Source organism: Thamnophis elegans, chromosome 6, assembly GCF_009769535.1.
Source record: "Thamnophis elegans isolate rThaEle1 chromosome 6, rThaEle1.pri, whole genome shotgun sequence".
In the NCBI taxonomy this organism is placed as follows: Eukaryota; Metazoa; Chordata; class Lepidosauria; order Squamata; family Colubridae; genus Thamnophis; species Thamnophis elegans.
Window position 1 is genome coordinate 16,539,904 of NC_045546.1, and position 72,089 is coordinate 16,611,992.

A 72,089-nucleotide genomic window follows, 5' to 3' on the forward strand; every position below is an offset into this window, starting at 1 on the left:
CGGTCCAAACTGGCTGAATACCACCTCTGGCTATGTCTATGAGATATGAGCTGCAAATGTCCGGATATAACTAGATGGCAACAAAGCAATACATCTGGGCGATATCCTTCACTCAGCTCAGTCCTTAAACTGATGTGGGAAGAAATATCCATTGGTTCAGTTCCAAGCTGGGGGAAAGACATTGGAAAAATGGGGGCTGGTTGGAAAGATGGTTTAATGATGAAGCAGAACTACCAAGCACATGTGACCACATGGAGTTGAGAGTGGGTGGCTTTTATACCTTCTCTCATGCTTTGCACTTGAACTTCCTGTTCCTATGCAAGAACATGTGTTCTATTGGCTGTTGTCAGACTCCCATGGAGCCATGTAGGGGTTATATAGGAGTCATAGCTGACTATGTAGCTTGTCAGAGCTCCCAGGTTTGGTTGAAGTTTGAGGGTGATGCAATAAAGAGACATTGGGCAATTCCTATTGTGGCTGAGGGCCAATCCTACCTTTGTTGGATCTTGGGTGAGGATATTTGCTTATGAATAGAGCTATCTATCTCTTTATCTCTTAAGTGCTGACATCTGCTGAGGGCTATTAAGAAAGGTGGGGGCTGTTTTCTGTCTTCAAGAGCACATTTCTCCCTTTTTGTTGTTAGTTGCAAAGTCGTGTCCAACCCATTGGACAACATTCCCCCAGGCCTTCCTGTCCACTACCATCCTCTGGAGTCCATTTAAGCTCAGGCTATTGCTTCGGTGACTCCATCCAGTGACTTCTCTGTCATCCCCTTCTTTTACCCTCAATCTTTCCCAGCATTAGGCTCTTCCTTCCCATTAGATGGGCAAAGTATTTGAGTTTCATCTTCAGGATCTGACCTTCTAAACAGCAGTCGGGGTTGATCTCCTCTAGGACTGACCAGTTTGATTGCCTTGCAGTCCAAGGGACTTGCAGGAGTCTTCTCCAGCACTGTAGTTCAAAAGCCTCAATTCTTTGGCACTCAGCCTTTCTTATGGTCCAACTTTCACAGCCATACATTGCAACTTGAAAATATAATATTCTACCTTTTTAATATTTCCGAAAACATTTCATTCTTCTAGGAGAGGGGTGGGTGCTAACTTTCTGCACTAATGAGCTTCCGGGGTCTCATGGCTGTTTGGAAATGAGAGTTACAACCTGATCCCCAAAGCATTTCACTCATACAAATCCAATTTGCTTTAGCAAAGCATATTGTGCATTACGCTGCCCATCTGCTAAGGCATGTAGGCAATTTCAGAAACTTTACCCCAAGCCACACACTTAACAGCACCCCTGCTTGTTTTCCATTCAGTCTAGCTATTCTTTGCATGGATTTCAAGTTCAAGCAGTGGGATGGAAATGTGAAAAATAGCCCCATAGGATTGTTTTTACTTCAGTGTAATTAAGAAATTAGATTTTCAGGAGCATTGATATATTTCTCAACTAACATTTGGAAATGGGTCACTGGATTATTTGCAATTATAGCTTCTCAGAGTTTCTATACTTTCAAGCCTCCAACTTCTACATCTAAAAAAAGCCAACTAAATAGCAATAACACTTAGACTTATATACTGCTTTACAGTGCTTTACAGGCCTCTCTAAGAGATTTTACAGAGTCAGCCTATTGCCTCCAACAATCTGGGTCCCCATTTTACTGACCTTGGAAGGATAGTGTTTTATAGCACTCTTTGGGCATTTACAATGTCAGAATATTGCCCCCAACAATCTGGGTTCTTGTTCTACTGAGCTCGGAAGATGGAAAGCTGAATCAACCTTGTGCCCATCAGAATCAACCTCTAGACTGTGGGCAGAGTTAGCTTGCGATATAGGTAGCCCTCAATTTACAATAGTTCATTTAGTGACCATTTGAACTTACAGCATCACTGAAAAAAGTGACTTATGACCATTTTTCAAACTTATGACCATTGTAACTTTCCCATGGTCAGGTGTATTTACATTGGGATGCTTGACAACTGACTCAAACCTATGATGGTTGCAGTGTCCTGGGGTCGTGTGATCGCCCTATGCGACCTTCTGACAAGCAAAGTCAACCAAATTCACTTAACAATGGTGTTAATAATTTAACTGCTGCCGTGACTCACTGAACAAATGTGGTGAGAAAAGTTGTAAAAAGGGGAAAAACTCACTTAACAAATTTCTCACGTAACAACATAAATTTTGGGGTCAGTTGTGGTCATACATTGAGGACTACCTGTACTGCATTTTAATCACCATGCTGCCAGAACTCTCCAAATAAATAATTAATATAAAGGAGGACCATTCTTCTAAAATCCTAAAAGTGACCTTTAAGATATTCAGATTAAGATTCGGGCTCAGGATTACATAAATGAGGCACAAATGATCAGAAATCAATAGCTAGTTTGGTCTCAGGTTTGCACTTCACTGGCCCCTAAAAAAACACACTGTGAACAATTATTTGATTATTCATCCACTTCTATCATTCAGTTATGGTAATCACATATCCCAATGTATGGAGGATGAGTATACCTCAAAAGTAACCTCTTCTACAAGGCCTATTCCGTCCAAGCTTGTTTTCAAGATAATAAAGCAGAAGACTTGGTTAAGAGGACAGGAACTTGCCCATAAGCAGACAGAAGACTAAGCAACCACAATGTTGTTTTTAAATATCCATCCATGGATCTTTAGATTGGCATGTGAATGCTTCATATATTTCCGTTTCATTAATCAAAAACTATTCATGGATCATGGTTATTGTAATAAAAAGTAAAGCATATCAACTGAATCAAACTATTTCTGGTGGCATTTCCAATGAAATGCTTAATATGAAATGCTTCTACTCAGTCTTGACTTCACTCACCCCCCCCCCCACACACACACTCTCTTCGAAGTCTTATTTCTTTGCCATTGGTAATGGCATCTTTACATCTTTGTCTTGAGTCTCTTTGAATTCTGAACAGTAAAAAAGAAAAGAGAAGATTAGTCATTGTATCACCCTGCCCTCTCTACTCCTTTTTGTATTGGAAGAAATGGGGCATTGTTGAAACCTGAATGAATAAATAGAAGGTGGGCCAGTAATTGTGCCTAAATTCTTTCAAGGTGATCGATGGAGCCATTGGTTGTACTGCTAACTGAAGCCTTTGTAAATAATGAAGACTCATTCATTAGGGGCATCAGATTTGGACTACAAAAGGCCAGACCATCATTTGATTCCTGAAAAGTAAAAAGGATTTTTTTTTAATTCAGTTGTCAAACTAATAAAAGATAGCAGGTATAAATATAAACATGGACATGAATGAAAGAAATGAATACAAATAAATGGGGACAGTAGGACAGGGATGGTAGGCACTCTAATGCGCTTATGCATGCCCCAGTGGTGGGTTTCAAAAATTGATCGAACCTACTCTGTGAGTGTGGCCTCCTTTGTGGGAGTGGCTTGCCGCCCATGTGACCGGATGGGAGTGGCTTGCTGCCCATGTGACCGGATATGAAGATGCCGACGAGACTTTTCAGAACCAACTTAAATTACCTCACACACAGCACTGGCATGCATAAGAATATGATGTAAACTTGTTTTTTAAAAGGCATCTTTGGTTTGCGTTAAAACAACTTCAACACACGCAATGTTCTGATTGCACCACAAATGCAGTAGTCATCCTTACCTTTCACAGAGGCACTGAGTTTTATAAATATGAGCATGACAGTGTAGAATAATCATATCCAAGGGCCAGTGGTGGGTTTCAAAAATTTTTGGGACCTCTTCTGTAGGTGTGGCCTGCTTTCCGGGTCCACTGGTGGAACCTCTTCTAACCAATTTGATGAACCGATTCTACCGAATAGGTGCGAACTGGTAGGAACCCACCTCTGGCATGCCCCCTTTATGGACCTCTTATGAATGGGGTGAGGTTCACGGTAGACAATTTAAGCTTGAAGCTGTGAGGGTTAGAGGATGTAACAACGGAGTCAGGTAGAGCATTCCAGGCATTGACCACTCTGTTGTTGAAGTCGTATTTTCTGCAATCAAGTTTGGAACGGTTTACCTTGAGTTTTTATTAATTGTTTGCCTGTGTATTATTGAAGTTGAAGCTGAAGAAGTTGTTGACAGATAAGATGTTGTAGCAGACAATTCTGTATACTATGCTTAGATCAATAGGCAGTGACTGCAGGCAGTGAGAGTTCTAGATTGTCCAAGCCTGGTGACATAGGAAATTCTATTGCGAGTAGAGGAGTGGAATACTCTTCTTGTGAAGTACCTCTGGACCTGCTCAATCATATTAATGTCTGAATATACAGTGTGGATTCTAGGCAGACGAGCTGTATTCAAGAATTGGTCTGGCAAAGGTTTTGTATGCCCTAGTTAGCAATACAATGTTACCAGAGAAGAAGCTTCGCAAAATTAGGTTAACAACTCTTAATGCATTTTTGGCAAAGCTGTTACAGTGAGCTCTGGGACTTAGATTTGAGATGAGTACTCCTAGGTCTTTGACAAAGTGAAAGTCATCTACAAGGTCATTTCCGCCCAACTTGGTATTCAAATTTTTATTGCCAATGTGTGGGACAGAGCATTTATTGATCAAGATTCGCAGTTTATTAACTACAGGTAGTTCTTCACTTACAATCCTTCATTTAGTGACCATTCAAAGTTATAACAGCACTAAAAACAGAGTGACCTACGACTGTTTTTTAACACTTAAAATCACTGCAGCATCCCAATGGTTCAGAGGTGGGTTCCTACCAGTTCACACCAGTTTGGTAGAACCGGTTCATCAAATCTACTGAACCGGTTATCAGAGGTTCCACCAGTGGACCCGGAAAGCAGGCCACACCTACAGAAGAGGTTCCAAAAATTTTTTAAACCCACCACTGACACACACACAAATACATACACACACACACAGACAAACTCACACACAGACTCACACAGAGAGAGAAAGAGAAAGAGAAAGAAAGGAAGAAAGAAAGAAAGAAAGAAAGAAAGAAAGAAAGAAAAAAGAAAGAAAAAGTGAGAGAGATATGAAAGAAAAAAAGGAAAAAGGGACAGAGAGACAAAAGTAAGGAAAGAGAGAGAGAGAGAGAGAGAGAGAGAGAGAGAGAAAGAAAGAAAGAAAGAAAACAAAACACATGGCCAGCAAGCCACTCCCACAAAGGAGGCCACACCCACAGAGTAGGTTCAAAAAAATTTTGAAACCCACCACTGCAATGGTTACATGATCAACATTTCTATGCTTGGCAACTGGCATGTATTTATGACGATTTCATCATCCCAGAGACATGAAATCACCTTTTGGGACCTTCTGACAAGCAAAGTCAATGGGGAAGCCAGATTCACTTAACAATCATGTTACTAATTAAACAATTGCGATGATTCCTTTAAAAACTGTGGCAAGGAAGGTCGTAAGGGGCAACTGCCTTGCGTGGGAACACTAATGTTGGGGGTCAATTGTGGTCCTAAATCAAGAGCTATTTGTATATGTATTACCCTCTCATGGTCATTCAAGTTTTTGTTGTTACATATTCATACACTCTTGTGATGCAATTTGGGACCCTTTACAGCAGCAGCCATCAACCCGTGATCCATGCATCATTGGTGGTCTGTGAGAAAATTTTGATGTCCACAGAAAAAGTATTTTCATTTTTTATGTTGCACTAAATCATGGATCCTCAAACTATGGGCCAGAGGTGGGTGCTTACCAGTTGAACACCTATTCGGTAGAACCGGTTCATCAAATCTACCGAACCGGTTAGAAGAGGTTCCACCAGTGGACCCGGAAAGCAAGCCACACCTACAGAAGAGGTTCCAAAATTTTTTGAAACCCACCACTGGTCCTTGGATATGATTATTCTACACTATCATGCTCATATTTATAAAACTCAGTGCCTCTGTGAAAGGTAAGGATGACTACTGCATTTGTGGTGCCATCAGAACATTGCGTGTGTTGAAGTTGTTTTAATGCAAACCAAAGATGCCTTTTAAAAAAACAAGTTTACATCATATTCTTATGCATGCCAGTGCTGTGTGTGAGGTAATTTAAGGTGGTTCTGACAAGTGTCATTGGCATCTTCATATCCGGTCACATGGGCGGCAAGCCACTCCCATCCGGTCACATGGGCAGCAAGCCACTCCCACAAAGGAGGCCACACCCACACAGTAGGTTCAAACAATTTTGGAAACCCACCACTGCTATGTGTCCTGGGTCGGAGATGTGCAATGAACATTTGTGTTGCTGCAGAGAGTCTGCCACTTCTTGGTCTTTTTGTGCGGGTCAAAGGGGGGCAGAAATTCCAACTTGGGGTCTGCTTCAGCCTCCTGGTGTGGGGCTTTGGGCAAAGGCTGGAGGGAAGTGCAAAGAGCCAGAGGACTTCGTTCTGGTGGGACTGCATCATAGTCTGGAACTGGCTGACCATCTCAGTCCACTGAGCCTTCAGGCACTGTCACCTGGTCTTGCACTCCCGCAGATCTTTCCTCTGCTTGAAAAGCCTATGCTCATAGTCCTCAGTGAGGTGCTTCTGCTTAGCCTTCTTCTTGATCGGATCCAATTTGAACTGAGCCAGCTGTTTTACCAACTCTTTCTCATGGTGGCTGCTTAGCTCCAGAAACTGCTTCCTGTTGGGGCCCCAAGAAGCCCAGGCAGGCAGGTGAGGAGTGGTGAGTAGAAGCTGGCAAGGCGCCCCTTGATGTGAGTGACATTGAGTTGGCCACGCCCACCAAGTCACATGACCACATTGCCACACCCACCCAGCCAGTCATTAGGCAGATCATATTAGTGGTCCGCGGGATTTAAAATTATGAATTTAGTGGTCCCTGAGGTCCAAAAGGTTAGGGACCCCTGTTTTATAGTGCATGCAGAATGAAAGTTTGTATTTATTCCAAGTCTAGATTTAGGTAAGACTGATACAGGGAGGGAGAGGGAGGGGGAGAGAAAGAGAGAAAGAGAGAGAGAGAGAGAGAGAGAGAGAGATGGAGATGGAGCTGTAGCTCTCTGCTATTTCTAAATACTGTTTCCCTGTTAAACATCAGGATTGGAAAAAAGAGAAGAGCAGAGAAGTGTGTTTGATCCTATAATGCCTTCTATTTGACTGCAAATGTCATCTCAAACTAAAATAAAATATAATTTTACACTCTTTTAAATGAAAAATAAAAAATTTAACCTTGTACCAGTTTCTCTTTTTTCCCCATTAAAAGCCTATCTGCCATAATATTTCACATATTTCCTCCCATTTTGCTAGAAACATTAAGAACTGTTAACGGATATTGCATGTTAGCCAACAAAAGGCTTGAAGTACTGAAAATCTAAATGCTACTTGTAGCTTCTAATTCAATTCTAGCTTCCATTTGTACTATAATTTTCTGAAAATATGGAACAGCTTCTGTTTCTAAAGCACTTTAACCCAGAAGATAATTTTACATCGGTTAAAGAGAGAAAACTTAAAAAGCCTTCAATGTTAAGTATAGAAGAAAAGATTTATAAATTTTACTCTTTACCTTTATTGTTTGGTTCATTTGTTTCCATCTCAATTTCTTCTCATCATTATAGGATGAAGAAATGTGATTGGATGTGGTAATTTCTTGCAAAAATGAATGAACAAAATTGTCATCTACCATGAAGGAAATCATGTTTACCTGCCTTGCCATAACTCAAAGGTGCTTTTTCAAAAGGCAATTGGACTATATTTTCTGTTCTTTTTTTTCCCCTTGAGAAAGAAGAAGAAATTTCACTTCTCATCCAGGAAGCTTCATGAGTTCTGGCTGACTGATGTGGGGAATAGAAGGATTAGTTCTGCTTGCCATACATTTACTTTAGCATATGGTGATGTTGCAATTAGCCAGATTATAGTGTTAATACATAGTAGTTATTTGGCTGCTGAAGAGTGCTAAACCTTAGTTCTGTTGTGGGCCACCAGCGGTCAACAGAGCTGGCAGCAAATTCGGACAGTGAGGAGGTTGGGGAGGAACATGGACCAATCCTGGAGCCTGGGGAAGGCTTTGATGAGGGCTCTATGTTGGAGGCAGAGAGGGGGCCAGGGCCATATGCCAATTATCAGCTGCGTTCAGAGTCAGACATCAGTGAGGCAGACAAACAGCTGGAGCCTGTTCCCAGTGTGGGCATGCACAGAGTTGCCAGGCGAAGGGAACAGCTAAAGAATAGGGGTCGACTGGGAGTAAGGCCACAGGTGGATGATGAATGGTCCCTCCCAGAGGAAATAAAAGAGCAGCAAAAGGGGAGTGGAGTTTGCAGGAGACAATTAGTTCGCTAAATTGATTTGTGACTCTTCGAGACTCCTTGCCAAGTTTTGCAGATATCAGCCTGTCAGATCTCCAAGCCAGATAAGGTCTGTGACTGTAAATCCTCCCTTGAAAGACTTTGCTGGATGTGAATGAGCAGAATTCACAATAAAGGTGGTGCAGTGGGTAGAGTGCAGTACTGCAGGCCACTTCAGCTGACTGCTATCTGCAGTTCGGCGGTTCAAATCTTACCGGCTCAAGGTTGACTCAGCCTTCCATCCTTCCGAGGTGGGTAAAATGAGGACCCAATTGTGGGGGTGATATGCTGATTCTGTAAACCTCTTAGAGAGGGCTGAAAGCCCTATGAAGCGGTATATAAGTCTAACTGCTATTGCTATTGCTAAATTAATAAAAGGGGGTTTTGTTGGGCCAAGGAATTTGCTTCATTCTCTTGGGAAGCCTAAATCAGAACATTTGAAACCTTTTTGCTATGGTGGTTAAGCAAATTGCTCTTGGGAAGCCTCAGTCAGAACAAGATCGTGCTCATGAACTACTCAGGGTGCACAGGTGCTGAACTATCTCTGTACCAGAAAGACAAGCAGTGTCCTGTGACATTATCATGGGTCTTCTGTCATCACCGATGTCCCTTCGCAATTGGACATTGCCCGCGGGCAGGTCCAGCACCAGCAGGTATCTGACTGTCAGTACAAAGTGGTACCTATTAATTTACTCTTGTATAGCATGTTTTTGAACCACTAGGTTGGTGGAAGCTGATGCAGGTGACAGGAGCTCACTCAATCAGGCAGTGCTAGGAGTCGATCTGTTGCAGTAGGGACCATCTCCAGGGCGTTTAAGCCACTGACCCACTGTGCCTCTCTCTTGCCATAAAAATACTAAGGATCAAGAGCCTGAAATTAAAAAAAGACCAACCCCCCCCCCCCAAGGCAATCCTAATGAAGTGTCCCAGACAATGAATTATGTACAAAGATTTTGACCTAGATTTTAAGTGCCAGGCATTCAAACAAATGGGAGAGAAACTGATGTTGACTGATTAATGTATTCAGATTTGAATGCATTAATGTTTGTTTGTTTATCTCATTTCATCCTATACATTGGGGGAAAAATGATAAAGTTCTGTGAGTTCTTGCCATAAGAAAGCCAAATGAAAATCTGCTTTCTAAATTTTATCCAATCAGAAACCAAGTGATAGTAACTTGAGTTCAGTTAATTTGCATTTAATTAAAGTTAAATTAAATTAACAAGATTACTCTCCAGTCATGTGTTTAATACTCCCCCCCCCCTTTCAATCTCATTAAAAATCGAACATTTGTAAATTGGGGAGGGGTGCTCCCAATTTCTGGGAGGAAGCATCTGAACTCCTGGAGTTTAGTTTACATTCTGCTTTCACATGAAACTATAAGTGATGTCTATAAACACATATTACCAAATCAATATTGGTTTGAATGGAAATTTGTAGGTGAAAATGACTGCTTGGCTCTACGTTGCAGTGAGTTTTTTTCATATAATTCCTCCTATTTTTTCTAAGATGTTTTCAATCTTGGAAACCTAAGGCTTTGGAAGAAGAAAAACATTGAGTTATGGAGATTACATTGAACCCTGCTAATTATTTCTTAAATAATGTTCCATGACACCCTATTTTATGGTGAAATAGAAAGGGAACAAGGGATGTGGTGGCTCAGTGGCTAAGATGCTGAGCTTATTGATCAGAAGGTCGGCAGTTCAGCAGTTCAAATCCCTAGTGCCACATAACTGAGCCGAGGTGGCGCAGTGGGTAGAGTGCAGTACTGCAGGCCACTTCAGCTGACTGTTATCTGCAGTTCAGCGGTTCAAATCTCACCGGCTCAGGGTTGACTCAGCCTTCCATCCTTCTGTGGTGGGTAAAATGAGGACCCAGATTGTTGGGGGCCATATGCTGATTCTGTAAACTGCTTAGAGAGGGCTGAAAGCCCTATGAAGCGGTATATAAGTCTAACTGCTATTGTTATTGCTATTGCTATAACGGAATGAGCTCCCGTTACTTGTCCCAGCTTCTGCCAACCTAGCAGTTTGAAAGCATGTAAAAATGCAAGTAGAAAAATAGGGACCACCTTTGGTAGGAAGGTAACAGCATTCTGTGTGCCTTCAGCATTTAGTCATGCTGACCACATGACCATGGAGATGCTTTTAGACAGCCCTGGCTCTTTGGCTTTGAAATGGAGATGAGCATCTCCCCCTAGAGTCAGGAACGACTAGCACATATGTCCGAGGGGAATGTTTACTTTTACCTTAGGAAGGGAACTGCATGTTTGCCTCATGTCATCCATTCTAACCTCATTAGGGGTTGGAATGGGTGATATGAGAATACTTCTATGCTCCATAACTATCTTTGCTTCTCACTTATAATATCTGAGAGAACCATTTATTCTGATGACATACTAGCAGTAATGAGTTTAATATCTGCTACCTTCTCTTGTACATATTTGACAAACATATTTTGCTATTAGTCTTCAGAAAAAAAAATCCTCATGGTAAACTTTTCACATTTCACGTGCTTGGTGCAATAATTCTGCTTCAGAATACTTATTTGGGGCAACACGTTCATTGTGGTTGTTTGCTGTTGTTATTGTTCATGCTTCGGTTTAGTTCTTTCCTTTGACTATTCTGGCAAGTTTTAGAAAATGGAGCTTTTCCTCCCTACCAGATGGCTGCATAAATCAGCATTACAGGGGGAAAAAAGCTGACGTTTCTTGATTAGGTTTATATTCTGGCAATGAAACTCCCATATCAATTCAGCAATTACAAGGAACACTAAACTTGTGCACCAAATGGCTGCTAGAAGATTCTCTCACACCCTGTTGATTCAAGGCAATCTAGAAGCAGGAGAGAAACGGACTGAGATTTACTTTTCATATTTTCCAGAGACGCAGAAGCAATTAATGAGAAATAGAAAAAAAAAATGTAATAAAGTTGGGATGAGTAGTTATCATTCTTCTAAAGGTAGTTTTAGGGCCATAGTGTGCTAAGGCAAAAAAAAAAAGAGATTTAAGAGTTTTCAAGGACACAAAACTCACACTTGCTTACAACTCCGTTAACTTGTAGTGTCTTTTTCCAGAATTGTAAAGAGGTATAGAGTGCACTAACCCACATAGTATTATGTTTTCCCCAAAATAAGACTGGGTTTATATTTGGGAGGGTGGTTCCAAAATAATCATTAGGGCTTATTTTCAGGAAAACACAATTTCAAGATGATCTGCTCGGTTGGGTGCCCAACCCCGGGGTGTACACAACAGGCAGCAAGCGTGCAGGGAGACCAGTGGTGGGATTCATCCAGTTTGCACCTATTCGGGACAACCGGTTGGCAACTTTCTAAGTAGTTCAGAGAGCCGGTTGTTGGAAGAAATCTCCTTTTGTTTTTTTCCCACTTTACAGGGCTAATCCTGTAAGGAAGGCAGGAAGGAAACATTCTAGTGTTGTTTCTAGCCTAATCTTTATTGACCTGCTTACAGAAACTGCCTCTCCGGTTAACCCTTATTACATTGTAACAGCTAAGGTGAAGCATCCATCGACCTGAGTGACCTTGAGTTGGCCACGCCCACCCATTCACATGACCACTGAGCCCTACCTACCCCAATGGTCATTAGGGCAGAGAACCGGTTGTTAAATTATTTGAATCCCACCACTGAGGGAGACAATGGTATCTTGCAGCTGCAGCCCGCTGGTCCTTTGGTGGGCGCACTCTGGGGTTGTGCAGCCCACACAGTGCAGATGAATTGATTCCCTGCGCAAGCAGCTTATGGAGGCAGAGGCTCAGGGGGAGGCAGGCAATCTGGATGCACCACATGGGCCACAAGAAAGCTGAGAGTTGGTGGGTCAGAGCAGGCTACGGGAGGATCGGCTTCACACAGCATCTCTGCCTTCATAAAATGCTGAAGAAATGCTGAGTCTTTAAATTGGATTCCTCTCTTGGTCCCAGTTTGGACATAATGAGATCTAAATGAACCCTTTAAATATTTTACATCTGTAATATTGAAAACAAAAGAAAAAAAAATGTCAAGAATTATTGATGCGCCAAAGCTTCACCCTGACTACTCCAAACTGATGAATGGCCAGCTGCTGAAAACTGATTTCAGTCCCAGTTCCACAGCCCTTTCTTGTTCACCATTCACTTGGGAAATTGGGTTCAATTCAAATTCATCATGTCTTCAATCAGTTTGCTTGTTCCCTTCCAATGATTCCTATCCCCTCTAAGAAAAATGCAAGCTTTTCATTACATGAATGACAAGATGTGTGGGCATGCATGTGTGTGCAGAACTGGAATGTCAACATAGCAGTAGACTTATATACCGCTTCATAGGCCTTTCAGGCCTCTCTAAGCGGTTTACAGAGAGTCAGCATATTGCCCCCAACAATCTGGGTCCTCATTTTACCCACCTCGGAAGGATGGAAGGCTGAGTCAACCCTGAGCCGGTGAGATTTGAACCGCTGACCTGCTGATCTAGCAGTAGCCTGCAGTGCTGCATTTAACCACTGCGCCACATGACTCTCAGTCTCTTGAGAAAAACTGGGAAGCCCCTCAGAAAGAGAATGAACAGCAATAACATTTTGATTAAGGAAAGTCCATTGGGAGGCCAGCTGAGTTCCAACAGATGGAACATCTGACCCAGTTTTCATTGTCATTTTAACCTACAATCACTCTGGCTTGGTATAACCATAGCTTTGACAGCTTTGTGATGCAAGACTAACATACACAAATAAGGACTCACATTAAAGAAACCCATTTCAGAGAAGACAGATGATCATTTGTATGGCTGTTAAGAACATAAGCATAGCCCAGGCATCATTTCAGTCCAGCATTTTTGGTTTCTTAGAGAATCTAAACTACTGTCTCTTGGGAGCTTGCTAGCACAAGGTGAAGCTATTCCTTTCTTTCGTGGTTCTTGCTTCACAATCGGTATTTGGAGGTATGTTGCTGCCAATTTAGTGGTAACAGAGAATCACAAGATTCATGGCCTTTGACAGATTTGTCCTGTATGAGTTTAGCCAAATCAGTGTATTGTTCATGCTAATGAATTACACAGATTCCTTATTCACTGTTGGAAAAGTCCTTTCTTTGGTCTCTCCCAGTTAGCTTCACTGAATGATTTTCTAGTTCTAAAATTTAGTGAGAGGAAAAATCCCTCTCTCTCTCTGTCTCTTTCTCTCTCTCTCTCTCATCTATTCTCTCTATCTCTCTCTCTATCTCTCTATCTCTCTATCTCTCTATCTCTCTATCTCTCTATCTCTCTATCTCTCTATCTCTCTATCTCTCTATCTCTCTATCTCTCTATCTCTCTATCTCTCTATCTCTCTATCTCTCTATCTCTCTATCTATCTCTCATCTATATTTATCTTTCTATCAACTATCATATCTATCTATCAACCCTATCTCTATCATCTATCTATCTAACATCATCTCTCATCTATCTATCTATATCTATCTGTCATCTCTCATCTCTATCTATCTCTATTATCTCTCTCTCTCTCTCCATCCATCCATCCATCCATCTACTTTATGTATGTATCTATCTATTTTTAGATAGCATTTCCAGTACAATTACATATGTTTTCAAGCACTGATTCACAATTAAAAACAAAAGTGAGTTTTGTGGCATTTCTCACACATGCACATGAGTTAGGCATCATTTTCCAAAACATTTCTATTTCCCAGGAACTTGATGTCCTATAATTTCATACAGAAAAAAAAGAGATCATACTGCCTCATCTCTCTAAATACTTCAGTCTAGATTATTTTATTTCTTGGTATACTGTACATTTCACATTACCCCCTTTTCACTAGTGGGAGTGGAAGACAAATGTAATCATCTGTATCACCATTTCTGTATATTTAGGCTATCCTGTTTCCACTAAAATATATCACCAAAATCTAATTTTACTAGCTACCAGTTGCTTTTGGTTAGATATTTTTGTTGTTCTAAATTATGTATCCAGCAATGCATTGTTGTCATGCTGATTGTAGTTGGTGGAAGTTGAAATCCAACATATTCCATGTTTGTCAATGTGCAAATCCTTGATTTAAGAAATTCTGCTATAACTATCACCTTTGTAAGTTGTAGACTTCAAAATTACAGCCTTAGAAAGGATTATAAGGTGCTGTTGGGACCTTCTCTCAAACAGCATCAGAGAATTACAGAGTTGGAAGGGACCTTGCAGGTTTTCTAGTCTAGCCCCTATTCAAGCAAGAAACCCTATACCATTTCAGACAAATGGTTATCTAATCTAAAATACATCACAATATTCTTCTTCCTAAAGTTCAGATTAAAACCTAGTTTGCTGGCTCTGAATGTGATTGGCTCTCGTCCAGTGGTGAAATTCAATTTTTTTTAATTACCGATTCTGTGGGCTTGGCTTGGTGGGCATGATGTGGCTTGTTGGGTGTGGCAGGAAAGGATATTGCAAAATCTCCATTCCCACCCCAGTCCAGGGGAAGGATATTGCAAAATCCCCATATTCCTTCCCTACTCGTGGAGGAAGGATATTGCAAAATATCCACTCCCACCCCATTCTGGGGCCAGCCAGAGGTGGTATTTTCTGGTTCTCCAAACTACTCAAAATTTCTGCTACCGGTTCTCCAGAACTGGTCAGAACCTGTTGAATTTCACCCCTGCCCTCATCTTTTTACTCCACAATCTTCTTTCAACTAACCATCAATAATGGAGCTTGAATTCATAACTCTACAAAGAATCATGGTTCATTGATGATCAGTTCCCAATTACAATGTTTGTTTTAATCCATAGGTATAGATGCCACAAGATTTAATTTTTAATTAAATCCTGTTATATAGGAATTCAATACGATTCACTTAAGTGCTTTATAAAATATTATCTTCAGCAGTGCCATTTTAGCACATAAAGAATGTCGTTGCCTTAAAAATATGTACGACAAAACATTGTAGTAATAAAACACCAAAGAAATGAACTTCTTATAATACCATGTTTAGGGTGCGAGAGAAAAAAATAATACCATTTCTATGTGGATATTGCCACAATGCTTAAGGAATTCTTTTTTTATTGAAATGTTATTGCCTTTATAAAAATTTGTTTTGCATTTCTAAGCAAACATTTACTACAAAGAATACTAATTAGGTTTTAATGGATTTTGTTCATTTACTTTATTCACATTATTTGGATAAAGATGGTTTTCCTATGAATAGTTGGAAATTCTTCAAAAAAAAAGGAGAAATTACAGAGAAATTAAAGGTTCAAGACATGTTCAAAATAAAAGAAAAACATTGCTCACTCAAGACAACAAAATGCTAACAAGTATCATAGAAGTGTAAAATATCACTTTGGATTAGTCTAGCCCAGTATTTCTTAACCTCAGCAACTTTGGACTTCACCTTCCAGAATTTCCCAGTCAGTGGAATTCTGGAAGTTGAACCGAGGCATCTTAAAGTTGCGGAGTTGAGAAACATTGGGTTAACCCAGGGGTGGGCTTCAAAAATTTCAGCAACAGGTTCTCTGCCCAATTGTTGGGTGGGCATGGCATGGTGGGTGTGGCCTAGTCAGCCTCCTGAAGCATGGCTCTGGAGGCTTTCCTTGAGCTTCTGGGAGGACAAAAATGGCTTCCCCCAGGCTCTAGAACAGTGGTGGGTTTTTGCCGGTTCGCACCGGATCGGGAGAACCGGATGGTGAAATTTACCGATCTGGTGAGAGGAGGTTCGACCGGTAGACCCGGAAGTAACTTCCAGAATGCCTGCCCTGGCCCTGTCACTCCTCGCTCACCCCCGCCCGTCTGGAAGCCGCTCCATCACTCGCTTCCCCCGCCCATCCGCACTATCCTAGCCCAATTCAGTGTCAAGTCCCATACCTGGGAGTGGAGGTGGTGAACGGAGAAGCATGGAGAGGTCCAGTGGCACCTCTCCAGACAGCAGCGGCAAGCTCAGGAGTTTTGTCCTGGATTCCTCTCTGTCCTGCCTCCTCTGATCTCCCAAAGTTCTTTTTCCAGAGTGTGATAGCTTTCTACTGGATTCCTCTCTGTCTTGCCTCCTCTATTCTCCAAAAGTTCTTTCTCCAGAGTGTGATAGCTTTCTATTGGATTCCCCTGTGTCTTGCCTCCTCCGATCTCCCAAAGTTCTTTCCCCAGCATGTGATAGCTTTCTACTGGATTCCTCTCTGTCTTGCCTCCTCCGTTCTCCCTAAAATTTTGGCCCTTAATCCTTCAGTTGTCTATTTTTGGGAGGTTTTCCCCTCTCTTCCCCGTACTTCATCCCAAAAATTTTTGCCACATGGCTTGGGGTGGTGGTGGTCATGTGACTGAGTGTGCATGAGTGATGTCAAGTTGACCATATCTGCCTAGTCACATGACTGCCAAGTCACACCCAGAAAATAGGCCACACCCACAAAATAGGTTCTAAAAAAATTGAAACCCACCACTACTCCAGAGGCACTCTGGAGCTTCTGGGAGGCCTATTTTACCTCTTCCCCAAGCTTCCATGCAGGTCCTGCATTTACCTCGTATCCAAAACAGGCCATGTGGAAACTCTGGGGAGGGGAGGGATGGGTGAGGTCAGCCAGGGGTGGGATTTGGAGGTTCTATGAACTGGCCATAATGTTAGCTACAGCTTCTTCTGAGCTGGGCAAACCTGTAGCAGGCCACCACAAAGTTCCTATTTCAGGGGGAAAGGGGAGACAGTATTATGTCCTCTATCTTGAGTTTCTGAAGAAAGGGTGGAATATAAATAAATCTGTCTACTTCTAGAGCGGGATACATGACTTTCTAGATAGATCAATAAGCCAGCTGTGGAGGTGAATATTCATACAGAAGCTCCTCATCAAAAAATTAAATGATGTAGAGAAGAGGAAGCAGGGTGACAATTTTCTTTCATTACTAAATTTATGTTAAAGGTACTTTATTTAGTGTATGGTATATCATATATGTCAGAGGTGGGTTGCTGCCAGTTTGGCCTGGATTGGCCAAACCGGTAGTAGTGGCAACAGGAGGCTCTGCCCACCCACCCAGATGCACCCGCCCAGATGCACGCATGAGCATGCTAGAACCGGTAGTAAAAAAAATTGGAAACCCACCTCTGATACGTGGGCTAGCAAGATACACTAATTAGATTAGATTAGTAAAACTCAATAATGTTCAAATGCCAATGTCTAGGCCAACTAACCATTGAAGTGTATCAACGCTCATTCCTCGGCGTGGTTTAGAACTTGCAGTTTTGTCACCGCGGTTTAGTCAGGCGCACTTTTGTCAGTCGCCCTTTTGTTGGTGAACCGAAAAAAACACCTTTGGCAGTGGTGAAATTCAATTTTTTTACTAGTGGTTCTATGGGTGTGGCTTGGTGGGCATGGCAGGGGAAGGATACTGCAAAATCTCCATTCTACCACTCTCCAGGGGAAGGATATTGCAAAATCCCCATTGCCAACCCACACTGGGACTACCGGAGATGGTATTTGACGGTTCTCTGAACTACTCAACATTTCCACTACCGTTTCTCTGGAATCTGTCAGAACCTGCCGAATTTCACCACTAACCTTTGGGAAACTATGACCTGGATAATTGAGGGTCTCAATAGACAACACTTTCTAATGTTTCTAAGATTATTTTTTTTAAGGTACGGAAACTTGATCTCTTTGCACTCATGTAAAATATTTGCTTTATTTATTATTATTATTATTATTATTATTATTATTATTATTATTATTATTATTATTATTATTATTATTATACAATTGTATCACAGCGGCCAGTTGTTTCACCGGATTTGGCATTGGTTACTAGTCGGGCCCCACCCAGGGGCCTAGGACGTCGTAACATATTTTCGTAATATGCGTGCAGATCCAAGCAGTGCGGCTTTTTGCATTTGACTGATGTTGATTTTGTCAATTTTTAACTGTTTTAAATGTAATTCCAGTGCTTTTGGAATAGCACCCAGTGTGCCAATTACCACTGGAATTACCACTGCTGGTTTGTGCCATAGTCATTGAATTTCAATTTTTAAGTCCTGGTATCTTGCGATTTTTTCATGTTCCTTCTCGGCGACCCTGCTATCACCTGGTATTGCGATGTCTATGATTGTGACCTTATTTTTCTCAACCAGTGTGATGTCTGGTGTATTATACACCAGTATTTTGTCGGTTTGTATACGGAAATCCCACAAGATCTTGACCATCTGATTTTCGGTGACTTTTTCAGGCTGATGTTCCCACCAGTTTGTTGCTGTTTTAATATTATAATTTTTGCACAAATTCCAATGGATCATTTGTGCTACTGAATTGTGCCGCAATTTATAATCAGTCTGCGCGATTTTTTTACAGCAGCTGAGTATGTGATCAACAGTTTCATCAGCTTCTTTGCAAAGTCTGCATTTGGCATCATCAGAGGATTTTTCTATTTTGGCCTTAATGGCATTTGTGCGGATAGCTTGTTCTTGCGCAGCCAGGATTAGTGACTCTGTTTCTTTCTTTAATGTACCTGTTGTTAACCATAACCAAGTTTGTTCACTGTCCACTTTATCTTTTATTTTTTCCAGAAATTGGCCATGCAGTGCTTTGTTCTGCCAACTCTCCATTCTTGATTTTATCACATCTTTTCTGTATTCTTGTTTTGTCTGTTGGGCCTTCAGTAGATTTTTATTCTTTACTTCGATTAATAGATGTTCTTGACTTTCTTTTAAATAATCAGCCAATCCATGTTTTATTATTATACAATTGTATCACAGCAGCCAGTTGTTTCGCCGGATTTGGCATTGGTTACTAGTCAGGCCCCACCCAGGGGCCTAGGACGTCGTAACGTATTTTCGTAATATGCGTGCAGATCCAAGCAGTGCGGCTTTTTGCATTTGACTGATGGTGATTTTGTCAATTTTTAACTGTTTTAAATGTAATTCCAGTGCTTTTGGAATAGCACCCAGTGTGCCAATTACCACTGGAATTATCACTGCTGGTTTGTGCCATAGTCGTTGAATTTCGATTTTTAAGTCCTGGTATCTTGCGATTTTTTCATGTTCTTTCTCGGCGACCCTGCTATCACCTGGTATTGCGATGTCTATGATTGTGACCTTATTTTTCTCAACCAGTGTGATGTCTGGTGTATTATGCGCCAGTATTTTGTCGGTTTGTATACGGAAATCCCACAAGATCTTGACCATCTGATTTTCGGTGACTTTTTCAGGCTGATGTTCCCACCAGTTTGTTGCTGTTTTAATATTATAATTTTTGCACAAATTCCAATGGATCATTTGTGCTACTGAATTGTGCCGCAATTTATAATCAGTCTGCGCAATTTTTTTACAGCAGCTGAGTATGTGATCAACAGTTTCATCAGCTTCTTTGCAAAGTCTGCATTTGGCATCATCAGAGGATTTTTCTATTTTGGCCTTAATGGCATTTGTGCGGATAGCTTGTTCTTGCGCAGCCAGGATTAGTGACTCTGTTTCTTTCTTTAATGTACCTGTTGTTAACCATAACCAAGTTTGTTCACTGTCCACTTTATCTTTTATTTTTTCCAGAAATTGGCCATGCAGTGCTTTGTTCTGCCAACTCTCCATTCTTGATTTTATCACATCTTTTCTGTATTCTTGTTTCGTCTGTTGGGCCTTCAGTAGATTTTTGTTCTTTACTTCGATTAATAGATGTTCTTGACTTTCTTTTAAATAATCAGCCAGTGCATGTTTTTCTTCTTCAACTGTTTGCTTCACTTGTAATAATCCTCTACCACCTGATTTTCGGGGCAGATATAGTCATTAGTTTCCTGGTTTTTCGGTCCAAACGGTCCAAATCAGCTTGTGTCCAGTTAACTATACCAGCTGTGTATCTTATAACTGGTATTGCCCAGGTATTTATGGCCTTGATTGTATTTCCACCATTCAATTTAGATTTTAAAATTTTCCTAACTCTGTTGGTGTACTCTCGCCTGACAATAGTTTTTACTTCTCCATGCTTGATGTTATCCAACTGCAGAATGCCTAAGTATTTGTAGGCTTCATTTTCTTTGCATTTAATTAATTGGCCATTGGGCATTTCAATTCCCTCACATGCAGTGATTTTGCCCCTTTTTATGGATACTGGATATTATTTTTTATGGATATTATTATTATTATTATTATTATTATTATTATTATTATTATTATTATTATTTGTCAAGCATGTATAAGATAATGGAGATAAGTGTAAACATAATTATGGATACATGAAATGGATATGAATAAATGGGGACATTAGGACAGGGATAGTAGGCACTTTGGTGTGCTTATGTCCTCCCCTTTACTCCTTTAGTCCGTGGTGGTTTAGCTTTAGTCCTTGGTGGTTGTGGTAAAAGCTGCCAGCTTGAGACCTTGGCTGCTGATTGTTAATTACTATGTTGCCTAAATTGAAGAGAAATGATTCCATGATAAACTTGACTTTGTGTCAACAATGAAACTATTCGTCTGAAATCAAGTCATCTAATCAACACTGATATTTCCATTAAAGGTTCCAACCAAACCAGTTCAGATACGACTCAGAACTGTAACCATTCATATGCCTACTCTTGAACAAGGGGTTGTTTTCCTGAAATAAATAGGGTATTGGCAAAATAAATTATCTAGTCCTTTAGAGTTCCGAACTACATATCTGTCACAGATTGTGGCACTAAGCAAAAAAGCAGACATGCAAGAAAAATGAGCAAGTGTACTGTAGTTGGCTGCCTCCTTGAACAAATCACAATTATACTGTATGTTGAAGCTTCTCTCTGCTATGAAAAATTCCAACAGTTGCACAGAGCCACCTTACCCATTTTAAAAGCACAATAAATGCATTTACAGCCACACTGAAGCTCAAATTTAGCCCATAATGAATTCTTCTGGGGGAAACCACCACAGATTTCTCCTTAGAGAAATTTATAGCAGAATTGTTTTACATTTCTACTTACGGTACAGCTGTCAATCTATACAAAGTGACAGTTTTGAGTGCAATACTGGGCAGTGGGCTAGAAAAGCAGTGAGAAATAAAGGAAGTGGGAAATTTACTGTTTACCCAATTCTGACACGTGACTCTCTGCACATAGGACTGAGGTGGTATTCAGAAGGTTCTGACCAGTTCTGGAGAACCGGTAGTGGAAATTTTGAGTAGTTCAGAGAACCAGTAAATCCCACCTCTGACTGCCCCCACCCCCATCTATTCTCTGCCTCCCAAGTCCCAGCTGATCAGGAGGATTTTGCAGTAACCTTCCCCTGGTATGGGGAAGGAATGGAGATTTTACAGTATCCTTCCCCTGCCACGCCCCTCAAGGTATGCCCATCAAGCCACACCCACAGAAACAGTAGTAAAAAAATTTGAACCCCACCCCTGACATAGGATATATATAAAGCATATAGGAAATGTTTAAAGCACTTCTATAGGAAATTATTTGCAGCATTTCCTTTTGCAACATGTTGCTCTGAAAAAAAAAGTATCTCAGTCATCATTGCTCATGATTGTAAATTATAGCTAGGTAAATACCAGCATCTGCTTCCCATGCAAACAGAATTTGTCATCATCGAAACAGTCAGACTATCCTGGCTGAGTAAAAATATAACAACAGTTTCTTCTCTTTGCCAAGGAAATGTGAGGAACAAAACAGAGGGAATATCATCAAAATTCAACTGATCTTTTCAATGGTTTGCAAGAGGATGCTCATTCTGCAGTTAGGTGTATGTATTCCATTCAGTGTACTTTTTATTTTTTTATTTTTTAATTTTAATTGAACAAAAACACAAATAAAGAATCATCCTTCGTTACATCTTGTAGAAAGCATGTCAATTGGTTACAGGTAACTTTCGTGCATTTCTTCCACAGTCATTACTTATAGTTCATATTAGATTATACACTTTAAGTCAAAACTCTTTGTATATCTTACTATCAATGTACCACAATTCTCATTTGATTACAATTATTTGAACATGCTTTTATCTCAAATCATTCATACTTAAAGACACCACCACATAATGGTATTCATTAGCTATTTCAAAAAATCCTCCAATAACATTACACCTTTATAGCTTCTTTTAAGCAAAAGTCAATTAATAAAGTTTCTAAGCCCCCCCCTTTTTCCCCAACTCATTGACTAAAATTTATATCCAAGTTACTCTAGCCAATACCATAGCGCATATATATATATATATATATATATATATATGTATGTATGTATGTATGTATGTATGCATGCATGCATGCATGCATGCATGCATGCATGCATGCTTATCGACGATACCTCCCGCCTGCCAGCCTTTTGGAAGCCTGCCCTTATTAACAAACAAATCCCAAACATGATGAATGAGACCAGGCCCACACCCACAATAGCCACACAGAATATCACCAAAAAACATCCACAAAGAAAACAGACAAAAACACAAACTGATGAGGAGTCACGACCCAGAACCAGAAGCCAGACTGCAAAAGCACAATTAGCCTCTTTAAAACCCCTCCTACCCTCACATGAAACACAACCCCCCAAACAATCAGAACAGAACACTCCTCCACCAAATAAGGACACACCTCCACCTAATCAAGACACAGCCAAGCCCCCACCCAATCAGTTTAATCCCCTACTGGCAGTTAAAATTTAATCCCCTACTGGCAGTTAAAAGGAACAAACAGCCGAGAGCTCACACTACTCCTGGAAACACCAAGCCTGAAGTAGTCTGAAGCAGCCTGAAGATGACAAATGAGACTTCGTCGAAACGTCGCCAAGACATCTCCAATTCTACGCGGGAGAAAACCTGAACAACTAGAGACCCATATATATATATATATATATATATATATATATATATATATATATATATATATATATATATATATATATATACATACATATATATATACACACACACACACACACACACACACACACACACACACATATTTCAATAAAAAGCAATTTTATCTGTTTTTCTTCCTCTATTCATCATCATCATCATCATATATATACATACATACACATGTACATACATACATACATACATACATACACACATACATACATACATACAAATGGCTGTGTGTGTGTACGTTACAGCATAACTCTGAAACCCCTCGAGCAATTTCAACCAAACATGGTACACAGATGACTTACTCTCTGGACACAAATACTTTGGGGGGGGGGTGTAAGACACCCCTAATACCATCAGGGTGTGTGTTCAGTTAAGATACATCCTGTTGTGCCATACTGGCTTCTAAAGTACAGTGCAGTGGAGTTGCCATGGTAACGACTTCACAGTACTCCATAAGGGGCTCCCTCTGTTAAGGGGGAAAATCCAACATTAGAAATTACGTTTAATCTGGACATTTCCCCCCTATAAATAAATACCGGGGCAACATCGGGCTATCGGCTAGTCTTCTATATTATTTGTGATGGTTTTTTCTTTTCTTAACAAAGCTCTACATGAGTCACTTGAATGCTTTTGAATTTAAATTACTCTTAATGTAGGCTTTGTAATTGCCTGATAGTTAGATCAATACTATATCTGCTTATTATTGCTACAGTTTTCATAATAGGGTTGCTGTGTTATCACCTTCTTCCTTTCTCTAACTGAAATCTATTCTTATTTATGTAATAAGGACAAAACTGGGAGAAATGTGAATTTATCACTGAAGTTATAAAAGCTGAATCTCACTTTTCCTCCATTTGCTACAATTTCAATTATGTTTTACAGAGAAGTTTGTTCCATTCTGTTATTGCATCACTTCGTTAATGTTTTTAGAAAGTGATCTTTTAAATTTCTTTTGAAAATGGTATGGTAGCAGAGGCATTCAGAATTCTAAGAACTCTTTCTTTTATTTGTTTTAGAGATGTAGCAATATTACAACTTTTGAACTACAGTCTTTAATTTTGTTCCACAACTCCCATCTAAATAATCTCTCCCCTTTCCACTGTTGTAAGCATCTCACTGCATAAAATTAGAATTATCAGGTCTGCAAGCACCATGTAGGAGATTTTAAGTTTTAAAGGACTAGGAAAAAGCAAAACTTGATTTAAAGGGAGCTACCTCCATTTCAGAAAATGGGAGAAATTAAGGTTTTATCTCAAATGATGCTCTAACAATGAATGCAAAGGCTCAGTATACCCCCTAGATCAGGTGTCATCAATACAAGTAATCTTCAACTTGTGACTGGTTGCAGCAACTATTCAAAATTATGATGGACATCCCTGAGGTACTTATGACTCAGATTTGAAGTTCTGATGGTCGGGTCCTCCCTGTAGTCATATAACCACATTTCAAGCATTCAGCAATTGGGCCACATTTATGGATGTTTGCAATATTTCACAATCATATGACAGGGTTTTTTTGTTTTTTTTGCAATGGTGTCTCTGAAAACCAGCATTTATTTCCACTTTTTAGCAATAATGTCATCTGGTGGCGCAGTGGTTCAGGTGCAGTTCTGCAGGCCACTTCATCTGACTGTTATCTGCAGTTCAGCGTTTCAAATCTCACTGGCTCAAGGTTGACTCAGCCTTCCATCCTTCCGAGGTGGGTGAAATGAGGACCCAGACTGTGGGGGCAATATGCTGACTCTGTAAACCGCTTAGAGAGGGCTGAAAGCCCTATGAAGCGGTATATAAGTCTAACTGCTATTGCTATTGCTATTGAGCATGGCAGTCATTTAATGAACAAAAAAGGTTGCAAAATTGTGTCAATCACAGGGGTTACCCAATTTATGGACCTCACTAGTTATGATCATGATGGGCGGACTTCATTATGGTCATAACTTGAGGATAACCTTTGTCCTAACACTTGTCCAGTTATTCATATCCCCATGGAGTCTGTGTGAAAGTGGGGTCATTTCTTCTAGGCCTCCCCATCAATCCAAGTGGTAGTTGATTAAATCAATTAAGGAAATAAATTGTATATGTAAACAACTCCCAAGAATGTTATTTTAGGATATACTAAATTCTTCCTAAAATATTTATTTGGAGAACTCCTCAAGATGTCTTTCAAAGCAGAATAATGACCATTTTTGAACTGATGGTACTTTCCTAGTGATGCTTCCTAAATTATTTTTATGAAAAAATAATTTCTGATTGTTCTAGGAACTGAAGTGAACAGAGTCACTTGGTTGAGTTGGGTGGTTATAAAACTTGAATAAATAAAATAGAAATAAAATACGTAAAAAATGGGACTTTGGCTGCACTTTGCAACTAAAAAATAGTCATCTACGTAAAATACAAATACGGATTAACAGAGTTGGAAGGCACCTTGTAGGTCATCTAGTCCAAACCACCACCCAAGCAGACCCTACACCATTTCTGATAGATGGCAGTCTGGTCTCTTACTGAAAGCTTCCGGTGATGAAGCTCCCACAACTTCCGAAGGCAACTTCTGTTCCATTGGTTGATTGCTCTCATTGTCAGAAAATTTCTCCTTATTTCCAGGTTGAAACTTGTTCAGTTACCATACATTACTTTTTTGTCTGGCTTTCAGGTGCTTTGGAAAATAGCTTGACCCCCTCCTCCGTTTGGCAGCCCCTCAAATATTGGAACACTTCTACAATGTCTCCTCTGGTCCTTCTCTTCACTAGACAAGTCATGCCCAGTTCTTGCAACTGTTCATTGTATGTTTTAGTCTCCAATCCCCTAATAATATTGATTGCTCTTCTCTGCACTCTTTCTAGAGTCTCTACATCTTTTTTATTGTGTGGTGGCCAAAACTGGAGGCAGTGTTCTAGGTATTACTAAGACTTTAGAGAGAGTGGTATTGGTACCTCACTTGATCTTGGTTGTATCCCTCTGTTAATGATCTCTGATTGTATCCCTCTGTTAATACATGAAAATAAAATTTATCACCGACTTTCAAAAGTGACCTTTTGCACTGCCAGATTTTGAAATTATAAGGGCACAGATATATCCTTACACAGAGAATAGGCCAGGCTTTTACATCCCATCCAGATAGATAAATAGATAGATAGATAGATAGATAGATAGATAGATAGATAGATAGATAGATAGATGTAGATGTAGATGTAGATGTAGATGTAGATGTAGATGTAGATGTAGATGTAGATGTAGATGTAGATGTAGCGATAGTGATAGATATAGATATAGATATAGATACAGGCATACATACATACATACATACATACATACATACATAAAATTAATATACTTTTACCTCCATTTCAATACACATGAAGTCAAAGGTAGTAGCATATTTTAAATTACTAGCAATCATTCTTCTACTGGAAGCCTACACCTACTGTTTTTATATTTATTGACTTTTTTAAAAGTATGTAATATTGAGATATATTCTTAGATAACAATTAGAAAAGAAAGGAAAGACTTACAAAAAGGGCTGAAATTTTTAGCATGACATAATTTTTTCCCCCTGGGCTGAGCAGTATTGAGTATTTATCTGTCGTAGCAACCTACCTCTGGTTAGCCTAGAAGACCTCTAGGTTCTCTTCTAACTCTGATATTCTATTGTTCTAAACATTTTCGGTGGAGTGGGACAAATTATCTTAGAAGGAACTACCTACTGTATCTTCCACTATTTTTGCACTCTTTTAATTTATTTCCACTGTTACTTTGATCTCTTGCTACAGCACCACTTGACAGAGCTTCTTGTTTTTCTACCATGACATGACCTCAGTTACTCAGGAATTGGATTCTGACATTATAGTGCCCTGTAGAAAATGAGGCTATCAGTGTGGATGAACAGTAGTCTGAGTCACTGAGGGAAGAAATCAGATATGGCTGATTTTCTAAGCAGCCAAGGCACATTTTCTTGTCCTAGGAGCAATAATAAACTACATAAAAACCCCACCCCCTGAAATCAATCACAGGCAGAGACAAATTTCATGGCTATTTTTGATTGTGTGGCCGAATATCTTCAAAGCCTTTTTTTTTTTGCCTCACCACACTTATTTTCAAGATGAGGAAACAACCACACACCCCTCTGCTCAATTTAGGCCTGCTGAAATAATGGCAAGGGCTACGGGTGCATGAACTTGTATTCCCTCAATTTCAAAGGAAGGTGGTTAATAGTGACAAAATGGTGACAAAATACGATATCAAAAGAGAGAGCACAGGTTAATCCCCTGAGAATCGAATGAAAGAAATATGTGGTAGAAAGCATCAGCATCTGGTAGATTTATGTTAAGTTTGTGAATAAGGAAAAGGACGCTGGGTGGTGAGGGAAGTCAACCCGCCTAGAAGAATGAAATGTTTTGAGAAATATTTAAACAGGTAGAATATTATATTTCCTCTAAAAGAGAAATAGAAATCTTAAGGGAGACAGAAACTCAGCTCCAGCTCCCTGCCCCCAGCAGATATTTTGTGCCCATTTAAAAAAACCTGGGCCATCCTATCTACAAAACAAAAGTTCTTCAACTCGAGGGTGATGGGATTAAGACATGACCCTCCAGGACATAATAGGATTATCTAGCAGGAAAGCTCACCACATTGCAAAATCACCTGGGGGCATTGCACCACCCTCTAGGCTTCAACCAAACATCTCAGATGACTTACAGGGTTATCTAAGACCTCTACAACAGCCAATAGAATACATGTTCTTGCACAGGAACAGGAAGCTCAAGGGCAAGGGCCAAGAGAAGGTATAAGTAACCCTAATTCTGAACTCCATGTGGTCAGCTGCACCATGACCATGTGCTTGGTGGTTCTGTTCACCATTGAAACCATCTTTCCAATCAGCCTCTATATTTACAGTGTCTTTTTCCTGGCTTGGAACTGAACCAGATGGCTATTTTTTCCAACAGTGGTATAATGAAAGCTATGGATAAGAGAAAAACCTATATGAGAAAATAAGAAGTAGGACTGCTGCATACAGATAGTCCTTAACATACAAGCACAACTGAGCCCAAAAGTTCCAAAAAAGAGTCTTGCTAGGCAACACAGTTCTTAAAAGAGTTTTGCCCCATTTTACAGATTTTTGCCACCATTTTTAAGTGAAGCTAGAAACCGATTTGTTAAGCGAATCTGGCTTCTCCACTGATTTTGCTCATTGGAAGCTTGCAAAAGGTGACACCTGAACACTACAACCGTCATAACTACACACCAGTTGCCAAAGTATCTGGATTTTGATCATATGACCACAGGGATGCTGCAATGGTCGTAAGTGTGAAAAATAGTTATGAGTCACTTTTTTCAGTGTCTTTGTAACATTGAACGGTTATTCAATGAATGGTTGAAAGTTGCCAACTACTTGTAAGTGAGGATCAAATTTATTGTAATGTATAACACACACAAACACACACACACACACAAACACACACACACACACACACACACATATAATACAGAAGTGTTCTGACCGCCCCCACTCTGTACGGTGAGTCACGCCGACACAAGATTACTGCTAGACAAGTTATTCACAGTAAATTAACATACCGACAAGACTTTGGTAGCAACCCAGACTTCCACAGATAAGAAATACACACCAGAGCTTCTCCAGCTTTAGTATCATAATTGAATCTGGCAAACAGCCTCCTCCCAAAGTCTCTTCTTATATACTCTCTTGGGAGGAGCCTAATCACAACCGCCTAGGTCCGATTATCTCCTTTGTCTTCACAATTGCTGCCGGTGCTTATCCGCCTGCCTCTGTCAGGCATCCCGGACCAATTCCCTCTGCACCTCATCACTGCTCAAGGGCCTGACGTCTTCACAACTGCTCCAGGGCCTGACGTCAGGGACACACTCTTTTTGGCTTTCACTGCTACTCCATGCCTCAGGCGCCTCCTGGTGGCCAACCAGCCTCTCTGGTCCCTGCTCGGAGTCTGAACCCTGTCCAGGGTCCTCCACATCCTCCAGAGCCGATTCATAGGGTCCCTTGCTAGCAGAGTCTGTTTGCAGCTCCAACGGCTCCTGCTGGGCCACAACAAGATGTGATATAAAAAATGCAGTAAGAGAGCTAAATTTTAAAATGTGAAATGTGAAAATTGGAGCGCAATTTTGATAAGAAGGGAAAAAAATGCTTTGGAAACAGGGTAAAGATGTCTCAGCAAGCAGCAAAATAAATGTCAGAGTGACTATAAAACAAATATTCTAAATTAGTTTCAAGCAGATGATACTAAGGAAATCATAAATGCTATCATAATGTTGAAAACAGATAGGTTACACTAGAAATAACTGAGTTGAAAAAAATATTAAAATACACAAGCAATTGCTTATGTATTTTTAGCAAACATTGTTGGCTAAGAACCCAAATTATTTTCAGTAATGTTTAGATAGATTGCATGATGTATTGTGGAGAAAAAAAAAATCTATGTGGTCACTAGGAATCACAAACAACTTGATGACACATAATCAATCCTCATCAATCAATCAATGATACAATGAGGAATATGACTCTGAAAATTAATTCATCAAAGACCAAATAGTTGTATTTGACAAAGAAAATGTATAATACAACTTAAACAAAGAATGAAGGGGAAAAACAAGTGAATACATTTATGCTGCTTGATTGAATGCTTAATACAAATGGAGAAATAGATAAAATTTAAAATGTGCAAATACTAGTAGACCAGGGGTGTCAAACTTGCGGTGTCACAGCGGCATCACATGACATATCGGAACTTTTTGCCCCTTCACTAAACTGGACGGGGACAGGGCCAGCACGCAATGCATCCAGCCGTGGGCCGCGAGTTTGACACCCCTGCAGTAGATTAATGTAGTGACTAATCATCCATTGCAAGAAATTGAATATTTGTGAGTTGAGTTGTTCTGACCCCCACCTAGCCCATTCAGAAATGACAGCCAGACAGAACTTCAAAGGAAATGTTTTTATCAGTCCCGACTTTTGCTGGCTGCGAGCCCAAAATAAACATAGATAAATTCTCTGGCAAAAAGTTAAACAGCAAATGCAAAAACAAACTCTTACAGCAAACCACTTTTCCAAGTTGGTTTCTTTGAATCATGAACACGAATAGGGAACCTTGACTAGAACAGGCACGGAACGGAATAGAACGGAATGAACAAACGAACGTTGACTTCTTCAACTAGGGCGTGGCACCATCAGTCTTTTATCCGTAGGAGGAGATCCTTAACGAGCCACAGCTGCTTGTTATCCTCTCCTGTGAGCATCCTGAAACCACTCACAGGAGGTTTCTGTGACAGAGTCTGATAGCAGCTCCAAAGGCTCCTATCGAGCCACAACATGAGTTGAGTTTACTTTATTGATTAGCCCTTGGGCCACATCAAAGTTTAAGTTTAAGTTTTATTTTATTTATATGTCGCCCTATTCCTTAGAAGGGACTCAGGGCGGCGAACAACTTAAACAGGAAGGGGAAACATACAAGTGCAAAATAGTGCAGAGTTGCAGACACAACTTATTACTAAAATATGATAAAAAAAAATTTAAAATGGAAATAGTAAAATACAATTGGAAAAAAAATACAGTAATTTAATACATAAATAAAATATGGTAAAAAATACATTTCAGTGACGCCCATACAATCTATCCCATTCAGTCCCAGATATGTCCATCTCAACTGAACCATTTTACTGTGCTGTGATAAATGTTATTTTCAGATTCTTTTATCTTTTCAGATAAAATTTAAAATGTGCAAAGACTAGTAGATTAATGTAGGGACTAATCATCTGTTGCAAAGAATTGAATGTTTGTGGGGGGGGGGGAAGTGAAAATGGCTAAGTGTTGGAATGTGTTTCTACCCACACTGTTTTATGGAAGTGAGAATCTGATATGCCAAAAAATAAAATAAAATAAAAGTTGAATGTAGACATAATGGAGTATTTAGGAAGCAACTGTAGTGAAACGGGAAAACACAAGATCAAGAGGGAATGGATGCAAATGAATGCTGATTATATATAAGTGACCAGTATAAAAGAAGCAGGTTATAGAAAAAGAATGAACAAGAATCAAACCTCAAGATGATTACATGGACAAAAGATGAATGAATTAAGACAGTCATTTAGGATGGAATTCATGAGATCTTCAAAGAAAGGTGAAAAGTTTAAAGAACAATAGGCAATATACAAATTATGGACAGGTTTGAAACAGAGAAGTTTACCAGCACAGAAAAACATATTAAGAAGTATTGTGGATGGTCCTGACATAAAATAGCTTTAGCTAGTTTTCTTTATCTTTTTGTTATTTCATCCCTTTGATGTCTTTCTCTTATTATTTTTTTGTTCCCCTCTTACATGCTGTATAATGTTGTGTCCCCCAAAAGTTAATACCGTGATGGGTATGTATCAGGGGTGGGTTCCTGCCAGTTCTAACCTCTTCCATAGAAGAAGTTCCACAAATCTACAGTGCCGTTGAGAACCGGTTCCAGCTCCCTTCCCCCTGCCTGTCCGCACATCATCAAGATGAAGAGCGAGAGGAGGAATTCTGGGAGTTGAAGTCCACAAGTATTAAAGCTGTCAAGTATGAACACCCCTGGGTTTTTTTTTCTAAAGAGTTAGGGGTGCAAGGGTCTTGTAACTTGACAGCTTTAAGACTTGCATGCTTCAAATGCCAGAGTTTCTGAGCCAACATTTTGGTCGCTAAGCAAGAGCGTTGTTAACTGAGTTTCATCACATTTTACAAGTTGGCCATGCCCACCCAGTCACATGGCTTGCAAGTCACTCCCACAAAGCAGGCCACACCCACAGAAGAGGTTCTAAAAAAAATTGAAACCCACCACTGGTATGTATGTACTGTAGGAAGTTAGCACTCACCCCTCTCCTAGGAAAATGAGATATTTTAGGAAAAATTAAAAGGGCAGAATATTTCCCCCAAAAGGGAGGCACCCCCCCCCTTTGTCAATATGTCATTAAGGCCTGAGCCAGTCTATTCTACATAACAAAGATCTACCTCCTTCAGTCAGAGCCATAATGGGAATTCCAAAGCCCTTCCATTACATCATCACCAGCAAGAGTCAACCAAGCTTGGGACTCAGGACAGCCTACAGAATTGCCCCTGCATGGCCCCATGGGAGTCTGACAACCAATCAGAATACAAACTTAAATAGCCCAACAGAGGGTACAAATCTCTGTCTCTCTCTCTCTCTCTCTGTCTCTCTCTCTCCCTCCCTCCCTCCCTCCCTCCCCTCTCTCTCCCATGTGCCGTTTTGCCTATGCGGAGATTTAACTCTACATTATTTTGTGGCATAGCTGGAAAACAACCAAACAGTTTGTTGATTTTAGATGATCTCCTTAAAAAACAAAATCAGCCAAACCAAGTTGTCAGCTTCCATAATTCACAGAAGTGATATCTAACTGAATATATGAGGAAAAAAAACACCAATGTTTGTGTGGGACCACCGTGCATCTTGACAATTTTTCATCACAGAGGTTGAAATGAGATAAATTATACAGCTACCGAGACTTAAACCCAGGAGGTTTTGGCTGTCTACGGGAAGCAGGCAAAATGCAGAAGATTTATGGGTAAGTACAGTATGTCTTATAAATACGGGTATAGTACATTGGAGACTGACTAAATGATATGGTTTTTAATCATACAAACCTCTCACCTGGTTTCTTCCAGTAAGACAAGAGAGCCATTTCCCAATTTGATCATAACTCACATCAAAATCAATTCAAACAAATAAAACCCATTGGGATCTCAGTTTTACGTTCAAGGAAGAATGGGATGCCTATGTCATTTAAAGCTATGTTTACTAACAAATAGTGTCAGAAGAATTCCCAAAATGTCTTGCGCTAATTTAGGTGTTCATTAAAGCTCTTACAAATCAGCCATGTTTGAAGAATAGTTCTTTGATACATCACACTGATTTCCTTTTTAAAGAACATAGCCAGTGTATAAAAGCTCTTTACAATTTGAGGTGGTCTTCAGCCGGTTTGTACCGATTCACCTGAACTAGTAGTGGAAATCACGAGTGCCGCCCTATTTAGGCACGTTTTTCAGGCTGGGCGCATGTGCTGCAGACTTGCGTGTGAGCAAAGTGCATGCACGGAAGGCCGGGCCCATACACGGAAGTGGCGCATGTCCCTGCGAACAAATAGTAACAAAATGTGAAACCCACCACTGTTTACAAGGATAGATTTATTGTAACAACGAGCAAAGGGACAATAATAAAAGCTTTTTACATTTTGCATTTGTACTTGAGTTCAGTGCACCTATTATTTTGTGCAAACTATCCAGTTCGGTGGATGTCATAAGGCGAAAGATTGTACTCCAAAGTACTTACGGCTGATATTCGCAAATGTTTAGATGAGATCAAATGCATTTCAAGAGCAAATGTTGCCCATGGGGATTGAGACTCTTCTCCAGAAAGAGAAAATTATTCAAGATATGACAGGCACTGGCACACTTACTGGAGAAAAAAAGACATTGTTTCTCTCTCTCTCTCTCTTTCTGGAGAAGAGTCCGAAGAGCTGCAGGTTATCTGAGGTCGTTTCTGACCTGCTAGTCAAATTATTCATTTATTAAAATATTTATTAAATTAAAGTTTTACAGAAGATGCCATTTTAGAAAGAAAATATTCCTCCATGTAGAATACCACACTTAGAATGCATTTAGAATGGCAGAGTTGGAAGGGACCTTGGAGGTCTTCTAGCAGTAGTGGGTTCCTACCAGTTTGCACCTATTCGGTAGAACCGGTTCGTCAAATCTACCGAACCGGTTAGAAGAGGTTCCACCAGTGGACCCGGAAAGCATGCCACACCTACAGAAGAGGTTCCAAAATTTTTTGAAACCCACCACTGGTCCTTGGATATGATTATTCTACACTATCATGCTCATATTTATAAAACTCAGTGCCTCTGTGAAAGGTAAGGATGACTACTGTGTTTGTGGTGCAATCAGAACATTGCGTGTGTTGAAGTTGTTTTAACGCAAACCAAAGATGCCTTTTAAAAAACAAATTTACATCATATTGTTATGCAGGCCAGTGCTGTGTGTGAGGTAATTTAAGGTGGTTCTGACAAGTGTCATCGGCATCTTCATATCCGGTCACATGGGCGGCAAGCCACTCCCATAAAGGAGGCCACAACCACAGAGTAGGTTCGAACAATTTTTGAAATCCACCACTGTCTTCTAGTCCAACCCCCTGCTTAGGGAGGAAACCCTGCACCCTACACCATTTAGAACTGCATTGCTTGCGGTCCGACCTGTTCTGACCTAGGCTTCCCAAGAGCATAAACAAACTCCTTGTCCTGACAAAAAAACCCTTTATTAATTTACTGTGAATTCTGCTCATTAACATCCAGCAAAGTCTTCCAAGGGAGGATTTACAGTCACAGACCTTATCTGGCTTTGAGAGTCTCAGAGAGTCACGAACCAATTAAGCGAACTAATTGTCTCCTGCAAACTCCACTCCCCTTTTGCTGCTCTTTTATTTCCATTCAACATCCACCTGTGGCTTTACTCCCAAGTCGACCTCTGCTCTTTAGCTGTTCCCTTCATCTGGAAACTCTTTGCATGCACACACTGGGAACAGGCTCCAGCTGTTCATCTGCCTCACTGACGTTTGCCTCTGAAGGCAGCTGATAACTGGCATAAGGCTCTGGTCCCCTCTCTGCCTCTGACACAGAGCCTTCATCAGAGCCTTCCCCAGGCTCCAGGACTGGCCCATGTTCCTCCCCAACCTCCTCACTGTCCAAATCTGCTGCCAGCTCTGCTGGCCACTGGCTGGCCACAACAAGACCTAGGTATTCCATACAAAATGATACATAGTAATTTTTTACTCGTAAATGACTTTTTTTTGTTTTAATCACAATAATACCTGCATGAACAACTGCTTTAAACTCAATGTAAATCGTTCTAAACTTGACTGTAAAAAATATGATTTCTTTAATAGAGTTGTCCAAGTCTGGAATGCCCCGCCTGATCCAGTTGCCTCAGCTACAAATTTTCACAGTTTCAGTCACCAGTTGACTTCCGAGGACCTTACTTCATACTTAAGTGGTTGGTAGAGGGTGTGTGCATAAGTGCACTAACATGCCTATCGTCCCTGTCACTGTATTTTGATTCTCTTATTCTTGTTCTTGTTTATGTTTGACAAATTCTAATAAACAAACAAACAAACAAACAAATAAGAGTTTTATTTTCTTTTGACCCTCGAAATAAGCACTTGGCCTTATTTTTAGGGAGATCTTATTATTTTTGAGGTGCAGGAGGTGGCGAGCATGGTCACCTTATGGCTGCTGCTGTGTTGCAATATTTTTGGGGAGGGCTTATTTTAGTGTATGCACTCAAAAGCCCAATGGGGCTTATTACCTGGGGAGGTCTTATTTTCAGGGAAACAGCACATATTTTGTCTGGGCTGGGCTTCTTTACCAAAGCTTTCCAGTGCTGTAAGCAACATCTGTAGTAGCCTTGCCCTCATGTTCAGGATTCACCTTAATCTTGGCCGATACTTGAGGGAATTCTAATCTTACCGCAGTGGATTTAATGGAACTGCTAAATTGAACTCTGGATTAGATTTCTGTTTGTGTGTGATCCTTTTACTTGGGCTCTTGCAACAGAACAGCAGATCACTTGGGTGCTTTTTGGCAGAAGCAAAAGCTACTAGTCTGAAATCTCACTTGAAATAAAAATACAAAACTGTTCACTTGAAAATGTATACAAACTTGTGCACTGCTCAACATTCCTTATGCATTTTTCTGTCCTTCCCATTTACTTTGATGGAGTTGAAATTGTTTGAGTAAAAATATATGGGAGGCATGGACTGCTATTGCCCATCCTTATGAAGTGCCATGATTCAGGGATAATTATCCTGTTCTTCGTTGTATGATGATCCCCGTTTACAATAGGTGCATTGGTTGTTGCAGTTGATGAAGGGTTGAAGTCATGGCCTCATGGCCTCATTCCTTTGGAATTAGCCAAAGAATCTTTGTCATTGTTGCTCCCAGCACACCTGACTTAACCAAATACATAAAAATTGACACTTGCACCCAGTTCTAAATTATCCAAACTGAGAATGTTGAGCCTAGTATCATAGGGAGTGGTATTGTGTACAGAAGAGTGCCAGACTTCTCTCTTGAAATAGTTCTGAACCATCTCAATTGTACTGATGTCAGATATAGAGTGGGGATTCCAAACAGTTGAACAATATATGCATCCTTACAAATCAGTTATTAGAGATCTTCATGGTATTGGACCTGAGTACTTGAGAGACCACCTGCTGCCAATTACCTCCAATAGACCGATCAGATCCCACAGATTAGGCCTCCTCCAAATTCCATCCGCTGGCCAATGCCGACTGGCGACCACCCAGAGGAGAGCCTTCTCTGTGGCTGTTCCAGCCCTCTGGAACGAGCTCCCCGTGGAGATTCGAACCCTCACCACCCTCCAGGCCTTCCGCAAAGCCCTTAAAACCTGGCTGTTCCGACAGGCCTGGGGCTAATGAGCTTTTGTCCCCCCTCGAATGGTATGGTTGTTGTGTGCTTTTAAATTGTGTATTGTTCTGTTCGTCTTTTTTATTCCTTGACTTGGATTGTGAGCCACCCTGAGTCCCCTTTGGGGAAAAGGATGGCATAGAAATATAATAAATTCAATTCAATTCAATCTTATATTCCAAAAAGATGCTTCTAGGCACATAAGGATAAGGATGTAGCACTTGCTGCAAGTTTTTAATTTTCCAAAGTTTATAGCAACTATCATGTGTTTGTGAGAAAAGGTATGCTTGTGAAACATTACAGGCAAAGAAGTAGCAATCTTGGCTTAAAAAACAATAAACAAAAATCAATATTGTACCTGGGAGGAGAGTTTTTGGAAGTCTCCCACTTGACTTTCTGGAAAGGGTTACTTTCTAGGTCATATGAATCAACACAACATTAAATAATATTATAGAAAGACATTTTAGCTGCATGCAATAAACTAAGATGTAATTATCAGATATCACGATACAGGTAAATCCAATCAAAGGATATAGTAAAAAGCTAAATGTTTAAGTGAAGGTAGCATTGAATAATTTAAGTTGCAGTCCTCATCCTTACCAGAAGAATCATTATTTTATGTAAATTTCATAAACACTGATGAGCTGCGGTTTCTTTAAAAGAACTAATCATAGTTAGCTTTAATAAGGTACAATTTATAATTTGAAGAATCTTTGAAAATGTATCCATTGCATAATTCATTAATCAATGCATAATTCATTTATTTAAAGTTCAGCTTTAGGATGCACAATAATACATTTCATTTAGTGTGCATTTGGACCTTCTAAAGCAAGGGTGTCAAACTCATGTCATCACTGTGGCATCACAAGAAGTATCAGGACTTCCCCCCCTTCACTAAAACAGGTGTGGGCGTGGCCAGCGTGTGACGCATTTGGGTCACACGCCATGAGTTTGACAGTCCTGTTCTAAAGGGAAGGGCATAAGATGCTGCATATTTAGCTGTTTTGACAAGGAGGCTAATGCTAATGCCTATTGGGAGGAAAATAACATCTAAAGGGACAGGATGGTACAGTGGCTAATGCTGAGCTTGTCGATCAGAAAGGTCAGCAGTTCAGCGGTTCGAATCACTAGTACAACATAACGGAGTAAGCTCTCATTACTTGTCCCAGCTTCTGCCAACCTAGCAGTTCAAAAGCATGTAAAAATGCAAGTAGAAAAAATAGGGACCACCTTTGGTGGGAAGGTAATAGTGTTCTGTGTGCCTTCGGCATTTAATCATGCCAGCCACATGACCACGGAGACATCTTTGGATAGCGCTGGCTCTTCGGCTTAGAAATGGAGATGAGCACCGCCTCCTAGAGTAGGGAATGACTAGCACATATGTGCAAGGGGAACCTTTACCTTAACATCTGATGAAGCCCAGTTAAAATCATGACCCAGCTTTTTTTTACCATCCTTAGATATGGTAGCGGAGCAAAAATTTGCTATCTGGAATGATGAAATTACAGTATGATTGATTGATTTTATTGTATTTTTATGCCACCTATATCCCCTATAGGAGACTCCAGGCATCTTACAGATTATAAAATGACAAAAGAAAAATAATTAAATATTAAAACTATGCAAATTAAAATATTAAAACTATACAAAAACTAAGACTAGGAGACGGATGTCATAGGGATGTGGTCTTCTTACTTTATAAACCACCTTCAGAAATGACAGCCCACCCACCCATGTTTCAGGGCCCCAGCAAAAGCAACAAAGCCAAGTTTTAATACCTTCTGGAAAGCCAAAAGGATGGGAGCAATTTTTATCTCCAACTAGCTGATAACCTGGGGTAGCCCGGGTATGTATTTATCCTAATCCTGTATTAGAGGGAACCTCCTTTTCAAGTACTGTGAGGCCGTTAACATGGCAACTCCATTGTGCTGTACAGAAGAAGCCATTTTAAAGCACAACAGGCTGTATCTTAACAGAACTTGAATCAAAAATGCACACTATCACTGTCAAAATTACTATGACTTGACACTAAAGATATAATTCAGTCCTTTTCACTTCAGCGGCCCAGGCGTTCTGGATTTATGCTGAAATACACACATATGGACATATATCAGGGACGTGCAGTCAGGGGAGGCAGGGGAAAAGTGTGTGTGCTCAAGTATGGCTCTTTGACTGGCTTCCTGCCTCCTCCTGTGGTCTCCCTGACTCCCTCTAATCCGTATTTGTGTGTGTGTGTGTGTGTGCGTGTGTGTGTGTTTGAGAGGGGGGAGGGAGGGAGGGAGGAGGAGAAGGGAGAAGAAAAAGAAAAAGAAAGAAGGAAACTTATTTAGGAAAGGAGAAAAACAAATGCTGTCACTTTAAATTGGAACTGAGCATGCCTGCTGTGGAATTCTGGGAGTTGAAGTCCACAAGTCTAAAAAAATTGCTGTCCCACCAGCCATAAACCTCACTGCATGTCATTGACATATATATATGATAGAGTGTTCCACAGGGATGGGGTCATAGCAGAAAAGGCTTTTCTTGAATCGGCCTCCTTAACAGGGAGGGTCAGTAACAAGTGTCTTCCACTGGCATGAGTGGGCTGGCTAGTGCCATCTCCTCAGATAATGGAACTATTGTTCTCCCTTTCCTCATCTGATAATTTTGGGATTACAAAGTGAATTAGCTCATGGACTAAATAGCCAAGCAGAGTTTTCTATTCCTTCACATTGTTGTATATTTGAATGTGTTCATAGATTAGTCACAATAAAATGAAGATTTCCTTTAGGAAAATTCAATAGTTGGAGCAAAATGTGAAGATCACAATTATGTTCACTTTGAAAAAAACTACAGAATAAAGCTTCTGTTCTGAAATATAGGAAATAAGTAAAGGAATGTTACAGGTTAATAATAATTTAGGAATAAGGAATCTTCTACTGGATAAAGTTATTAAAGAACTAGAGTATTTTTTTCCTTTCTTCTTAATAACACAAGGAGGAAAGAAATACTCAGAAAAGAACAAAATTGTGAAGAACTGAACTGAAAATGTGAAAAGAACTGAATAAATCTGAAGTGTTTAACCGCTAAAATAGAAGATAATAAATACATTAAAAGAAACTTTTGAAACAGAAAAGTCCTTATTTAATAAAATAAAATTAGTAAAAATGACAGGTATTCTATCGAGTAGGAAAAACTTGCTTAGAAAAAAATAATTTTACCATTTTAAAAATTATACAAATTACATTCTGGTATATTTTGACCCAGTATTATACTCATTATACTGGAGAAGAGCCTAATGCTGGGAAAAATAGAGGGCAAAAAAAGAAGGGGATGACAGAGAATGAGGTGGATGGATGGAGTCACCGAAGCAGCAGGCATGAGCTTAAATGGACTCCAGAAGATGGTAGAGGACAGGAAGGCCTGGAGAAACGTTGTCCATGGAGTCACGATGGATCGGACACAACTTCACAAGTAACAACAACAGCAGCCAGAAGTGAAGGGAAAAACTTTGTTTGCACCAAATCTTAGACAGATTTAAAACAAAATTGACAGACGATTTGAAGAGCAAAAGATTTTGGGGGAGGATTTCAACTTTTTATTTATTGGCTACTTACTTCTGTGGACCTATTTACCAGAGTGGTTTGATTTCTAATGTCTACATTGATTCTGGCTCGGTTTCCTTTTTGTGGTAAATCATTGATCAATTCTGCTTGATTTTACTTTACTACATTAGGTAAATTCCACTATTTGGCCTTATAAAACATAGAATATACTTTAGCTGAACCTAGCCACTGCAATTCATTTAATAATACAATATTAATTTGACCTGAAATCAGTCTTTGTGCTGGTTCTTTATCATTCTGAAATTTACAGTACATAATAATTTTGTGTGTAACCTGTCAGGTTTCCTGGCATAGGAATAAAATATTGGTTTTTGAGATTTGAAATGCCCACTGAGCCCCTCTTCAGAAATAGACGAGTTGCTTGAATATGGTTTTCAAAAATAATTCCTTGCTAGTAACCTTACATGCCATTTTTTTTGTAAAAAATATTTTTTATTTTTCCTTTCAAATTCATTCTTAAATATACATTCTTATAATTGCTATTTAACATGTGTCAATTCATGTCATTTTTCCGCCTGTATATTTACATTTTCATACTTTCTTATTTCCCCTCCCACTGATTTAAGAATGTTTTGTCTGAGTTATTTATTTTATGCTTTGTTCCTTTCTCTTTCTATTTGTATCTTTTTTCAAGCCAATCATAAAATCGCTTCCATGTCCTGTAATACACTGATTCCTCTTTGTCCTTTATTTTCAATGTCAACCTGTTCATTTCAGCACAATCTAATATCTTCTTTATTTCCCCCCTCCCCCTTCCGGTGGGATTTTGTCTGCTTTCCAATTTTGTGCAAATACAATTCTAGCTGTTGTTATTATTTGTACAATCAAATATGAACCTTCTTTACTATATTTCTCTGGGAGAATACCCAATAAGAATAACTCTGGCTTAAACTCTATGGACTGATATATCATTTTCTCTAACCATGTTTGTATTTTAACCCAATAGCTTTTTGCATACCTACATGTCCACCACATATGATAATATGTTCCTGGCAATTGGTGACATTTCCAGCATTTAGCTGATATATTCATTTTTGCTAATCTTTCCGGTGTCATGTGCCATCCATAAAACATTTTATATAAATTCTCTTTGTATTCTCTTGCCATTGTCAATTTATAGTACATGCCATATATTTTTTTTCACAGACATATGGGATATATACAAATTTACATAAGATCCCAACACAGACAATTGTCAATGAGTTGAGGCTCTCAGCAACTATAATCAAGTTTGCTGTTAGAACCTGGGCACTTGAATGTTAAATGGTGATATGGGAATCCTCTACGCCAGTGGTCTCCAACCTTGGCAACTTTAAGACCTGTGGACTTCACCTCCCAGAGTTTGCTGGCTGAGGAACTCTGGGAGTTGAAGTCCACAGGTCTTAAAGTTGCCAAGGTTGGAGACCACTGCTCTAAAACAGTGGTCCCCAATCTTTTGGTACCAGAGACCAACTTTGCCGAAGACAATTTTTCCCTGGGCTGAGGAAGAGAGGAGAACAGTACAAACTAGATCCCTCACAGTTGGGTTTTCACTCCTATGAAAATCTAATGCCAGATAATCTTAGGTGAAGGTGAGGCAATGATGCTAGTGCTGACAGTGGCTGCAAATATAGATGGAGCTTTACTCACTCACCCACTGCTCACCTCCATCTGTAAGACCAGATCCTAACAGGCCACTGAGTGGTACCAGTCTATACCACTTTATAATGTCTTGATAAGGCCACACTTGAAATACTGAATCCAGTTTTGGTTGCTACAGTGTAACAAAAAAAGAGAGAGAGACTCTAGAAAGAGTGCCAAGAAGAGCAACAAAGATGATGAGGGGACTGCAGGCTAATCCCTATAAAGAACGGTTGCTGGAACTGGGTATGTCTAGTTTTATGAAAAGAAGGACTAATGGTGACATGATAGCAGTGCTCCAATATCTCAAGGGTTGCCACAAAGAAGAGGGAGTCAAGTTATTCTCCAAAGCACCTGAGGGCAGGAGAAGAAGCAAAGGATGGAAACTAATCAAGGAGAGAAGAAGCAAGCTAGAACTAAGCAGAAATTTTCTGACAGTTAGAACAATTAATCAGTGGGACAACTTGCCTCCAGAAGCTGTGAATGCTGCAATGCTGGAGGTTTTTAAGAAGATGTTGGATAACCATTTTTCTGAAATGGTATAGGTTTTCTTGTCTAAGCAGTGGGTTGGACTAGAAGATCTCCAAGGTCCCTTCCAACTCTGTTCATCTCTTCTCCTCTCTTCTCCCCTCCTCTGTTCTACTCTATTTTATTCTATCCTATCCTATGTTCTTGGGCTGGAGATTTGGGACTCCTGCCCTATACATAGTTATCTATGAGAGGGAAGACAAGGGGAAGAAGTAGTATCACAAAGATCATAAAACAGTTTGCATAAACAGGAATCATGTAACTTAATCGATTTGCCTGATTATACCATGAGGCCCTCGTGCCTTGTATTGCCCCTATCCAGATGATGTCAAGAAAAATGTTAAGCTAGTCGTCTGTCCTGGTTTTTCCTTTATTAGAAGTGCAACATTCATAAATTTAAATGGCATAGTGCATGAATTATTTTGCTTTTGCTGGTTGTATAAAACAACTCCTTGATATATATTTGCAAAAGTAGATCAAGTCCAAATGATATTGAGCATATGACAGAAGTGCTTGTAAAGATGCCATTATGGGGATTATTTTGGTCACATTTCCAGCCATTGTACAGGAATCCACCTTCAGTCTCACGCTTCCGCACTAGATGCTGCTAATGCTAATATTGTGTATTGATTAAACAAATGCAAATGGATTTTGACAGCAAAGGAGACCATGATTTAGCTAAATTGGCAGAGTGCATAACTCAAGATGTGTAGGAAATACTAAGTAATGTTGTATGATCTAAGTTTTCAAGGGCAGGGATGTTAAACTCCTGTTTTCTGCAATGTGGCTATTCATCAACCAAGAAGACACTCCCATCAGCAAAATGCAACAAGCTTTTCTTTCTTCCATTAAGCCCTTTTTTTTTCACTGAAGAGCCCTAGCAAGTAAAAGTTGTGTTATAGGTTTTTAGAAATATGACTTCAAAATGAAAAAATGGCAAAATATTAGAGGCCGATAAGAATTCCAAGACTGAGATCCTACGGGCCATTTAATTCCTTACATGTAACACTATAAGAAAGCTACTAACTGGGATTTACCAATATAATGATACTGTACTAGTGCATCAGCTGCATTGTATTTTGGGATGGCATCAAGAGAAAATAGCCCATTTTTTCCTTGGCATGTTCAAATTGAATAGTTACATGATTTTCCTCCCCTTTCACAATTGTGGCTTTGATGTCCTGAAAATCTTTAAAAACTTGGCCATTTTCCCAGGCCTTGGGGGTGGGATCCTAGTGGGTCTTTTGTTGGCTGTATTTCAGGATGTATGGAGTGTGGTTTGCCTGGATGTACATTATCTTTCTTCTTCTTCTTTTAACCTAATAGTTTTCTATCTTTTTAAAATGCAAGCAGCCCAGAGTTGTTCTGGAGATCAGCCAATCCGTAAAAGGTATACTTACTGTGTTTAGTATAGGTTCGGTCATAAAACCTCAGTTATGCACTGAGAAATTCTCCGGCATTTTTTCCCAACCGTTCTCATTCAATTTCGTGCAGCAGATTTGAGGAAGGTTATCATGGCGGACAATGCTGTTCTTATAATTATTTAATTCAGATGAAATCAAAATGTTCCTGTGATGTTTCTGTCTATCACTCTACTGTGAGCTCTCTAAGGGTCAAAAAAGTCAAGATGGCAGCCAGAACTGTGCAATTGGAGCTCCACCTCTTTGCGTGTGCTTACAACATTGCCTTACACACAAAAGGAACAGAACTATAATTGTGGGGTTGTGACTACCATCTTCACTTTTGTTGTCTATCCTTTCAGATATTGGACAGCCATTTGTCTGGAATAGTATAGCTGACCTTTTTGTTGTTGCATGCCAAAAGTGTGCATGCCCACACCCATAATGCAATGCGTGCATGACACCCTCCCATGTGCCCTGCCCCAGCACATGTGTGCATGACCCCCACATGCTCCCCCTGCCCCCCATGCATGCACACATGACCCTCCCACGTACGAACTCCCAACGGCCCATTTTGGGCTTAGCAGGCCTCCCTGAAGCCTCCTGGGACCAAAAGCAGGGTGTGGGGAAATATCAATCCCCTGCACTCCCCCCAGCCCCTGCACGTGTGCTCATGACCCCCCCATGAACAGGCATATGCATCTCCCACATGTGCTCTCCACACTTGTGCAGCAGAGACCCAAAAATCAGCTGGCCGGCGGGAGGCACGGCAGATATGTGAGCTGAGCTGGGATGATAGCTTGCACGCCCACAATAAGGGCTCCACATGCGACCTGTGGCACATGTGCCATAGGTTCGCCATCATGGATATAGGGTCTCCTACTTGGGCAAGGGGTTGGACTAGAAGACCTCCATGGTCCCTTCCAACTCTGTTATTCTGAACTCAGATTACACAGGTCTGTGACCCCTCCCATTGGATAAATAAAAAAGACATCAGGTAGAGAGTCCCACCAATGGACCTTTTCAGTAACTATTCTGCTCCCATGAGTAAAAGAGAATTCTACCTTTAATAAATCATTAGAGAATTTATCGTCTTACCTTGCCTATGAATTTGATGGATAGTTTCAAATTTTCATTTGTGCTTACAGATAATCCTTCCTTTATGACCATTCATTTAATGACCATTTGAAGGTATAATCAATAACCCAAAACTACTTGTGTCCCAATTTTGAAATTGGGAAATCTATATGACTTTACATATAGAGTCTAGGACAACTCGCCACGGCCAACTCACTGCAACCAACTCAGCCTACGACAAGACTTACCTAACATTGACGAAATGGTGGAATAGAATCATTAAAGAAAGAATGCAAAAGGAGGGATAAAATGAAATGTGAATGACAAAAATTAAAATACTTTTTAATCATTTTAAATAATGAAACTGAATTGTTGAATTGCCCCATGGCAAATTGTCCCACAGTAAGTTGCCCATGGTGAGTTGCCCTGTCATGAGCTGACTATGGACAGTTGGCCAAGGCAAGTTGGCAGCAGTGAGTTGGCCATGGTGAGTTGCCCCATTTTTTTTTGCCCCATGGTCACATAATTGAAATTTGGGCACTTGGCAACCTGCTCAACTTTAGAGCTATTTGCAGTGTCACATGGTCACATGCCTTTTGGTAGTGTTGGCATTTGAACTCTGGTACTGGAGAAGACTCCTGCAAGTCCCTTGGACTGCAAGGCGATCAAACTGGTCAGTCCTACTGGAGATCAACCCTGACTGCTCTTTAGAAGGCCAGGTCCTGAAGAGGAAACTCAAATGCTTTGGCCACCTAATGAGAAGGAAGGACTCACTAAAGAAGAGCCTCATGCTGGGAACGATGGAGGGCAAAAGAAGGAGGGGACAACAGAGAATGAAGTGGCTGGATGGAGTCACCGAAGCAGCCGGCATGACCTTAAATGGACTGCAGAGGATGGTAGAGGACAGGAAGGCCTGGAGGAATGTTGTCCAATGGGTTGGACACGACTTCACAACTAACAACAACAACATAGTCACATGACTGTTTTTTAAATGGTTTATGCCGATTTTTGGTATTTACTTCCAGTTACCAGCAAAAAACACCCATTGGGTAAAATGGATTTGCTTAATTAGAGCAAGGCTCACTTAATGATTACTGCAAAAAACACCTGAAATTTAGCACCAGTCATGTGATCCCTCAACCTACAATCACAACTTATGACTCCTAATGTTGAAAGAAATGTCCTTCTGGGTTCAGTTCCAAGTGAGGAAAAAGACATTGGAAACAAGGAGGCTACTTGGAAAGATGGTTTAATGGTGAACAGGATTACATGGCTTGAGCTCCTGAACAGAAAAGGGGGATCACATACTTCCAGATGTTGGGTGAAGAAGAGAAGAGAGGCCAAAATGCTGAAAGTCCCTGGTTTTATGCCTTCTCTGGCCTTTGATCTTGAGCTTGTATTCTGATTGGTCAGACTCCCATGGGGCCACGCAGAGGCAACTCTGTAGGCTGTGCTTTGAGTTCAAGTTTGATTGAGCATTGCTTCTTCCTAGGTGCCTTGTGGTGAGATGGGTAAAGGCCTTATACTATCATGCCTTAATCCCATCACCCTGGAGCTGAAGGGAGAAGATCTTTGTTATGTAGAATAGACTGACTCAGGCTTTTAATGGCCCATTGACAAAGGTGGAGGCTATTAAGAGTAAATCTGTTTCCTGCCCAGAAACATATTTCTCCATTTCTTTATCCAGGAAAATGTAATATTCTGCCTTTTCAATATTTCCCTGGATATTTCATTTTTCTAGGAGAGGGGTGGGTTTTAACTTCCTATATTAATTTTCGGCTCAGTTATCATTGCAAATCAAGACCTACCTGTAGCTGTTGGAGGAAAACTAAATTAAAACTAACTTGAGCAATGGATTGGTATATATCAGCCTAGTTAGAGAATGTGTGCTTCATACACTGATGGTCCTACTCAGCAAAAAAGCAGTATTGATTCTGTCCATGACTGTCGATCTGATACAACAATATGTATCTGAACACAAGTCAATAGCATTATCAAATTAATCTGCCTTTGTCAGACACATTAGTACTTAGCTTATTGTGAATCATTACCTACTGTCAAATAGGGGACAATAAAAAATGAGAACATATGAATGCAGCAGGCTTGCTTCAAATTCTATTAATTTCTCTAATGTGTAGAATTTATTCCGAGGAGTAAGCTTTCCAAGTATAAAAGATCAGTGCTAATCATTTACTGCACTAAACTTATGATAAAATGGAACTGGATCTGTTTGAGTGTAAAAAGAAAATATGTCAGAAATGAGGAAGAAACTATGGTGTGATAGTTCACTTCTGTAAAACAAACAGCAGATAAATAGGCTGACACAAATGCACATACACAAAAGGGATCTTGGTGTTGCTGCTTGAGGAGCTTCAAAAGAAATAATCACCGCTTTGTTCTCTCATTTTTCTTTCTTGGCTCATATGACAGACACCCACGCGTCTAAGACGGTTCTCTTGAAAAAAGTAAAGACAGTGAGAAAGAACTGGATTTTTTTAACCATTATTTTTAAAGTGAGAATCATTTTTATTGATCCCATAAATATACCAGCGCAACACACATGGAGTAATTTTTCAAGCCATCACTGATTCCTTCACACAAGGCCCCCAGGTCTTGCCAAATGACTAGAAATACATGGATCTCTGCTGTATTTGTCAGACAAACTGCTATAAAATGTATAGAATTACATCCATTTGAAAAATAAGATGTTAAGATTCAGAGGAATATGTTAATAGCATGATGATAGGTTTTATTAACATAGAATTCTAAAATTTTGAAATAATAAGATCTACATGTAAGAAGAAGCCTTCATCTAGCAGTGGATAAACAGATGATGATGATGATGATGATGATGATGATGATGATGATGATATAGAAAACTGTATTTACTGTTATTAATAAAACTAATTACTTAGTTATCAAATTTATATGATGCCCACCTGAGTATCCAAAATAACCTTGGGCGGCTTACAATGCTATCTTCTATACATATAAAAGGCAAATACCACTCACTCATCACGAAATCTCCAGAACCACAAAGCCTGCAAACTTGAAATTTGGCACATATGTTCCTCTTGGCTTCTGGGTGCTCGCTAAGAAATGATTTTTCGAAACGACCATCAGATTATTAGTATGTCTTATACAGTATTACATTAGGAGCCGAGGTGGCGCAGTGGTTAGAGTGTAGTACTTCAGCTGACTGTTAGCTGCAGTTCAGTGGTTCAAATCTCACCGGCTCAGGGTTGACTCAGCCTTCCATCCTTCCGAGGTGGGTAAAATGAGGACCCAGATTGTTGTTGGGGGCAATATGCTGACTCTGTAAACCGCTTAGAGAGGGCTGAAAGCCCTATGAAGCGGTATATAAGTCTAACATTGCTATTAACACGCTCTGATGCTAAGGAGTTAGACATTCTACTCCCCCTCCCCACCTGAAAAGAACTCTGTTCCAACTGCCAGTTGCCTTATATTAATACACTCTGATGCTAAGACGTTACATATTCTACATTAAATTTCAAGCTTGAATTATCAAGCCTGATCACATAGTTTCATAGTGAAGCACTATGATTCAGCTAATACAAATATACATATAAAAACAATTGTGAATATAGTTTAAAGATTGCAAGAATTAAATACAGATTAAACACCAAGGGCTTGAGTGGAATGGAAGTGGTGTTTTCCATGTCACGCACTACATAACATGTGGAAGGAAAAAAATGCATAATTAGTTTGGTCCAGTGGCCAAGGCACCAGAGGGAGTTCTAGTCTTGCCTTAATCATAAAATCTGACTGGATGACTTTGGACCAGTGTCTGTCTGTCTGTCTGTCTGTCTGTCTGTCTGTCTCTGTCTGTCTGTCTGTCTGTCTGTCTGTCTCTGTCTCTCTCTGTCTCCTTCCCCCAACTCATTTCACGGGGTTGTTGTTAGATGGAGGGGAAAGAAGGAGGAAGGAACATTAAGTATGTTTGCCATCTTGAATTGTTTGTAAAAATAATAAAGGAGTGATTAAAAAATCCAAATTAACAGACTCAAAGAAGTATCCAAGGTTGGAATGCATCAAATGATTTTTATTATGGTCATAGAGTAGTATGACATATATAGAATTACCAGCATTCAAAGGATAAGGTGCACCTGTAGGATTAGACTTAGTTTTGCCACCTATGGGTTAAATCTAAGCCTACAGGTCCAGCTTTATTGTACCTGTGATACCATTTGTTTCCTAATAGCTGTGGTCCCAGAGACAAACATTGCTATCATGCAAGTAGCGTCTGGATTTAAATCCGATTTTTAAAAAAGGTTGGCATAAAAGATGGCCTCCCTTAGTATTCCTTTAAAACAACTGAAAAACAACTGAAAAAACATCAGCACTCTCTGCAGAAATAATACAAGTGCAATTTACTCAGCAGATTCACAACAGATGAACAGATGAACATATGTGTCAAGGCCCACTCCACTCCATAATTAGGAAAGAAGACTAAGAGACTCCATGGGTTGGAAATCCAAAGTACTTTTACTAATTATAAATGGTAAGCGAGCAGTAGTGAAGCAAGATCTGAATAATATGGCGCGAAAGCAATTGATATATAGGCAAACCCGTTCCCCCCCCTTAGGATCAAAGCTCCAGTCCAATCATAAGTCCTTCAAATGTCAGGTGTGAGATAACTTCAAAACGACAGGCCGAAGATGGAATGTGTAGGCCGTTGATGCAGGCGGGAAACACGTACGCATGCGTAATCCCACCGACTGGTACATCCTAGAACATTCCTCCAGCACATCAATTAAATCCCTCCCACATACACGCCCCCCCCCTCCCCGTTTCATGGCAGCTGAAGCAACAGCAAAGCAGAAGCTGACAATATGTGTTTGTCATATGAGACATCAGCAAATCTACCTTGCAGAATAATTGCAGAAAATCAGGCATTTCATACTGGCCAAAAGAAAGGCAAACCATAGTCAGGTGCCTTGAGGAATGATTCCTAAAAATAGCAGTTGGGGTGAAATGTTTACTTGGATTTTTGACCACACAGAAAACAATTCTGCTAAGGTCATCTTGTTGACCAGTAGATTGAATGTGTAGCCCAGCCTTGTCTATGCAGGGTATCCTCACAGCAGGGACGTGCAGGAAGGGGAGGCAGGGGAGGCAGAGCCTCACCACTGTCATCATGAAAAGAAAATGTAAAAAGGCAAGAGCTGAGGTCAGGCTGAGCGTGGATGACTCTGCTTAACTGTTTAAAAAAGCCTCTAAAAAAGCGCCCTTTACAGTAGGAGGCAGGAGAACGACGTGCCTCATCTAGTCTGACTTTAGGCATTTTATGATCACTCGAGCAGAGTTAAGCAAGGGTTAAAAGCCAAAAAATTCCTGACGTAGGTGAGGCACGTCATTCACCTGCCTCCTCCTGTAGAGGGCGTTTTTTAAGAGGCTTTTTAAAACAGTTAAGCAGAGTCATCCACCGTGACTTTGGCAACAACTAGTTCAGCCTGACCTCAGCTCTTGCCTTTTTCCTTTTACATTTTTTTTCTTTTCATGATGACAGGCAAGAGCAGAGTTGAAATCCTCTCTGAAACAGCTGGAAAAGGTATGTGTGGGTCAGAGGGAGGGGGAGGAATTCAAACTGCATCCTCAAGTGTAGCTCCCTCCCCAAGTGTAGATTGATTGCAGGCAGAGCCACGTTGCCTTTTCAAAAACACACACACACACACACACACACAGAGAGAGAGAGAGAGAGCTGGATAAAACTATATAACCCCAGCTTCACTGATTACAAGTTTGAAAAGACAACATGGCTCCACCTGCAATCAAAGGCTCGGATCGGCTCCAGTCCAACTTCTGTGTTTGTGTTTGTTTGAGAGAGAGTGAATGAGAGAGGGAAGGGGTTAGGAGAGATAGTCCAATCCAACTTGTCTGTGTGCGTGTGTGTTTGAGAGAAGAGAGGAGGGAGGGAGAGAGGGAGGAAGGAGGGAGAGGGAGAAGAAAAAGAATGAAGGAAACTTTTTTGCAAAGGAGAAAAACAAATGCTGTCGCTTTAAATCGGAACTGAGCATGCCTGGCTGTGGAATTCTGGGAGTTGAAGTCCACACGTCAAAAAAAAATTGAAACCCACCACTTTGTCAGTGCCTCACCAGCCATAAACCTCACCGCACGTCACTGCCTCACAGGGTAGAGGTTCAGAACTGTGAGAGTTGAAGACCACATATTTGAAGAAGGTCTTGTCTGGCAAAGATTAGTGTAGCTTCAACATCCAGCTGCTACTTTGAGGATAGGTACTAGATCCATGAGCACCAAAGGGAAAGAGAAAATGTTGACTTTGTTAGTTAGCAATCCTTCGGGTTCTTGCACAAATATTTGTATTTGTGCTTTCAAGTCAGTGTTGACTCTTGGTGACTACTCAGACACACGTCCACAGTTTTTTTTTTAAGCAAAATTTCAGAAGTGGTTTGCCATTGCAAAGTCACTTTTCAGAGTAAGATGGGCAGCATATAAACAAATAGCCCAAAGTCACTTAGCTAAAGTGAGGCTAGAACTCACAGTCTCCCTGTTCCTAGCCTGGGGCTCTCAGCTTAGATCCAGTAGCCCTAATTCTAGCAGATTCATTCGTACCTTAATTTTCTTATAACTTTCTACCTAACAACTGCTAATCTTTTCATTCTTGTTCTTTTCACTTTTTTCATTTAGCATTTTAGACTCAGAATGTGGGATTGAGAAGAGAAACAATAACTACCCTCTAATCTAATTTTTATTTATTCAGGAGTAAGACTCGTAACCTTGATAAGTGTATCATCAAATTGTTTTGGCAGAGTAGAATATAGGTGTCAAAATCAAGCCCTGTGGGCTGAATGCAGCCCACAGGGTGCTGAGATCAGACATGTGGGACTGCCCTGGAAACCACGAGAGAGCTCCCTTTTCACTGGCAGAGGGTTGCAGGAGGCCATCCCAGCTGAAAATGGAGCTCGGAAGTCTGTTTTCACTGGCAGAATGCTCAGGCCACCACAAGTGCCCTCAACATGAGTGATGTCAAGCTGACCATGCCCACTCTGGCCACACACACACTGACCCCCCCGATGTCAAACACAACCCTGATGCAGCCCTCAATTAAAACCAAGTTTGACACCACTGAAGCAGTGGTGGGTTTCTACCGGTTTGGACTGGTTTGGACGAATCAGTAGTAGCTGGGCGGCCTGGTTCACTGCTGGTTCCAGGCAGCAACCAAGGCCTGCCAAGCCCCTGAACTGGTTCTCCTGGCAGCACTGTAGGCAGTGGCATCTTGTTTTTTGCTTCTATGCATACGCAGAACAATTTTAGTTGTACTGTGCATGCACACGGAGTGCATCCCTGAACGAACCGGCAGTAGTCTCAGCGGAACCCACCCCTGCCCTGGAGTAGAACAATGGTTCAGATCAGAAGTTAGTAATATTAGTGAGATGGAAACAAAGGCCTAGATGTAAGCTGGCCATGAGTAGACCCACTGAAATAAATGTAACTGATACATTATTTGTTTTATTTAGGTGTGGTCTTTCAACCCAGTGTATGATAGAATTCTGTTGCAGTTTGCCTTGCATTTGATGCTGAGATGCAAATACCTAGTTTGCATTAGGATTTACATTATGGCATCCCTGTAGGTATATCATTATGTTGACCTCATTGTGGATTTGCTACACAGAATGCTAGCCCAGAAAGCATTTATGGTAGCTAAAGCTAAAATAATAAAGCACAGGATTCAAATTTGATCGGAACAGTTAGAATAAAGTTGAGAATAACATGAGTGGTGGAAAAAAGATCTTGATTCCATTTCCTGAAAGAATAAAATGTGGGGCTGAGGTAGCATCTCCATGGTTCCTGTCTCAGGAAATAAAGAGAGATCTTAAAGTACCTGTTCCACCGAATCTAATATTCAGACAGGTTCATACATTTCAAACTATTCAAACTGTGACTAAATTTGGATCATTTGAAAAGAAGCAAGCATTCTTGTAGACTTTTATAAGAAACTTTAAATTGTAAAACTAAATGTCAACGCAAAGGAATAAAATGTTATTGCTTTATATTATCAGATTGAAACAATCACTGATGGAACTAAGTCTGGAGAAAAAACACTATTGGAAGTAAGAACTTTGAACAATTTATCAGGAGGCAGAAGTTTCTCTTTAAAACTATCAGTCAAACTACAATTCATTTATACAGATAGTTCTTGACTTACAACCATTTGATTAGTGTGTTGAGCTCCAGTCGACATTCCTAGGGGGGATTGGCAGCAGGTCTGACTTACATGGCATTGGCAGATACCAGCGGAGCGTGGTTGCCAGCATCCAGCACGAGGCCTCCAACTCCCACTAGTCTGCTGAAGCCAGCTGAGGCCAATATGTCCAGGCTTCTCCCAGGTGCCCTGGGCCTGTGGACTCCAACCACTATGAAATAGATAGAATATTGGGAAATAGACAGAATATTGGATGCACACCTCTATAGGGGAAAGCTTCAATACCTGGTGCGATGGAAGGGGTATCATTTCGTGGACGCATTCTGGGTCTCAGCCCCTGATGTCAGGGCCCCAAGGCTCTTATGCAGATTCCAACAGAAGTACCCTCATAAACCAGGGGGGGATTCCGGCCAAAGTGACTGATATTAAACCTTCTGCATTCTGTCTTTTAGGTGGACTTGGGGTAGAGGGGAGCTGCCTGTCAAGCCCCAGTCCAAGGCTCGACATTCCTAGGAGGGATTGGCAGCCCGTGGTGCATCCAACTTACATGGCATTGGCAGATACTGGCAGAGTGTGGTTGCCAGCATCCAGCACGAGGCCTTCAATTGATGGCATCACACCAACACTGAGCAGAGCCAAGTGGGCCATTTAAACTTGCTACACATCAGACAGCTGAGAGGGGGAGTGATTTTGAGACATCAGATGGCTACTGAGGAGGTGTGGACTGATAAAAGGCACTGGAAGGTGGAAGCTCCCAGCTCTGGCTTTATAATGTTTTACCAACTCACTGTGTGCTGAGGTCCATGCTTGTAGCAAGAATAAAGCTCAGAGTTGCCCCGGATATCCGAGTGTACTGAGAGTTTGTTCATTCTGCACTGATGGGCCTAGAGTGACTGAGATAGTGACTGTTCAAAGTTACAACGGTATTTTTAAAAAGCGACTTACAACCAGTACTCACACTTACAACTTTTGCACAGTCATGTGAGCAAAACCCTAGGAACTCAAGCGCTTGCATTTGGCATGTAATCATTATTCACAGCATTCCCAACCAGCTTCTGACAAGTAAAGTCAATGGGAGAAGCTGAATTTACTTAGTGCCCAGGTCAGTGATGGGTTTCAAATATTTTTAGAACCTCTTCTGTAGGTGTGGCCTGCTTTGTGGGAGTGGCTTGCCAGCCATATCACTGGGTGGGAGTGGCTTGGCAGTCATGTGACTGGGTGAGAGTGGCCAACTTGTAAAATGTAGTGAAACTCACTTAACAACACTCTTGCTTAGCAACCAAAATGTTGGCTCAGAAACTTTGGCATTAAAGTGTGCAAGTCTTAAAGCTGTCAAGTTACAAGATCCTTGCACCCCTAACCCTTTAGAAAAAAAAACCCAGTGGTGTTCAAACTTGACAGCTTTAAGACTTTAAGATTTAGATAGGACTCTTAGAGGCGGGCGGGGTGATTGGTGAGCCAGCCAATCAGTGAGCAGCGGGCGGGGCAAGCATGGTGTGGATGGGTGGGGGGGAGGGAGCTGGAACCAGTTCTAAAGGGCATGGTAGATTTGTGGAACATCTTCTATAGAAGAGGTTAGAACTGGAAGGAACCCACCCCTGGCCCAGGTGATTCACTTAAATGAGTGATTCACTTAACAACCATGGCCAAAAAGATTGTGAAATGAGGCATGACTCAATTCATAATGGCTTTGTTAACACTGTAACTGTAACACTGGTTCCAACTGTGGCCATAAGTCAAAGATTATCTGTACACAATGTGAAGAAGATTTTTTTTAAAAATATAAATATAATAATATAGGATTGTCATTGAAACAACCGTTAAACTCAAAAGAAAAAGCAATTGTCCTGTTTCTGAGTAATCTTCATGGATTCTTTTAACACAAGCAACTCTTCATATCTGCTAAATAATGAGTTGGAACACTTATCAGTATTAATTGATCCTGATTATTAGTATTAATTGAAAACTAAATAATTTACCTACCACTGTATACATTTTAGTTATTTCATATCAAAATATAGAACTCCTGATAAATTCTACAGTATTATATATACCCTTACTCGATCTGATCTAAGAATGGAAAAGAATCAATAGAAATCTTCTAATAAAATCTAGCTTGGCTTAATAGACAAGGCAGGTTGGGAATTATGGAAGCTGTAGTCTAACATATCTGGATGACACAAGAGTTAGGGGAGAATGAAGTAGGCAGGTCTTATTAAATTGAACCAATTGTCCACTTGATTTAGGGTGAGGCAGTTTCATATATTTGTTGAAGTTGTGGTAGTCTCACAAATTGTTTTTAAAATTATTCTCTTGCTAACATAAATCATTGCAGGGTTCAAGCACCAATACTGTCAACTGAATGAAAGCAAGTAAAAGTTTAACTATTTAGCACATTCTCTCTCTCTCTCTCTCTCTTCCTCTATTCCTCTCCTTCCCCATAATCTCCCCATCTCCCTCTCCCTCCCTCCCTCCCTCCCTCTTTCTCTCTCTCTCTCTCTCTCACACACACACTCATCAGGATGATCATCTGTTTCCTAAAATACGATCTGAATCCAGATTAATCACTGCATTTCTTAAGACTAGTATCACTACTTGCTTATCAAAACTACCTTTATCACTTTGATTTGCATTATGTCTTTTGACTTGTGTTTTGTTGAGACCCATACAAACTGAAAGTGATATCAGAGAATTATCCCTGATGCTGGAATGGACAACTTAGTGCATGTATATCAAAATCAGGATTTCAATTGGTGTCAAGAAAAGTTATTTCAAAATATTGACAGCTAAGTTGCAGCAATTCCAATGTCAGGATTTCTAGAACAGGTGACAATAACTACTTGAGCTCACTAAGAAGATTTCTTGGATGTTGACCGAAAAACATACTGGAAGCCCCAAATACCTGTGTTGGTAGTGATTACTGCCCTGTAGTAGACATGACTCTCCCAGATAATGTTTTGTCATGTTGGCTTTAAGAGAAACCAATGCTACTTGCCAGTTGTCTTCAGGTCTGTTTATCTCTAAAAGCTCTCCAGAAAGCCAGAAGGAAATTTGGTGTCAACTGTGCCAGAGTGAGCATTTAGGGCAAATTCTTCAATGGATCACTTTCAACATGCCTCTTTTATTGCTATTAGTACACATGAACCAGTAGTGGGATTCAGCCAGTTCGCACCTATTCGGGAGAACCCATTGTTAACTTTCTAAGCAGTTGGAAGAACCGATTGTTGAAAGAAAATTCATTTTGTTTTTTTCTCCACTTTACAGGGCTAATCCTGTAAGGAAGGCAGGAAGGAAAAATTCTGGTGATGTTCCTAGCCTAATCTTTATTGCCCTGCTTACAGAAACTGCCTCTCTGGTTAACCCTTATTATATTTTAACAGCTAAGGCAAAGCTCCCATTGACGTGAGTGATGTTGAGTTAGCCACACCCACATGGTCACATGACCACCAAGCCACGCCTATCCAGCTGGTCATTAGGACAGAGAACCGGTTGTTAAATTATTTGAATCCCACCACTGCCATGAACACATCAAAAGTCAAATTGTGCAATATACTTGTGTAACCCTATTTTTTTCTGTGCAGGAAAAAATGGGACTTAATTTGATCTTGATTAAGTTACTTTTCAATGAATTCAGTAGATAAACTCAAAGCTTAGCTTTGGATCTAGCCTAGTGTTTTAGAGTATACATTCATTTGCTTTCCTCTGACACAAAATGTTTCGCTGCACCATGATTTATAGTTGGTCAAGTTGTTATGGGCAAGATAAAATTATTTTCCAGATCCTGAAAGAGCCCAGGGTGTATCAGCTGGTCTCTCTTGATCTATGTAAAGTCCTTTCTATTCAAGAGCCTTGGGACAATGTATATTTCAGGCAAAACACCATTATTTGTCATCCTCTTTTAAGCCTATCTTAAGGAGCAGTAGGAATCCAATGCTTTCTAAAAAGGTTTTCTGTTCCATGAAGTAGTAATTAAAGGACAACTAAAGATGCTATTAATATTGTACTCAATATTTTCCCAAAGGAACTGCACTCATGTGTTGGCAACTATACCTATTCTGAAAAGTGCAATTTAGTTGAACTTAATTCAGCTAATTCCCTAAGTGAGCGGGAGGGCATATAATGGGGATTAGGAGTTAAATTTAACAGTGATCTTTCATGGGTTGTAAGCAGTGGTGGGTTGTGGATTCTGTTCCAACTGGTACGGTTGGAACGGGCTTGCCGGTGTCCACATGAATGCGCACAGCATGCGTGCACACATGTGCAGCATGCACATGCATCTTGGAACTTCTGTGAGCCTCCGTGATGCTCCAGCTGCTCAGTGGAGCATCACGCAGGGGCTGTATGCGCTGTGCACATGTGCGGAAGTGCTGAAGACGTAAAAGGATGGTAAGAAGCGAAGGTGGGTGGGTGGGCATTCCGGAGCACCATACGGGAACGGTATCTTGTGCTCCGGGCTGGCTCCGGTACGCCCATACTGGGGCGTAGCGCCTGCAACCCTCCACTGGTTGTAAGTGACCTGAGCAAGTTAAAAATCCATACAAATTCACAATGAAATTCTATATATTTGAATTGTAAATTGCTAAATAACCTCAGGAGTTAGAATTATACAGTTAATCCAGTAATGTTAATCAATAATGCCATTTTAATTTTTTTTGTTATTTTCACAAAAAATATAGATGTGCACATTTTCTTTAAATGAGCCTTTATTTAAAATTAAATTGACATTTGTTTCTTTTAAAGAAAGATTTAATTGATCTAAATATCAAAGTGCACAGTTTCCAGTGTCTATTGTATAAATACCACTGCACTTGGTTATTCTCTGTATTCTATAAAATATTATTTATATTTTATAACTGAATGAAACAACTTGGAAAAAATATTTTGCACAAGACTTCACTTCTTTAATAAACCACAAAAGAGATGTGGCAATCCCCATACTGATCACTGACTTAGTACAAAGTCGATATTCCAAACCAACAATTTCAATATACGGGCATTATTGTATTTCATTTTATTGCTCTTTGCAAATATTGCCTTTTTTTTTTTTACAAGACTCTCCAGTATAGCAAAAATATTATGACTCGCTGAAGGCTCAGATGATGATTAGCATATTTTAGCACTAAAGGTTTTTTTTAATTAAGGAATATAATTTGGGGTTATTTAAGACATAAATGCTATTGCAGTCTTAATAGACTATAGTATAGTGTAAACATAAATTTCATATGCACTAGGAAACCAACAAATTTGTGTAGCTTTATTGTAGTATTTGCTCTATTGCCGTGGCTTGGAACAAAACTAGCACTAACTTCGAGGTATACCCACATAGATATTTCCAAATCTTTATCTCAATTTCAGAACTGCAAATGCAATTATTTTATTACTGAAGTAATGTAAATACATTAGGAATTATGTTTCTACATATTTTTGTCTAGTTCTACATTTTCTATGATGTATTAGAGGTTACACAAGTATTCAGACTAGTAAGTTGTTTCACTTCGTGTGCAGTTTTTCTCTATCCGTTGTGTTTCTGATAATTATGTGCCCCATGTTCTCAAAAGTTTCAATCTAATTTTAGTGCCTTTTTAAATGGATGCCCATGTGCACCTGTGGCCATTCATAAATCTTTTGCACTCCCCTCCCCAAGAGCAAGATGTAATTACAGTTTTGATAATATCAAGAATTGTATGGAGGGGAGAGAGAAATGAGTGATTTATCAGCGTGCCAAAGATTGACCATTTTTCCTGATCAATTCTTGTCATATAAAAATGTAATTTTGTATAAATATATTAAACATGGGCAATTAATCTTCTGTACTCTCATTAATATGTTTCTGTACATGTATATGCATATGCATATGCATGTGTGTGTGTGGTGTTTGTATCTATGTACTTGTGCCTGTTTCTGTATATACACAAACAGACACAATTCCATACTCTTTAGATTATCCACATTTATTTGGTTCTTTTTTCTGTCATGTGTATAAAAATAGTTTTATTTTTTTTCCTTTGGTTTTGCAATAATAAAAATATATACAATATTAAAAGAATGCTGATTCTTACCTGAACATCAGTAATGGAACACCATCCTGGCCTCACCTGAAAGAAATAGGGGAATATAAGGGATGAAGGCTAGTTATATGGGTTGCACACCAGAGGTGGGTCCCTACCAATTCAGACCAGTTTGGCCAAACCGGGAGTGGTTTGGTGGCTTTAAGTATCACCTGATATCAAAAAAATCTAAGATATTTCTTCATCTGTTTAGTTAGTTCTGGCATTCAAACAGAATGAGCAAGCATTGCTAATGTGATTAAGGTATTTATTTTCATGGTATTAAAAAAATAAATTTAGCTGAACTAGATGTGGAGACACATATGCATTTAGGTCAATAAACAACAGCTGATAAGTGACCTTGAAATATTCATGTTTGCTTTGTATGTCAGCTGAGGAGTTTATTTTAAAATAGAAAGCAAAAGACTTTGTATGTCTTTTTGGCGATAGATTAAACCATTAAGAGTATGAAGAAACTCACATCCAGATAAAAAACTGAGTCATTTTGAATTGTCCAAAATTATTTCTGAAATTTTCTAAAGCCAATTTGCACTACTATGACAGAATTAGGAGACAGGCATTTAAATTAATGCTGGCTCAAATTTGCCTTAGGATATTTTACAGTATACATTTTCTAATTTATTCTCAAGTTGCTTGAGAATTTCCTCTGAATATTTCTTCCCTTTTAAATGTAGGATTGCTTTTAACTTATTGTTTCATTGAAAGCAGGGAGATAGTTGATGATGTTCACATTTCCCATTCACAACAGTCCATTCCTGAAAAATCCTGAAATGCTGCCTATCATCGAAGTGTAGAAAGTCAAGGAAGTTACAGATGCCTGGTGACATGACTATAAAATGAAGGACAAGAATTTCCCATTTAACACAAACCTAGAAGTTTGCAGAAAAAAGCAACAAAGATGATTAGGGGACTGTAGGCTAAAACCAGTGGTGGGATTCAGTCGGTTCACACTGGTTCAGGAGAACCAGTGTTAATTGTTAATTGTTAAATTAACCACCACCACCCCGCTATCAAAGTGAATCCTCGGCACAGTGCTGCAAAGGAGAAACAAGAAATGGAGCAGCCGGCATGAGGGAAGGAAAATGCCACTTTCCCTCCACCTTCCCTTGTGCAGCCTCTCCATTGCCCATTTCTCCATTGCAACGCAGTGCAGGGCCCAGGATCCAACTTGATGGGGGAGGGGGTTATTTAACAACCGGTTCGCCGAGAGTCAGGTTGGCCATTGTGGGAGGCTCATCCTTGTGCGGTGGAGATGGAGGACAGGGATGAGCGATGCCTCCCATGACAGTCAACCTGATCCTGGATGAACTGGTTGTTAAATTATTTGAATCCTACCACTGGCTAAAACATATAAAAAAGGTTGCTGGAATTGGGTATGTCTAGTTTAATAAAAAAGAAGAACTAGGAGTGACATGATAGCAGTGTTCCAATATCTCAGGAGGGAGTTAAGCTAAAGCACCTGAGGGTAGAACAAGAAGCAATGGGTGGAAACTAATCAAGGAGAGAAGCAACTTAGAACTAAGGAGAAATTTCCTGACAGTTAGAACAATTAAACAGTGGAACAGCTTGCCTCCAGAAGTTGTGAATGCTTCAACACTGGAAGTTTTTAAGAAGAGATTGAACAATCATTTGTCTGAAGTACTGTAGGGTTTCCTGCCTAAACAGGAATGAGAAGACCTCCAAGGTCCCTTACAACTCTGTTATTCTATATTCTTAGCCATTAATCAAGTCCAAAAATACACAAGGGACATCTATATAAGGAGGCTCAAAAAAGATAATTTATAAGAAATTCACTGAGATTCTCGCCAGTCCTCCCCTTGAAATCAAACTGAAGAAAAATGACTAATAATTTATATGGCAAGGAAGGAAATTGCCTTTTATTCAACCTTGGCTTTATTGCAATTATGACCATATTGTTTGTTTGGCATCAACCCAGCAAATGGTTTGCCACTGCCTTCTTCCAGACAATTTCCCCCTAGGTTTTTCAGGTTGATCTCCCAACAAAGTATTAACTAGATCCAACCCTACTTAGCCTTTTCAAGACCTACAGAATCTCGCTTGGCATATGCTACGACATACACATTTACAACTACTTTGCATAGAAAGGCATTAATTTAAGTGAGGTGGGATAGGTAGGGAGGAGAATATATTCCCTGTGTAACTGAGCATTCTCGGTTCCAAGCAAGAATAGCTTCATTATGTTTAAAGCAAATCACAATGCTTTGGGAAGGAGCATCTAATGAACTTATGGAGGCTCTTATAACATTTTCACTTATTTTTATGGCAGGTGTTCATGGCCTTGGAAGACCTTCTGAGCTTCCAAAAATGCCCTGAAGCATTTATGAATATTTGATGTTCTACTAATAGCACCCAATGGGGTGTTTGCCACTCTAACAAGTCCTCATGATCAGAGTATACTATGCTCACAACTTTTTCCCTGGCTTTCAATTCAGTACAGGTGGAGCAGTGTCTTTCCATGACAGTTGATGAGGGCTGAGACCTGATGATGAGGTATGCATATTTCCAGCACCTAACAGCATAACAGAAAGAAGATTGAGGCAACCTTTATAGCAGGGGTTTCAAATTCAATTTCATTGAGGGCCACATCAGGGTTGTGTTTGACATGAGGTGGGCATAGCCAGCATGACATCATGTGTGTAGGGGGGCACCTGTGGTGGCCTGATCACTCTGCCAGTGAAAACGGGCTCCTGAGCTCCGTTTTCGGCTGCGACAGTCTCCTCAACCTTCTGCCAACAAAAATGGAAGACTGCATGCGGCCCTTGCAAGCTCTGTTTTCGCTGGCAGAGGCACCATGGGCTGGTCCTTTGCTATTTCGAGGGTAGCCCCACGGGCCAGATGTAAGCACCCTGGTCCTTGAGTTTGACACTCCTGATCTGTAGCTTCCATTCCTGTCAAACTGGAAGGATGAGTAGAGCTTCATATTCTGAACCAAAGACAAGAAGGACACCACCTCTTTATTGAAATAATTGGGGCTAAAAGGGGATATGCTCTGAAGGCTTTAGAAGCTTAAAAGAGTGGTTCTCGGCCTTTTCTTCATCATGGGCTGTCAGAGTTTGTTACAGAAAAATCAAATCCACAAAGCACACATAGGTAACTGATTCAGCTGGATTCATTAACTTTTTTATATACAGTACATAAGAATAGAGAATAAATGTACAATACCAACAGATGGTTCTTCCAAATAAACACAAGACATGAGAGTTACAGGCAAACACAAACAGTTAGTTTCATTTCAGCAGACAAGCCCAAACAGACTGCTAGTTTACTTCTCAGAGCAGCAGACTGCTTCAATTTCTGTTTTATTTCTCTGCACAGACTCAGATCTGTGTAAGCTGCCATTGGCTGACTTAGTTGCTATGCCTATTCATTGGCTGATCTTGCTCCCATGTCTCTCCCAGTCATGAATATTTTAACATGCCCCCCCCCCCCCCCCCCCGTTGTGGCCACAGATCCCCAAGACTTAACTCAAGATTTAAATTGTAACATTTCTCCAAGCCTGTGACAACAACCCGACCCCTTAGGGGTCTGTGGACTACAGGTTGAGAACCCCTGGCTTAAAGGATTTGATATTCAATCACTTAGTCATTGTATTAAATAATGTATAACGTAATCACAGCACGAGCTATATTATACACAGCACGAACACATGAGTCACAAAAATTATGGCAATACATTTTAAGAAATGCATCTCAAGGTGTTAAAAGCTTCCTTTCAATAATACAGTAATATAATGCATTGTATTTAACATGCACCCTTATAATATATGTTACTTACATTGTGGTGTATGAAAAGTAGTGTAATTGAAGTGTGCCCTCTTATGCATTTTCTCAGTGAAGTGTCATCCATCTACCATCTATCAAGGATGGCTCTCTTTGTGACTTGGTTGACAAGAGAGAACACAAAGCAATATGAAACAGAAACCCTCAAGTGATTTTTTCCTCCCTTGTATCTCACTAACCTATGCACCTATCTTTTTGAAATTTTACAGGTTGCTTACCTAGAGGTATCTCTATGATTCTGGTTATCTTCACAAAAAGGGCTCACAGAACATGGGAGCATGTGAGCCTTTTTTGTAAGCTTGCTAGATTTCAAAGGCATCCTTTTTCTCCAACTCAGAAAGGAATACCGCCATTCTTTAAAATGCTTAAAATTAAGAGAACTGCTGTATAAAAATTGCACCGCTATCTTTGCCATATATTTTGTCAGAATTATTCCCATAATAAGAAAAAAAATCCTTCAGGTTTTCTTCAGTTTTGACAGAAGATAATAAACATATAACTTTATGCCTTTGGATTTCAAAATGCAGCCAACTGGGACAAATTAATCGCTTATCAGAATGAAGCACCAAGGTAGGATTCAAAGTGAATATTTTTCTATAAGGTAAAGGTTCACCTCGCACAAATGTGCCATTCGTTCCTGACTCTAGGGGGCAGTGCTCATCTCCGTTTGAAAGCCAAAGAACCAGCACTGTCCGAAGATGTCTCCGTGGTCATGTGGCTGGCATTATTAAATGTCAAAGGCTCATGGAACACTGTTAGCTTCCCAACAAAGGTGGTTCCTATTTTTCTACTTGCATTTTTATATGCTTTCGAACTTCTAGGTTGGCAGAAGCTGGGACAAGTAACAGGAGCTCACTCCGTTATACGGCACTAGGGATTCGAACTGCCAAACTGCTGGCTTTTCTGATTGACAAGCTCAGTATTTTAGCCACTGAGCCACCATGTCCCAAGTATTTTTTTCTATATACATACCTAATTAGTCGTAAAAAAAAAATCTTTGAGAATCAGCAACTTTAACAGTATTTTAGGAGATGTGGAAATACTTAAGAGAAATCATGTGAGTGAATTTGATTCTGGTTGTACTAGAACCAGAGTATTAAACTCGCGGCCCATGGGCCAGATGCATCACGCGCTGGCCACACCCACACACAGTTTAGCGAAAGGGGGAAAAGTTGCAATATATCATGTGACGATGCCGTTTTGGCGTGAGTTTGACACCCTGTACATGTTCATCCATGTCCCTTTTTGGATTATCTCTGCATCTATATACATTCATTCATTGGCATCCTTCAGTCTCAAAAAACTATGGTATCATGCTCTGGAAAGAGGACAAAGATGGAGTGTCCTTTCCAGAGCACAAGGCCTAAGTAGATTAATATGGGGGACAGACTGTTACCCAAGCAGCAGATTCCCCCCTCTCCACATCACTGAAATAGTTCAACGGAACAGCAGAGCTGATACAATTGGTTCCAGCTGCATCGCAGGAATTACCAGAACATGGTTGTACAAAGTCATGAATTGTGTCCAGGACTCTGGCTCCAGATTTTGCCTCTGGAACCCTTTTCCAGTAGTGGATATAGCCACAAAGCAATAGAGATTTGTAATCAGAGTTTCCATTCTCCTAGAAGATGGTTCTGCCACTTTATCTGCTGTTGGGGCGTAGAGCCCTCTTCCGCCTTCAAAGCCATTGACCATCTTCTCCTGTAACCCTGGAAAAGGGCCCTTACTGTATTAAAAATGCTTATTCTAGCTGCATTAAATAGAGGATACAGGGGATGGCCTTGATGAACAGAAGGAAGAACCACTGCCAAAACCACTGCCATTGGTATTGCCGATTTTTGATTGCAATAATAAAAATTGATTTGATTCAATTCCTCAGACCCATGTGTTCCCACTGGATCTGAGGAGAGTTTATTACAGCAGGATTTGATGAAGTTACTTAAGGAGCACAAGTCCATATGAGATAAATATATTACTACAGCGTACTACACCTGTTGCCATGGCACTAAAAATTAATAGAAGGCTTTCTGGGATATGCTTCAGATCTTACTGACACTTGTTAGCTTAGAATGCATGCTCAAATATTGTCAGGATCTATCTATGATTCTCATTTTTCTATCTCATATAACTCACAAATGTCATCACAAATGTCATCACAATTTTACAATTTGCTTCATTATGATTGTTCACCTACGAAACAGCAAAACAAGCCTTGTCTACATGGACCTAAATAAGAACATTCATGGTAATATCTATTGTTATTCTCATTACTGCGTTAGAAACAAAAGTGGGCAATTTCCTGTAATACTTAAGTAAGACCTCTGAGAAAAATATCCCCTCTGCATTCTCCATTCCACTCGTGTATATATAGTTTCTTCTACAAACAATAAATAAAATACAAAATTATGGAATCAAAGATTCCTGGCATTGGAAAGACTGTTAGGAATATAATCTAACTGTTAGGTTGGCAATATATAAATCATGTAACAATATTGTAACTGTTTCTTTAAATCATACTATAAAATATGATTGGGTGCTGTATTCCTCAATTGGCCATAAGAGGGAGCCAGAATGTCTGTTAGCGCTCTCTCTGTTTGTTAGATGCTGGGCTGATCTGGAAGTGCTGTGAGTTATTGTAAGTTTTGCAACTGCTAGCAAACTTTGTGTACCGGACTGTTTGTATGATTCCTGGACTATGTTATTTGGATTATCCCTTAACTGAAAAGACATAGATTACTGACTATCTTATCCATGTATGACTTGGACTGTTTGATGGACTCTGATACCTCTATTTCCACGAAACTAAAAGCCTATTTAAACTGCAGTATCTCTGTATGCTGGTTTGTGTGTTCTCCAACACCACTCTTACAATGCTTCTCTGAACGTACTCACTCTCCCAACGGGGAGCTTACTTAACAAAGACCATGGAGACTATCAAGTCCAATTGTTTGCTCAGTGCAGGAATACAAATGTTGGTTATCCAGTGTCCACTTAAGCAATTGAGTAAAGGACAGTCCACGATCATTTTGGATAATAGATTCTATGGTCAAACTGTTCTCATTGTTTTGTTATCACTGTCGGGGTTCTGACAGATGCCCTAATTAAATCATGAGCCTTGAGCCAAGCTTCAAAAGAAATCCAGTTATTTATTAGGAGCAACATATCAGCACATACCCAAGTGAAGCCAACTCTGACCCCATGTAATTTACAGCCCAATTATGACCCTGTTTCCCTCCTCTCCTCAGGGTGTGTCATAAATCACATTCTCTTCTGGTTTCCAGTGCTCCGCCATGCACGAACACCAGCTCCCTGGTGCACATATTAGTGCCGGAACCTGGAAAAGCAACAGGTGATGGCTGGCGTGCCCAGAGGGATGGGGTATAGGGTACTTTGCTTCAGCAGAGGGGTTGGACTAGAAGATCTCCAAGGTCACTTCCAACTCTATTATTTTGTTAGCTGTCTTGTAAGTCAGGGGTGTCAAACTGGTGACTCACAGGCCGGATGCATCATGCACAGGCCACAGCCACCCAGCTCCACAAAGTCAAAAAGCATCATGTGACATCATGTGACATGATCAAGTTTGACACTTGTGTTGTAAGTTATATTATAACTTTAATGGTTTGCTATTTTGGTGGAAATTTTGTTTCTATCATTGATCCAATGTGAGTCTATAAAGATCAATCAGATTTTATTTTAAACAATATTGATATTCATACTTTTTAAAATAATTAAACCTATTAATATTCACAAGCCATTCCAATATATATGGTAATTAGACATGATCTAATTACACATGAGCCAAAATCAATCATGTATTGTTTACCATAGTATAACAGAGAAATCTGTGTAAGAAATCAAGTCTCAAGTGCTCAAACTGGTTTTCTATCATTCCCACACATGTGAACTGAAAATAAAGTTATTTTTTGGAAATTGCTACCTCTCTCAATTTTGAAATAAACTTTCAGGAATCAGCAATGACTCTCAGGTAAACCAGTTTGGAACAATTTGCTTGAAACCTAAAAAAAAAAGTCACTAGAACTTATTCTGATTATTATTATAAATATTTTTCATTGTTTTATATCATACATTCTGTTCTTATGTTGAGCAGTGTGCTTTCTAGATGTCCAGAGTACTAATAAACAAACATCATCATCATAGTCAGATACCTATATTTAGGTATAAACAAATGTGCAATAATATATAGGCAAATATACGCTAATGTCAATTATCTTTACAATGTGTACTATCTTCCATTATAATCACAGTTACCTAACCATCCAAATATTTACACATTTATTTTTCTTCCTATTTCACCTGATTCTATTCCTCTGACCTCAATATCTGTCATTTAACCATTTATAAAATAATTACCATGTTGTAAAATAGCTGAAGTCTTTTTTTCCTTTATTTTTTAGGGTTAGCCTATTCATCTCTGCATAATCCTGAATTTTTTTTTATTATAATATCATCTGCAGGGGTTTCTGGGTTTTTCCAATCTTGTGCATATGTGATCCTAGCTGCTGTCAGGATGTGTAAAACTAAATATGTGTTACCTTTATTGTAGTTTCCGGGGAGCATGCCCAACGAAAATGTCTCTGGTTTCAAATCTATATGTTGTCTTATCATATTCTCTAAACATGTATGTATTTTTTTCCTTTTTTTTTTTGCTCTGGGGCATGTCCACCATATGTGGTAATATGAGCCTGGTGTCTGATTGCATTTCCAACACTTGCCAATTCTGATTATTGAAGTATGGTATCTTATATTTTAGTTCAAAGGTTTCTTGTATTTTATGCCTGTATCTGTACTGAAGAAAATTGAAAGTTACTCTTTTTAAATAATTTCTCCCTTTCCTTTTTGCAGCTTTCCTGTTTCTGATTTTTTTCCCATTCTGATCTTCCTTCCTTCCTTCCTTCCTTCCTTCCTTCCTTCCTTCCTTCCTTCCTTCCTCCCTTCCTTCCTTCCTTCCTTTTTAACTATTTTTTGAAATTCAATAGTTTTGTGGGGGGAAAGAATCAAACACTACTTTGAAGGCAAAATAGATGCATTTATCAGGGGAAAACATTGTGAAAGTTTTATTCCATTGTATTATATTGGAAGTGACTGTGAAACTTGACTGTGAGCAGTGTTATATTCTAGTTTAGGTCTGGATTCCAAGCTCAGCACTGCAAGAGTTGCTGGGTAACTGAGTCCAATGGACATACACAAAGTCCAAGAAAGCAGTCCAAGAATCAAACAGGCCAGGTTACACAGTAGAAGAACACAACTGGACACATTGCTCCAGCAACACACCTGTCCTCAGGGTAGGGTTAAGTAGACAATGCTGGTGCAGCCCTTCATGAGGTGAGGTTGCCTCTTCATGAATAGTCTAACTGACCTGTGTCATGCCTGTCTTCTCTCTGCTCTATAGCAATAGCAATAGCAGTTAGACTTATATATTGCTTCATAGGGCTTTCAGCCCTCTCTAAGTGGTTTACAGAGTCAGCATATTGCCCCCAAGAACAATCCGGGTCCTCATTTTACCCATCTCGGAAGGATGGAAGGCTGAGTCAACCCTGAGCCAGTGAGATTTGAAAGCCGAACTGCAGAACTGCAGTCAGCTGAAGTAGCCTGCAGTGCTGCATTTAACCACTGTGCCACCTCGGCTCTTATTCTAAGATCAGTGGTGGGTTCCAGATCCCGTTGCAACTGATACGCTGCAACAGGGCCCAGCATCCACCATGTGCACATGCGCAGCACATGCACAGTGCACACATGCGTACTTACCGCCTGGGACACTCCAGCTGCTCAGCAGAGTTTCGCACAGGCAGAGTACACTCCATGTGCATGCGCAAAAGCCCCAATCAGCTCAAATACAGGTAAGGAGGGCAGGCGGACCCTCTGGAGCACCATACCGGAATGGTGCCTGGTGCTCCAAGAAAGCACTAGTACACCCATACCGGGACGTACCAGTAATATCCCATCACTGCCTTAGATCAATAGGAGGTATAGACATCACCTACTCCTCACTGCTAAGGGCCAGCAGTTGTTCCCATTCCTTGCCTGAAACCTCCTGGCCAACTTGCTGCAGCTGTCACTCATCCATCAACCCAGCTGAGGCTGCTCCATCAGGCTAGCATCCTGAGCCCCAATACTCCACTCCATGCTTTCCTCTGCAGACTCAAACTCATCCTCTTCTCTGAACTTGCATCTGGAGAGGGCCTGGGTGGAGACCCTCTCCTCATAAAGGATCTTCCCATGTGTATTGGACTGTAAAGAAGAATTGTACCTTTCAGACTCGCTGTGTTCTTTTAATGTTGCCTTATAGTAAAATTAGAGCTTCGGGGTACAATTCATGTCTTGACTACCTCACAAAGTTGAGAGAAAGTGACTGGCCCAGGGATGGGTGCCAGTAGGCACTACTGCCAGTTCACTTGTGTGCATGTGCAGTACAGTTAAAATTGTTCTGCACATGCACAGAACTGAAAAACAAGATTGCAGCACCGGTTCGAGGGCATGGCAGGTTGGGTCACTGCCGGTTCCAGCGACCCAGGCCGCCAAACCACTATTGGTTCAGCCAAACCGACCCGAACCGGTAGGAACCCACCACTGGACTGGACTCAGATAGATTTGTGCTTCAGGCAGGACTAGAATTCCTACTCTCCCAGTTTCTAGTTCAGTGCTCTAACCACTACACTCTCAATGATGTATTATCCATTCAAGTAATTCTGGTATACCAATTGTATAAATATCATGGGCATGACCAAACCACATAAATCATATTGGATGATTAAATTCATCAACAAAATATCTTTTGTTGTGTTTGATTTGCAAATAGAATTTAGCAAAAAAAAAAAGTCATTTTCCTTCTATTTACAATATGCTTTCCTTTCTATTTGTACACATCTGGTATTTGTACGAAGGAGCACAATGCCCTTTGCAGCTGCTTATGAATGCTCACCTTGCTTATATCCACAACTGAAGAAACTGAGGAATCAGGAGATTAATTACAGCTGTACATTTCAAAGTGCTGAATACCCACAAATCCCAATGAAGTCCATACCAGCTGCAGCAATTCAACAATATCATATAATGAGGTTGGAGGTGCCTTTGCGAAGGTCACACTACCTAGTGTATCTGCAAACAGGCAATTACCTATTCAATATAGAAGCATTCTCACGGGGTCAGGAAAAAAGGTCCTCCTTATCTAGCAGCCATTACAGAATGCAATCAGAAATTATAATAAATACAGAATTAAGGAATCCTATATTTCAGGCTCCTCCTTCTAAACTTCTGCCAAAATCAGACCAAGCCCAAGATTACATATCATACAGGTCAAGGTTACACACTATGTAATCTTCTGCCACAAAACTCACAACTTTCAGCAATGGCCTAGAGTTTAATTAACAGGACTCCAAGTAGGGAAAAAGACAAGGAAGAGATACAAATAATTATGTGTCTACTGCATGAATTCAATTTGAGAAGCACAACATGGACTGTGAAAGAGTCCTTCAGTCCTTCATATCTAGTTTTGCATGTACTGACAGCAGCAAGGATAGTATTTGCAAAATATTAGAAAAATGAGAGCATCCCATCAGAAGACGATATAATTTGGAAAAATCTTAAATTGTGCCAGAATGGACAGACTGACTTCAAAAAATTAAAGATAAAAAGGACACAGAGTATTACTTGATATGGAACAGATTTTACGAAAGGTTAGAGACAAGAGGTAGAAATTAGACAAAGAAAGATCATTGCCATGTATGAATTAAATATAATTATAATTCATAATTATAAATACACCAATACAATCAATGAGTATAGTTGTATAAGTATAGAAGTATAAATAAACCAATACAAAGAGAAATTTAGTTATATTATTATTGTTACGTGTGTGTGTGTGTGTGTGTCTGTGTGTGTGTGTCTGTGTGTGTGTGTATATGTGTGTGTGTGTGTGTGTGTGTATGTATGTATGTATGTATGTATGTATGTATGTATGTATAGGAGCCGAGGTTGCGCAGTGGTTAAATGCAGCACTGCAGGCTACTTCAGCTGACTGCAGTTCTGCAGTTCGGCTGTTCAAATCTCACCGGCTCAGGGTTGACTCAGCCTTCCATCCTTCTGAGTGGGTAAAATGAAGACCCGGATTGTTGTTGGGGGCAATATGCTGACTCTGTAAATCAATTAGAGAGGGCTGATGGCCCTATGAAGCGGTATATAAGTCTAACTGCTATTGCTATTGCTATGTATGTGTTGTGGCCCACTGGCAGCCAGCAGAGCTGGCAGCAGTCGGACATTGAGGAGGTTGGGGAGGAACATGGGCCAGTCCTGGGAGCTGAGGAAAGCTCAGACGTGGGCTCTGTGTTGGAGGCAGAGAGGGAGCTAGACAGCAGTGAGGCAGAGGAACAGCTGGAGCCTGTTCCCAATGTGTGCATGCGCAGAGCTGCCAGAAGACAAGAATAACTAAGAAAGCAGGGTCGACTTGGGCGTAAAGCCACACATTGGAGGTTATTGGCCCCTCCCATAGGAAACAAAAGCAGAGCAAATGGGTCATGGGATTTTGCAGGAAACATTTTGTTCCTTTGGTCGTTTCAAGAGTGAAAAGTTCTATTTGTGACTATAAGACTGTGCCAAGTGTTGCCTTGCCCTGGGTTTGGAAACTAGTTATTCGGCAGCTCTCCAAGCGAGATAAGGTTCGTGTGGATAAATATTCCTCTGAAAGACTGTTTGCCAAGCCTTATTGACTGTGAATGAAAGGAATAAAAGAGATTTTGCCGGGACCAAGACTCTGCTTCTTGTTTTTTAAGGAACTCGAGGCCAGAACAGTGTGTGTGTGTGTGTGTGTGTGTGTGTGTGTGTGTGTATACCCTGTTTTTGTAAACGATATACCCTGACAATGCACTGCATTCAATATTTATGAATAAAATAATAAAACTTGGGTGGGGGAGAAAGAGTCCTTCAAACTTTCACTAATCTTGGCCTCTCTAGGAAAGTAGAGCTATAGTTAACTTTGTCAATCCCAGGAAATCGTGCTAGCCAAACCCTCGTACCAACAAGGGTAAGAAGATGCACAAACAGCAACTGCATTCCATCAAGTGTTTTTGTCAGATGAAATGAAGCAAGAGCATTCAAGGGGAAGAAGCAAAAGACCATAGATAGACAGTCACTTCTAAGTTCACCCTATTCATGCAAAAACCAGGAAGTTTTTGGTGTATGTGTTTTTTTCCAAGGGAAGGAATTTAATTCTAAATCCTCTCTGCTTTCACATACCCCATCCCATCCCACCCCATCCCAATCTTCAGGATCAGGATTTCTTGGAGGGGGAAGGCTGCATCAACACAACCAT